The sequence below is a fragment of the Felis catus genome, chromosome A1 (assembly GCF_018350175.1).
Source record: "Felis catus isolate Fca126 chromosome A1, F.catus_Fca126_mat1.0, whole genome shotgun sequence".
NCBI lineage: Eukaryota > Metazoa > Chordata > Mammalia > Carnivora > Felidae > Felis > Felis catus.
In genome coordinates, this window is record NC_058368.1 from 74,829,972 (window position 1) to 74,902,060 (window position 72,089).

Here is a 72,089-nt window from a genome sequence, read left to right on the forward strand (position 1 = left end):
AGGTATCCATGGCTCAGAATTTAGTGAAATGAAATACTAGGAATTCTCCATACATACACGTTTCTCCCTCTCTCTCTCTCTGGATTTGATAAGAACAGACCTCAAGCAAGATCAGCGCCCTTAACTTGCCCAACCCCTCCTTTCAAAGTTGAGTAGAAAACTGAAATACGATTTGTTGTCTCTTCCTCTTCCCCTTCTCTCTGAGAACTGCACTCAGACTATTAGTCATTCATCACAAATGAGGGGAGGTGTGTACTATTTGAATGCCTGATACCGAGTCTTTATTTTTTGAGAAACCAGGGAACTCAACTTACATGTACTGTCTACAAGACCGTAAGTACCATGCAGCTGCTCATGATGCGCATAATTTCTCCAAAGGTCTAGCTTCTTTAGAGCTCCACACAGCTAATAGTTTTAGGCACTGCAACACCCTAAATCTCACAGTTTTCTTTGACTGGTAGCACTGCTCGGGTTCGAGAAGCAGCGGCACCATAGAACTGAAGCCCTAAATCCCAGAGTGGAACGGAGGTAGGTTTTGGAGTCACAAAGAGTCAAAGTTAGGGAGGTCCATATTGGAAACAGGGATGAAGGACAAGGATACAACATCCTCTGGGATCACACAGGAGGGGGGAAGGAATCCCCAGAGCTTTACGTGGAATTGCAGGTTTCAAATAAAATAATTAACTAATATTTTATTTTCTTAAACCTTAAATCGAGCATAAGAACTCCACGAGTAATATAATGAACTAGGCTGATGTCAAATGAGTAGAATTTGGCAGCAAATGGGATTTGTTATGAAATCAGCATTTTTGACTATGTCATATTGATAAGTTTGAGTCCAAAGAGTGCCTCTGATGGTATTTCATTATCCAATTTTGTCAGATATGTTGAGCCTCTTGGCTTTAACTCCCATTGAGGCCTGTTAAGTCGATTTTGGATTTCAGGGTCATAGATGCATCCCAATCAAAGCTATTTATCTCACAAACTTTACCACAAGTCCCAAAGAATATTCAGAAGAAGAGAGTTATTGGATAGGTATGGAGCAATTATCATTAGCAGAAACTTAGCACATCATTTATGAATTGAATGAATGTTCTCTTTTTAAGACCCCTCTCTGAGAGTTTATGTGAGATCTCTAGAGAAGTCTAGAGTACAGAATGAATTAGTAAAAGTGGAAGCAGAAACTAATGTATTGAACACTTAAAGTAAATTGAGATACTAAAACGTATCGTATTTGCATTTTACTGTAATTAAAAATAATAAAAAGAAAAGAAAAGAAGAGAAGGGGCGCCTGGGTGGCGCAGTCGGTTAAGCGTCCGACTTCAGCCAGGTCACGATCTCAAGGTCTGTGAGTTCGAGCCCCGCGTCAGGCTCTGGGCTGATGGCTCGGAGCCTGGAGCCTGTTTCCGATTCTGTGTCTCCCTCTCTCTCTGCCCCTCCCCCGTTCATGCTCTGTCTCTCTCTGTCCCAAAAATAAATAAAAAACGTTGAAAAAAAATAAAAAAAAAAGAAAAGAAGAGAAGAGAAGAGAAGAGAAGAGAAGAGAAGAGAAGAGAAGAGAAAAGAAAAGAAAAGAAAAGAAAAGAAAAGAAAAAAGAAAAGGAAAGGAAAAAAAAACAGTAGTAGAAACAGATTTGCTCCTTTAAAGACAAGAAGGTTTGGTCTGAATTTCCCAATCTAAATACTATTCCCCAGTTAAAATTTGAAACTTTGCAAAGGGGCATGTGATAATATATATCACCTGCTCAGAGCAATGCCTATTTCTATGAGCATGCCTAAAAAATGTTCAGCTGGCATTTTGGATATTGTATTAAAATTAAAAATTTAAATAGGTAAATGGGACTTTATTTTCTTTGACTAAATTCAAAATGATCTAGAAATGGCAAAGAAAACCTGAATCATCCCCACTCAAATACATGATTTAAATGTGGATATTTCGTGATGATACTTGGTCAATTTACGATTCTTTCCATTTCATACTTTCTGCCGTTCTTCCTTATCTCCTCCAAGTATCTACAAAATGCCAGTATTGTCGTGGCATCAGGAAAAGGTGTCTGTTCCAGTGTCATCTTCTGTCCATGACAGCACCTACTGAGATGTAACGCCATTAGCCAGGTGTAGGGGCACCTATCCCAGAAGCTGGTCCTGAGGCTGAGGACCCTGCCATGGCTTCCTAGCATGGGTCCAGGCACTTAGATCTTTTGCTCACTTCTCCCAAGAGCAGGTTCTTCCCCTCCATGGCCCCTCTCAGCTCTACTCCTTTCCCTCACTCCATTGTTCCAGTGGTTCTTCATGACACACTGTACCAAACCTAGTGCCATAAAACCACTATTTTATTATATGTTTGGATTCCGAGGACAAGGAACTCAGAAAAAGCCCGGCAGGGACAGCTTGTTTCTATTCTGAGCCATTCTGGGCTTCATCTGGAATACATGATGTCTGGAGACTTGAATCATCTAAAGGCTTTTCTTATACTTGCATGTCTGAAAGTTGATGCCGGCTGGTGGTTGCAACCTCAGCTGGGCCTGTTGGTCTGACAGCTACATATAGCTTCTCTTGGCTGCTTGGGCTTCCTCACAGCATGGATGGCTGGGTTCCAAGAACAAAAACATCGAAGAGAAACAGGCAGAAGTTGTTTGCCTTTTATTACTTAGCATTGGAATCCCATCATGTCACTTCTGCTGTTTGTAAGCCCACCAGATTCAAGAAGAAACACAGACCCTACTACTTGATGGTAGGACTGTCAAAGTCACATAGTAAAATAGCATGTGGGGGACACTCGGGTGCCTCAGTCTGTTGAGCATCTAGCTCTCGATTTCAGCTCAGGTCATGATTCCAGGGTCATGGAATTGAGCCCCACATCAGGCTCCACACTTAGCTTAAGATTCTCTCTCCCTCTCTCCCTCTCTCTCTCTCTCTCTCTCTCTCTCTCTGCCCTCCCCACTGTCTCTCTCTCTGAAAAGAAAAACAAAAATCAAACAACAGCAATAACAACAACAAAAAAACAGCATGTGGAATGAGGGTGGTTATTGCAGTCATCTTAGAAAATCATCTGCCACATCCTTCTCTTGGGGGACTTGATTTTTTTCTCTGCTCCAGGTCAAAATTATCAGAATTTTCTGAAGCCACCTTCAAGTCTATAGCTTTGTCTATTTTACTGGTTTGGTACCATCATGTGGAGCTTCTCTATAATGTTTTCACATCCATAGGCTCCAGGTGAAGCATATGGGAGACTTCTGTACTCTCAGATTTTCCTTAAACTTACATGGGTCCTGCTGTTCCGGATGAAGCCAAAGGATGGGAGTGTTAGGCTCCTTCTCTGGTACCATCCGCCTTTATTTTTTTTTTTTTTATTTTTTTTTTTAAACGTTCATTTATTTTTGAGACTGAGAGAGACAGAGCATGAATGGGGGAGGGTCAGAGGGAGAGGGAGACACAGAATCGGAAACAGGCTCCAGGCTCTGAGCCATCAGCCCAGAGCCCGACGCGGGGCTCGAACTCCCGGACCGCGAGATCGTGACCTGGCTGAAGTCGGACGCTTAACCGACTGCGCCACCCAGGCGCCCCACCATCCGCCTTTAAAGACTGGTCACTTCTCTAGCTTTCTTCTCTCTGATTATCTGTTGAGATCTTTATCCACCTGTTTGGAAAAATGACTTTTGTATCTGCCTATGGGCTTTCCTACTCTAATATCCATTATTCACATTTTACTGCGTTGTAAATGTTTAATCCCTGAATTTGGAAGATTCAAATCATTTTTTCCCTCCAATTCCACATTTATATGAATAAAAAATACGTTTAAGACATATACTCCAGCTTTGGATTTTAAAAGCTGTTTTGGAATTCAAAATCAATTATTCAACTACTTGTTTGTATTCCGATCTTAGTGTTTTCCCTTCTCAAGGCAATAACTCAGTATTATTTTAATGGTGGAGGAAGCACAGGGTAAAAGAGAACTAAGAAAGAGAAAACAAAAATCAATTGAATAATGTTTCAAAATAGCCTAGGGCACATGTAGGTGGCTTCGTCTGTTGAGAATCCAACTCTTGATTTTGGACTTTCCAACTCTTGACTCTAGATCCTAGAGTCATGGGATCTAGCCCCATGTTGGGCTCTGTGCTGAGCATGAATCCTGCTCTCTCTCCCTCCACCTCCCCTGCCCCACTTGTGTGCACTCTCTCTCTTTCTAAAAAAAAAAAAAATATATATATATATATATGTATATATGTATACATATATACATATATATGTATATGTATATGTGTATATATATATATACACACATACTATCTTACTACATTTGAAGAAAGACTACAAACTATTAACTGTCATCCTTTCATTTGTATTTAGTAATGAATAAGCTTACTAATATAAATACAAATTATATTTATTATGACTGTCATTCTAAAATATATTAATCCAATTCCAAAAGATATAGTAAATTCTAATATTCTTTATATTTTTAATTGTTTAAGATATAATGGCATGATCTCAACTTTCTGTAAATAGTCAGTTTATGCCAGATTCCAGGGAAACCTGGAAATGTTTAGTGAGGTTTGCTTTGTACCTTACCTCATCTTTCTATGTTCTAATTTGATACAACTTCTATTTATTGTATTAACATGCATCCCATGTTTAAATTCAGCCAAGGTGCTGGGGCACCTTGGTGGCTCAATCAGTTAAGTGTCCAACTCTTATCTGAGTAGCAAGCTAAACTAGATGCTTTTTTTTTTCTCCATAAAGCACCATTTTGTTTGAAAGAAAGACAACAGAAAAACTATGCTTTTCACAACTGAGTTTGTGGTGGACATTTTCTTGATAGTGAACAAAGAAATTGATCATGTGACTTTAAGAAAAACATCTGATAATACTTGTGCCAATGATAAAATTTGAGATTTCAAATTAAAATTAGAAATTTGGAAAACTTGCATCCACCACCGTGAGACTGGTACTGCACAATTCTTAAATACTTTTCTATGATTGGTGGTGAAATTAATTAGTGTGATATTTAATATTGTATAACTAAATGTCATCATTTGAAAGATCAGCATTAGTCAATACTTCTCAGATGATCTATGTGTAGTGTTACATAATCATTTGTGGTTAAAATATTCATCAAAGTGCAAGATAGACCAATGAATTTGAATGTAACAGTGCAAAAAATGGTATATTTTATTTCCACATTTCAACTTATATTTAAAATATTAAAAATGACTTTGTAAATTTTGCTAGAGTATTAAAGAAGAATATCCCCACTTAGCTGGAAAAGACTATATCAGCTTCACCTTTTCCAATCACATATCTATCTGAGGTTGGATTTCATATACTTTAAATGGTGACACAAAGAATCAAGCTATCTTAAAACAGACATTTAATAGTTTTGCAAAAATGAAAAGCAATGCTGTCATTATTTTATTTACTTGTAGAAAACATAGTAAGCTTTTTTATAAAAACAACTAATTGCTGTTTTAAAAGATTTAATTAATGAAAATTTAAAATGTTTCTCACATTCAATTTTTAATATGATAACCATCAATGGATATAACCCACATAAACAAAACCTTCAGCCCCTCAAAGGTTTTTAAACAATATAAAGGGACATTTAGACTGGAAAATATTGTAAACCACTCCTCAAAACAATTATGTGTTGTATATTTGTAGGGCAGATTGCTGATATATCTGAGTGATAGGTCCCTGCTCCCTCTGAATGTCATTTTCAGTCTGAATATCGTTTGCATCCTTATCTCTCATTATTCTATTCCGATTTTCCATCTGTTCCCCTATTACTCCTTTCTAGTCTCTTCAAATACTTTTAAATGTTGATGTTTCCAAAGGTTGACTCCCAGCCACATAACCATTTCTTCTACAACTTTTCCCTGGGCAGCCGTTGGGTAGATCCACCTCCCATGGATTGCCCTGCAGGTTCTTACTAGGCACGTCAAGAGTGTAAAGCTATGACCACTCTTTCCTTGGGCAGTTTCTTTGGGTTGTATTTTCGGTGAATGACTCTGAGGGCCGAGGTGAAATCTCCTTCAGAGCAAAGAGCAAACTGACTTGTCTTCCCACAGAAGCAATAGATTTCTCAAGCTAAGTGTTCCTTTCTTGCAATGCAGCCCAGGGCGCGTGCAAGTGTCCATCATGGACCATTGGCATCATCCCAGTGGCCGAGCAAGCTGACAGAAATAGACGTGAAACTGACTACTGCTGCTTGTCTGTTATCAGCCAGCCCTGTGTCTTCTGCCAATACCTATGAACCTGGGGCAGGCAAACTTGTTGGCTTGCAAGTAGAATCAAACCCTAGACCTTGAGCAGTTCTTGAGAGTGGCCGCTTTCTCACCTATGGTTTCCCTCGAAAATTCAGAAATAGCAATGATTACAAAATGGCAACCTGGATTACTGTCCCAGGTGCAGATTGCCTACTAGAACAATATGAAAAAGACACAGCTCATGCTCTATGTGCGCAAAGTATAATGACCAACGGCAATTAATTTATCCAATGACTAGAGATTCCCTGAAGTAGAAATCATGCCATACAGATCTTCTGCATTCTTTGTAGACCTAAGTTGGGTATCAGGTTATAGCTACATTTCAGTAGGTTCTCACTGAGAGTTACTTATCAGTGATAATATTTCCTTCTTTGGTGCTCAAGTATCACCTAAGAATTCCCAAACAATAATTCAAAAGTAAATGACTTCCCCAGATCCCACACTTTCTCGATTTGTTTTCTTTTCTTCCACCATCTCCAGAAATATAATTAATTTAGTCTGAGAGTTTTTTTTTTTTTTTTTACAATTGCTGCCCCTAGCCTGTGGCCTTTCCAACAACGTACCTCTGAGAGCATCTGGAAACTTAGTTGAGCAGAGAGCTATAGCCAGGCCTTCTGTTCACATGCACCAAATGCAACACATTGGCTCGTTGGCTCCCAGAGAGCACTCTGCTCACTGTTGGTGTGACCATGGCCCTAAGCCAAACCTTGCTGTGGTCACATTAGTCCTTAGCGAGAAAGAGAAAACTATCCGTCATAATGACTTTTTAGTTATAGTTTCAGAATCCCAATTATTAACAATATTTTTTCCCATGGTGAAAAATAAAATGATGTAAACATTAATATCGTAATTAAGGCTTTGGTATCGTCTCAGACAGCCTTCACCAGGGCATTTGTATAGGTCACAAGAAACTCTCAGAGGCAGCTACACAAAGCTAAAGGTGGATTTAAAGGGATGACAAAATATTATCAATGAAGGGTCCTTCCAGATCAGTGAGGTCACTTGATTTCTTACTGTATATTTCTATAGAACCAAGATTGATGTCTTTCCAACCAGAAGTCTTATAGTTCATAAGACATCTATAAATTGTATGTGTACTTTACCTCTGCTAATTGCAACTAGTTAATAATGATCTTCAGGGGGCGCCTGGGTGGCGCAGTCGGTTAAGCGTCCGACTTCAGCCAGGTCACGATCTCGCGGTCCGGGAGTTCGAGCCCCGCGTCAGGCTCTGGGCTGATGGCTCAGAGCCTGGAGCCTGTTTCCGATTCTGTGTCTCCCTCTCTCTCTGCCCCTCCCCCGTTCATGCTCTGTCTCTCTCTGTCCCAAAAATAAATAAGCGTTGAAAAAAAAAATTTAAAAAAAAATAATGATCTTCAGGATGACATATATCCCAGAATTTAAAAATAGTCCTTGATTTTGGTATGACATTGACAAAGAGTCCTTTGTAAGTGCTCATTAGAAAAAATATAGATCCATCTATTCTTTAATGTTTATTTTTTTTTGAGAGAGAGAAAGACCAGAGTGTGAGTAGGAGAAGAGCAGAGAGAGAGAGAGGGAGACACACAATCTGAAGCCGTGTCCAGGCTCCGAGCTGTCAGCACAGAGTCCAATGTGGGGCTTGAACCCACGAACAGTGAGATCATGGCCTGAGCACAATTTGAATGCTTAACTGACTCAGCCACCCAGACGCCCCTCTCCAGTTATTATCCTAACCTCAGCTTTCATTTGAAATAAGGTAGAGAGAAAAACACATATAAAACATACACATTTAAAATAAAAATGTGTACATATAAAAAGACATATAATCCCATGTCCCAGAAAGGAAATGTATCATTTTTCCATTCCTTTGGAGCATTGCACATGATTTTCGTATTATTCTTAAAATGATTTTTTGGAAGATCATTTGGATGTTGATTTTTTCCATGCTGTTAGTTAATTTTTGTAACAATGAGAATTTATAAGAAATATAAGTGACTTTCACATAATGTTATATTCAGAAGGTGTCAAAGTATAAATATGATGAGGTTTGCACTACACTCCATTACCCAAAGGTAATTCCTGCCTTTGGGAGAAGCTAATTTGCATTTTCTAGGATCTGCCCCAGAACTGCCTTACTGTGCATCACCATGTTGGGCTCTGGAACTCTTTTTCTTTGCTGGTGGGAATGCAAAATGGTGCAGCCATTTTGGAAGACAGTTCACTGATTGTTTTACGAAACTAAATACACTCCTTGGTGCTTATCTGAAGGAGTTGAAAACTTATGTCTACACACAAACCTGGACATGAGCATTTATGGTAGCTTTATTTGTCATTGTCAAAACTCGGAAGCAATGAAGATGTCCTTTAGTAGGTGAATGAATAAATAAACAATGGTCCATCCGGGCAATGGAATATTATCCAGCACTAAAAAGAAACAAGCTGTGATGCCATGAAAAGGCATGCAAGGAACTTTAAACACATACGACTAAAGGGACGAAGCCAATATGAAAAGGCTACATATGGTATGATTCTAAGCATATGACGTTCTGGAAAAGGCAAAACTATGGACAGTAAAGAGATCGGTAGTTGCCAGGGCTGGGTTGAGGGAATCAACAGGCAGAGCACAGAGGACTTTTAGAGCAATGAAAATACTCTGTATGATATCATAATGATAGACACATGTCATTACACATGTCATTTGTCATTGCCAAAACCCATAGAATGTACATTTCTAAGAGTGAACCCTTATGTAAACTATGGACTTTGAGTAATTACCAGATGTCAATATTGGCTCATCAATTGGAATAAATGTACCATTCTGGTATGGGATGTTGAAGACGGGGGAGGTTATGCAATTGTGGGGCAAAGGGCATATGGGAAATCTCTGCAACTTGCCCTCAGTTTTGCTGTGGCCTTTAAATTGCTCTAAAAAAAACAAAGCCTTAAAAAATTATTTCTATTTTTACAAAAGAAAAAATACAAATATCTGACTTATTTTACAACCTTCTTTTTTTTTTTTTTTCAACGTTTATTTATTTTTGGGACAGAGAGAGACAGAGCATGAACGGGGGAGGGGCAGAGAGAGAGGGAGACACAGAATCGGAAACAGGCTCCAGGCTCCGAGCCATCAGCCCAGAGCCTGACGCGGGGCTCAAACTCACGGACCGTGAGATCGTGACCTGGCTGAAGTCGGACGCTTAACCGACTGCGCCACCCAGGCGCCCCTTTTTTACAACCTTCTTAAGAGGATCAAATACAAACTTGAATGCAGTTTATAAGAGCATTAATAATAATAAAAAAACAACTATGTGCCAGTCATTGCTACACATACACAATGTTTTAAATATATTAACGTGGTCCTTACTATAAGCCTATGATGTAGATATCATTACACTGACACTTCAGGTGAGGAAATTAAGGCACTGAGGAGTTGAATAACATATTAAAGTCATACAGCTTGCACAATTTCCAGAATTAATTAACACACAATCCCTCTGCTCAATGTGTTTGGGGACAATTTGGATTCTCAGGTGAGGGTCTGGGATGTTCCAACCCTTGGATTTCCTGTGGTATGGGTTCACCTTGAAATAGTAGGAATTTTAGGGGCGCCTGGGTGGCTCAGTCGGTTAAGCGTCCGACTTCAGCCAGGTCATGATCTCACGGTCCGGGAGTTGGAGCCCCGCGTCAGGCTCTGGGCTGATGGCTCAGAGCCTGGAGCCTGTTTCCGATTCTGTGTCTCCCTCTCTCTCTGCCCCTCCCCCGTTCATGCTCTGTCTCTCTCTGTCCCAAAAATAAATAAACGTTGAAAAAAAAAATTTAAGAAATAGTAGGAATTTTTGGCAGTAGTTTAGAAAACTCAGGTTTCATCACAAAAGATGTACATCCAGGAGGCACTCTAAAATTACCAAATACAGGAGTGCTGAAGAGCCTTGTGATATGAGCTGAGGAAGAGGTGACAGAAAGTGCTGATCTGATGGGGAACACACTAGTCTCCGAGTCTATCTCTGACCATCCCCGAGTCAACATGTAAGAAATAATCAGGTTTCTTCCAGAAGTTGCTGAAAAATTATGGTTGCCTTTTCCATGTAGCATGAGGCAAGATTCGTTCACTGGTCTGACCTACTCAAATTTGAATATATATATATATATATAGAGAGAGAGAGAGAGAGAGAGAGAGAGAAAATGAGTAGTTGGTGAAAGAATCTCTATCAGGATAAACACTGGAACTTTTCCTGTTGTCTCCAAATCACTAAAGCCTGGAAGTTAACAAGAGTCAATGACCTTATCTTCCCTTCTAAAGAGTTAGGAGTTTTAAGTCACTCGATCAGTGATTATCAAATCTTACAGTGCACAGATCAGTAGCTCTAGGTATCCTTAGTACAAGGTGTCTTCGCTAATTGAGTAGCCAAAAATTTACAAAGAGGAATGTGTTGTGTTATTTCCCAGACCATTTCCACGCGGTAGAAATGGTGTACAATTCTCCGCACCCCAGCCAAGGGTGGCGGCCTCCAAGAACACACAAAACTTGGGGGATGATTTACACAAGACAAGATGCTTGTTGTCAGTCATACTCCAAATTATAACCAGAAGTAGTCAAACATTAGGAAATTCTTAGAAAAGTTGGGATGCACAGCAGGCAATTCCTATACATGCTGATGGAGGCAGGTGTCTGTTTCAAGCCTGAAGGAGCCCCAGACGGGAAGCAGGCTGGATGAGTCACAAAGCTAAGGCAAGAAGAAAGGTAGCAGTGGGAGAAACAAGTGGTTTTTGGGACAAGAAATTATATATTTTTATTTGGGACGAGTGGCCTCTCCAGGAGGTAACTTTGCTATCATTATCTTGACAAAAAAAACCTGACCCACAGTAGCTACCTCCCTGGGCAAGGTGATCCCAAATGTGTAACCTTGGGCAGGGCTGAGGAAAGGTCGGAAGCGACGGAGTCCCTGGGAAGTGCATGATGTCGGTAAGGAAAGAACACCCTGGAAGGCATGCAGTGGCCTGCAGAAACAAAGGGCAGTGGGTGAGTGGGGAGGCCCCCAAGTGCCAAAAGCAGATCTTCCCTCTTCCTTTGAAACCCCTCCCCCGCGACGCTAACCCTGAAGGAGAGGCAGAGACAGGAGGGGTAAGAAAGGAAAGGAATTTGGTGGCTGCCCTCCTTCTTCCTCGCATGCCCAGCTCCAGCACGGTCTCAGAAGGGACAGGGCAGAGGCGTGTGATGGAAGACAGATTACAATTTTAACTGAGACCAGATTAGAATGAAAATGACCAGCAAGCTACTGGATTTTCCCAAGATGCTCCTAAGTGTCAGGGAAGGGAAATTGACAAAACATGTTTCAGGGCAACAATGGTGATAAAAAATAAAACGTGATATTCAGAGCTGAGCCCAGCCCCAAAGCTAGCTGCTCTTACTTGCTCTTGCTCGGGGTTTTTACAACTTCCATGTGCATTCTCCATACCCTCTTCTTGTTGCATGAAGAATGACGCTAATTCTGCAAATCCCCAATGCTACTTTTAATAACTATTGTTCTTAGAGGTTTAAAGGTGCATGTGGGAGAAATGATAGCATTTCTTAATGTACAACAGACCTTATGACTATTTTGCAATGATTTTTTTAAACTAAGTGTTTACTTATTTTTTAAAGAGAGAGAGAGAGAGAGAGAGAGAGAGAGAGAGAGAGAGACAGAGTGAGAGTGGGGAAGGGGCAGGGAGAGAGGAGACACAGAATCTGAAGCAGGCTCCAGGCTCTGAGCTCTCAGCACAGAGCCTGATGTAGGTCTCGAACTCACAAACCATGAGATTGTGACCGGAGCTGAAGTTGGACGCTTAAACCCACTGATCTACCCAGGCTCCCTTTTGCAATGATTTTTTTTTGTCAGTCTTGGAAATAACTGGGAAGTTGGTTCATGATTTTCATAACTGGATAGTATCACAACACCTATCTAGTCAAACCTGTTCTGATCTGTTTTTGAGACAAATTTCATGAGTGCTAAATAGAGCAAATCCTCGGGAGCACTCGTCAAACCACGATACCGTAAAATACTTTGGCTGTGCAAAGTAACATATTTATCCACCTGCTCTCCCATCTCTATTGATTTATCAGACTTGGCTGTGTCCTAACCTTAGAGAAATGCACTGTGGGACCACCCATACGGGGCAGCATTCGATAAACAAAAGGTGTTGGGAAGGGCAAGCTCCTTTGGAGCTCTGTGCACCTGTTGAGGGTGGATCCGTGCTCCTGTGCCCAGTGCCTGCTCGCGGATGCTTGCTGCGAGGCTGCTTCCTACCCTCTGAGCCTTGTTGTCTTGCCAACCATAGAAGCTGACATTTTTCCTCTTATTTGCTTTCGCATTTAGAAAAGGTTCGGAGGAGCACCTGAGGGACAGACAGCAGAGAGGAGCTGGCGGCAAAAGGGAAAAGAAAAGCCACAAAAAACAGAGACTTCTCCCCCAACCCCAAACACAAAGCAAACGGGAAAAAAAATACAAAATAAAAAGAGGAACAAAACTTTAGGGAACAGTAGAAATGTCTCTGTCGTGTTGATTTGAGAATCATTTGAAGTGAATTGTGTCCAACCAGGAGCCATACCTGAGAGAAAACTGGAGGTGGGGAAGGGTATCGAATGTCTCTCTTTATCTAGTTCTTAAAATAGACCAGGAGGTTCTATAATTTTTCAAACAAGCAGTAAGTAATTTTATTACATCCATATTTACAAAGCACTGGCGTATACGATATGCATGGCCTTAATAAGTAGATGAATATAAAATAAATACATGTGAAACATACAGAACGTATAGGCATATATAAATAATGCAAATATATGTGTATAGGCATGTGTATATATGTGTGTGTATATTTAATGCCTTTATATGTGTGTATGCTATAAGTGCCTAGACACCATCCATGGATATGGATGTATATATTCAACCTCCTTCAGTTGAACATTTGCATTCCCTTTTATATTGCTTTTTGCTTATACAATTGTGTATTAAATGTCTGTTGTTTAAAAATACTAAAACCGTTCTGTTTTTATGTGGCGTATAACTCATACTAGAGGACCGGCCTTGAAGATTTTGAATTACTTTTCTATAAAATGTGTACAGCATTTGGGAGTTAGCAAATCCTGTGATCTTACAATGAGTCTCAAATGTGCTCTAGTGAAAGTCTGCCTTCACGTGGATCCTTCCTTTACTTTTCCCCAGGTATGTTATCGGTCCTCTATAACTACCTTGCAGACTACTCCTCTAAGTAAGTCAAGACTTTCTTTTCAAAGAGATGTCATTAAAAGACACATGTCTGCTCTCCCTGGCATAATAATGGCACAAAGTCAATCTAGGATAAATAGTTCCAGTTTCCAAGTATGTGTCTCTGCATTAGGGAAAGACACGCCGTGCACACTAGTTGGAAATGTGGTTCTTTGCAATGCCGGCACACCAGAAGGCAGAAATCCGCTAGCTTGGCCCAGGAGAATAGATTGCTTCGGAGCAGGGCTGATAACAGGTGGAAGAAAAAACAGATGTGGAGTCCGTTTTAAAAAACCGATGGCAAGAAAACGCATGTGTTGGGGAGAACACTGAGCTGGTAACACTAAAAAGAAGTAGAAGTAAGAGCTCACCTGTGACCGCCGAGGAAGAGGGACAGACACCACTTCAGATTCCCAGAGTTGGCTGTGGTCTCCCGTTAGTCTTGCCAAAGGGGGCTCCATCTGTCACAGTAGAGGACAGGGCACGAAGGTCTTTGCTGTCTTTTAGGAAGACCGCAGCACACGGTGCCCGGTGAAGGAGGTCACCATCGGGGAGACGGTATAAACTGAGTGTGTCCCCTGCAAGGGTTATGCCGAGCTCTGGGTCTGGTACACACTCTAGCCATATCCAATAGGCATCCCTGCTGTGTGGTCACATCACCGGTAACACCACAATGGGTGTTGTTTCAATGGGCTTGAAGACAGTGCCAGCCTCTGTGTTCTCATTTGTTAAATGAGTGCACTAACTGAAGTGTTTAGGAGAACATACAACGGTCACCTTTTTTTTTTTTTAATGTTTATGTATTTTTTGAGAGAGAGACAGAGCATGAGTGGGGGAGGGGCAGAGAGCGAGGGAGACACAGAATCTGAAGCGGGCTCCAGGCTCTGAGCTGTCAGCACAGAGCCCGATGCGGGGCTCGAACCTACGAACCAAGAGATCATGACCTGAGCTGAAGTCGGACGCTCAGCCGACGGAGCCACCTAGGCGCCCCAACTGTCACCTGTTTTTAGTATTTCTGCTGCTGTTACTGTTGATAGACACATCCCCATTCTGCCGCCTTCTGTGCTGGGCATGGGGGAGTTGTTCTTCTGGCCTCACTGAATAAGGTGGGTTTTGAAGGGACCTGTAGCAAGATCTGGGTTCCAAGAAGGGACGTCTGTGTCTTTGAAAAGTGGCGGCAAATGTGATCAGAAGACGAGCAGCACCTCTGCATTAGGTGGCCCCTGATGCTTTATCTTGTTACTTCTCCACCTAGTGTTAGTTTGTTTAAAGAGAAGTTAGAAAAGGGTCCTCAAGAAGAGGAAAGTACCCCAGGAAAGTGTTAATATGGTGAAGAGGGAAAATGTTAGAATAAGGAAGATGTGAAATATGGGATCACTGTGTCCACTTGGGACAGTGAAGGGAAGGCATTGTATCATCTAGCATTGCGGGATGATGTTTGTTTGTTTATTTTAATGTTTACTTATTTATTCTGAGAGAGAGAGAGAGAGTGAGAGAGAGTGAGAATCCGAAGCAGGGTCCACACTGTCAGTACACAGCCAGATGTGGGGCTCAAACCCACGAACTGTGAGATCACAACCTGAGCCGACATCAGGAGTAGAACGTTTAACCAACTGAGCCACCCAGGATCCCAGGCCGGTGTTTATTTCAAGCATTTTTAAGAGAGAATAAATATTTGAAAGGAGGCAGTCTTAAAACGCCGAATGCATACTGCACGGTTTTTCAAAGGCTGGCAGTTTATGCAGATGTAAGAAACATCTGTTATGTTTAAAGTGTACAAATAGCTTCAATTCAATGACACAAGGGCCTGAAAAGACAACGTACTTGAGTCTGGAATGCTTGCACTTTGGAGAAAAAAAGAAAACTGAGCAGCATGGGTCCAAACTACCCTTGGCTGTGCCCATTTTGGAAAATGTGTCAAAAGTTAAAGATTTTTTTTGTAATTTTTTAAATAGTATGCTAACTGCAATGTGGTATCCTGGGTTGGATCCTGAAATGCACAAAAACAGCAGTTGAAAAACTGGTGAACTCTAAACAGGCAGGAGTTTAGTCATATTGTATCAATGTCAATTTCTTAGTTTTGACAAGTAGGCTGATTCTTCAAGATGTTAACTTTAGGGGAAATTGGGGGAAACACATTCAAGAACTCTCTGGGATATCTTTCAACTTTTCTCATACATCTACAATAGATCCACACTTTAAGTTTATTTTTTTATAAATTGGGATTTTTGAAGATGTCTCTGAAAGTGGAATAAAAACATAAAAACAGTTTCTTTTTTCCCAAGTGCTAGACAAATATCATTCAGTCTTTTTTCTAATGCTTTGTCGTTGTTGCTGTTCTATATTTTCAGCTACTGAGTATTGGCTAATGCAGTGGGATGAAAACTAGAAAAAAAAATCCTCAAAATTTGTTACAAATGTCCACCCTTGAGTACAGCTTGTTTGGGGGCTTTTGATTAACGATAAGGAAGCTTCCGTAGAACTTAACAAATTCACTCTTCATTAAATCTCTCTGTACCTAATTTTTAAGAAAGATATTTCATGGTGAAAAGCTGTAACTTACGCATGCAAAATATTTTAAATTTTTGAGGCATAGTTAGAGAAATTAAGCCTAAGGGAACCAGTTTGTACGAATGCTAATGAAGCTGAGTGCTTGACAGATTTTTCTAAAATCAGGCAGATTTTTCTAAACAGTGAAAAGTGGAGGTTCTCAGGTCTGCCCATTAAACTCCTGCCCATTAAACACTGGCTCACGTGAAGGTATTCTTGCGAGGCATCTTGTCCAGGTTGACACCAAGAATAGTGCTCAAGTGTCGAAGATGTAGTTTTGGAAGTATGGTACACATCTCTGTAATTGTTTAAAGATTCTTTGCAGATCAATTCTCAATTTTCCTTAAACCTCCCCATGTCTTAGTTCATTGTAATCCGTAGATTATAGAGTTGACCCTTGAGCAACATGGCTTTCAATTGCATGGGTCCACTTCTGTGTGGATTTTTTGTTTTGTTTTTGTTTTGTTTTGATAAATATATATACAGTACTGTAAATGTAGTTTCTCTAACTTATGATTTTCCTTTTTATAATTGTTTTAACATGTATTTATTTTTGAGAGACAGAGGGAGACAGAGCACAAGCAGGGGAGGGGCAGAGAGAGAGGGAGACCCAGAATCCAAAGCAGGCTCCAGGCTCTGAGCTGTCAGCACGGAGTCCGAAGCTGGGCCCGAACCCATGAACCGTGAGATGGTGACCTAGGCAGAAGTAAGACTCAACGCAGGTGCCCCTAACTTAGGGTTTTCTTAACGTTTTCTTTTCCCTAGCTTACTTTGTTGTAAGAATATAAGGTATAATACAATAGTGTTAATAGACTTTTCATCAGTGGGGCTTCTTGTCAACAGACTATTAGTAAAGTTTTGGGGGAGTCAAAAGTTATAAACAGATTTTCAACTGTGCAGGGATTGGAGCCCCCAACCTCTGCCTAGTTTGAGGGTCACCTGGAATTGTTAAATTTGTAAACCTTTTTACCATTTAGCGATTTCATGTCAGAATGTCTTATTTAATCTGTACAAACACCAAGGATTTATACTCAGTTTACATTAGATACCGGATGGCTTATTCAACCAGGAATCAGCCAACTCAAGGTTCTAACTCGTATTTTGATTTCAAATACAGTGATTTAGCTTCTGTTGTACTATTTATGATAGCTAAAAATTTGATTTAGTGATATATGTGTATTCTGTTTGTTGGGAGACCGAAAGGTTGGCGTATAAGAGTTGTGTATTTAGATATTGTCTTCATTTGCCAAAACTATTCTGCTTCAAATTGGGTATAAATTTGAAAGGGATATTTGGGAAAATGGTAGGATTCTTCCTGAATTTTGAAATTTGCTCCATAGGAAAGATGCAGCAGCTGTAATAGGGCAAGAAAGTTATGTATGCATTTTTCTTGATGCTTTTGGGGCTATTATTCTATTTTTAAAACATACTTTCCTTTTGGTGGCTTTTTGTGGAAACTCATGCAACTTTGAACAACATAATTAAATCATAAGTGAGAAAGCCCTGCCAAAAGTAGCATTCATAATGCTTTACTCATTTTAAGGGCCGATGATATTTTAAAGAAAAATGATCAAAATAATACCTCCAACATACCCTCCCTGTTTTGAAAAGTTCCAGGTGCTTGGGATTCTCTGGCAAAGTAGGAGATGGTCTTGACATTTGCCCAGAATAAGAGAGAAATACTCTACATTCAAGTTTATAACTTAGCCTTGTATCAATTTTAATTCTTTCTAGAAAATGCAAACATGAACTCTTTTGATACATTTAAGTTAATACACCACAGAATATGTACAATTTTCTTTCTTATTTTTCTTCTAACAGTTCCGCATCGCCTTTTTTTAGCTTTTTCTCTGATGTTCTGTTAACAGCTCTAGGTAACCGCTGGGTTATTTTCTGGTATATATTTTACATATTTTTCTACATCCAGCTGAGGGTTTGAGTTGCAATTTTGTTTCCTTTTGTGTCTTCCTTTCCCCCCCTTTGTCTTCATCTCTGATTGGTTGATTTTTGAGGTAAGAGCCCTTTACAATATTGTTATTTATAGGCACAGTGTTGTGACACATCTCTAGGAGCAATCACTTTGGTAACTGAAAGGTTATACTCCTTGAACAAAATCTCCCCATTTACCCCTCCCCCCAAGCCACTGGTAACCCTACCCACCTCTGTGCTTCTATGTGTTTGACTATTTTAGTTTTTTTTTTTAAATTTAATGTTTATTTATTTTGAGAGAGAGGGAGCGACAGAGTGCGAGCAGGGAAGGGGCAGGGAGAGAGGGAGACACAGAATCTAAAGCAGCTCCAGGCTCCGAGCTGTCAGCACAGAGCCCGACGTGGGGCTGAAACTCACCAGCCTGGAGATGACAACCTAAGCCAAAGCGTCAGTGGACTAAGCCCCCCAAGCGCCCCTGTGTCTGACTATTTTAGATTCCTCCTAGAGGGGAGCCATGCATTTATTTCCCTTCCTCCACTACAGGGAGGAATCTTGAGAATAGCATCCTCTGATTTCTCTTTAACCAAGTTAGCCCAGTGATTATTATTACTTTGTTACAGATGTAAACAGTGACACTGTTTGGCCTATAGGATGAAATCCACACTGGGTAGAATAATACCCAGACCCTTTTGTTGTCAAGCTCTGATCCAGTTTGTTCCATCCCTATTCTCTCCTGCTTCTTCCCCGGCAATTTAGACCAAAGCCAGGCCACATTGTGTGTGGTTCTCTGAAGCCATCTTATTCTTTTAAAATTCACTGATTCCTTGGCTTCCTTCTGCCTGAAATGCATTTTCAGGGTTTTTTCTACCAGACTAATTCCTACTCATCCGTGTTTTATTTTAATTACAAACCACTTTAAACATATGGAAGGGGTACGGGAAATAACAACAGACCCCTATTCACCAACCCCCAAGATTAAACAGATGTTAACATTGTGCTGTGTTTGTTTCAAGTTTCTTTTTCCGCGTTTCATACAAATGAAACATTACAGGCACCTCTAAAGGCCCATTATCTCCTGTCCCCACCAACCTCTCCAGATGAACACTTAAATTGATATTTATCATTCATAAAATTGTATGTATTATAGTTTTGATTGCTATCAGCATAAAATATATACTAACACATGTGTTAGTTTACCATTTAGTTTTTTTCACTCAACATTAGATTGTTTTTCCATCTTATGCATGGTGACCAACACTGACTTTCTAATTTAACTCCTCTGGAATATTCCACTGCATAAATAAAACCCAATTCATTTACCCAAAATCTATTTAGAATTCATTTTAGGAATTAGAAATTTCTGGGGCACCTGGGTAGCTCAATCGGTTAAGCATCCAAACTCGGCTCAGGTTGCGATCTCACAGTTTGTGGGTTCGAGCCCCACGTCAGGCTCTGGGCTGACAGCTCAGAGCCTGGAGTCTGCTTTCAACTGAAGCTTTGGATTCTGTGTCTCCCTCTCTCTCTGCCCCTCCCCTGTTCACGAACTGTCTCTCTTTGTCTCTCAAAAATGAATAAAAACATTAAAAAAAAGAAATTAGAAATTTCTACTGTTTTGCTATTGTAAAGGGGGCTGCACTGAACATTCATGTGATAATGTCCCTTGGCTGATATGCAGTTTCCCCAGGGTAGATAGCTAGAGGTGGGATTTTCCGCTCTATTTAATACTCCTAAACTGTTTTCTAATGCGGTCGGACTAATTAATACACCTTCACCTTACCAAAACTTGATATGATCTGGTTATGTTAAAACTTAATCTGATTATTGTGAAAAAATATGCCTTGGTATTTATTGATCATAATGGCCTCTCCGTGAGAATAAAAATATTTTCATGTGTCTATTCGGCATTCAGTTTTCTTGGTCTGGGCGTTGAAATCCATGGGGGCAGTTTTTCCTTTTATGTTGTTTGTGCATGTCTGAGCCTTTTAAGAAACCATTCAAACTTGAAATTGTAAAGATACTGTGATCATTTCCTCTAATTATTATAGATTTATTATTCAGATGTTTTACTTAAAACATGTGGAATTTTTATTGAATGTGAGGCAAGAATCTAAATAGCTGAAATGTATACAATTATACATGGTTGCCTGTTTCTGGGCTCCCTCGTTTCATCCAATGTCTATTTGTTTTTCCTTGTGCTAATAGAACACAGGGCTGTTGGGGCGCCTGGGTGGCTCAGTCGGTTGGGCGGCCGACTTCGGCCCAGGTCATGATCTCACGGTTTGTGAGTTCGAGCCCCGCGTCAGGCTCTGTGCTGACAGCTCAGAGCCTGGAGCCTGTTTCGGATTCTGTGTCTCCCTCTCTCTGACCCTCCCCCATTCATGCTCTGTCTCTCTCTCTATCTCAAAAATAAATAAACGTTAAAAAAAAAAAGAACACAGGGCTGTTTATGTGATATCGTCATTATGTCCTAACGGCTGAGAATAGCTCTCTTTCTCTTCTTCATCTCCTTCCCCTTCCTTCTCTTCGTCCTTCATTTTTAATAATTAAACTTTATTTTTAGGACGCTTTTAGATGAGAGAAAAACGGAGTGGAAAGTAGAAACAACTCCCATATACCCCCTGCCACCCCTCCCACAGCCTCCTTCACTATCCACATCTAAGATGGTTACAATCAATGAACCTACACTGACACATCCTTAGCACCCAAAATGACAATATGCCCTTGGTACTCTGCATAATACTCCGTGTCTTTCCATGCTCTGATACCTCATTTTTTTTAAGTGCTGAATAGCATTTCTTTGTCTGGATCCTACCAGTTCATTGAAGGAAATTTCCGTTGCTTCCAAGTTGGATGATGATGAGTAAATCGGCCATACATGTCCATGTGTGAGGTTCTTCGGTGGCCCGAAGTTGAAGTGCAATTGCTGAATGACTCAGTAGAATATGTTTCGTTGCGAAAGAAATCACCCACCCATCTTCCAAAGTGTCTGTGCCATTTTGCATTCCCACCAACAGTGAATAAGAATTCTTGTGTCTCCGTGTCCTTGTCAGCATTTGATGTGGTCAGTGTTTTGGATGTTGGCCATTTAGATAGGTATGTCGTTGTATCTCTTTGTTTTAGTTTGCAATTGCCTATGAATATCTGATGCTTGGCATCTTTTCCACTCGCTCTTTTGTGTTCTTCTTTAGACTTATCTCTGCAACTTTTGGCCCTTTACATGATTTTTTTTTAACGTAACATTTGAATTTCCTAATTTGCCTCTATTTTGTTTTCATTTCAATAAATTCTGTTTCTTTTTATATACGTCTATTCCTTTTCTTCTAGCATCCCTTGTTTCTTACACATTCGATTTCTTTTTTTACATTCTTAATTATAATTCTTAAACATGCCTATTTAAGGTTTTTTTCAGAATGTCTATTATCTGAAGAAATTAGATTTGCATCCCTATATTGGTCGTCTCTGTTGAATTTTTCCACGGTGGATTGCTGTTTATGCAAGTTCTTCTGCATCATAGCTTTGTGTCCCAAATTAAGGATATCTTCCTTGAGAGTGGCTTTGCTCATTTCTAGCTGTCATTTTTAATTTGAGAGTTCTTAAATCATGCAGGGAATATAACTTTGAACTCCCAACCCAGAAGTTGATAGGAACCCAAATTTAAAAGTACCACGGAATGGGGCGTCTGGGTGACTCAGTAGGCTGAATGCCTCTGACTGTTGATTTTGGCTCAGGTCATGATCTCGAGGTTTGTGAGTTCCAGCCCCACATCAGGTTCTGGGCTTTCAGCAGGGAGCCTACTTGGAATTCTCTCTCTCTCCCTCTCTCTCTGCCCCTCCCACCTCTCACAATAAATAAATAAACTTTAATTAATTAATTAATTATTATAGAAGTCCCTCCCCCGCCCCCACACCTGGGCTTCAATCAACACCAAACAGTCCCTGTTGTTGTTGTTTTTTTCTTACTCGTGAGATAATTATTTCTAGCCTATTACTTCTAGAAAGATGTAGCATGTAAGGGCCATAATTTATTTGAACTTTCTCCATCTCGCCATCTCATGTACTTCCAACGTCTCTTTTTAGTTTTAGAGAAAAAAGAGAATATGGGTGGGGGAGGGGGAAGAGAAAGAGAATCTTAGAATCTTAAGCAGACTCCACCCTTAGCACAGAGCCCGACGGGGGGTTGGATCTCAGGACCCTGGGATCATGATTGGAGCTGAAATCAAGAGTCTGATGCTCAACCAACTGAGCCACCCAGGTGCCCCTGTTGTCCATATTTTAACTTTTGTCCGTGCAATGCTACTAAAAGCCACGCCCTTAGATTGCTGAAACTTACATCACTAAGAACACCCACACACACCCACCCCCCCCAACACACACACAAATCTGGGGCGATCACAACAGCAACTCCCACACTAACTACGCTGCTTTTCAGTCTAAGATACTTTGCTTTTCTGAAATTCCCTTCCTAAACCTGTTTCTTATTCTCAACCAGTATCTTGTGTCCAATGCACAACGATTTCAGTTTATATATTTTATCATATTGTCAGAATAAAGAAGGGACTCACTTACAGTTATGATTTATTTCCAACGTTGTATTTTTATTTTTTAAACTTACATCCAAGTTAGTTAGCACATAGTGTAATAATGATTTCAGGAATAGAATGGAATGATTCATCCCTTACGTATAACACCCAGTGCTCATCCCAACAAGTGCCTCCCTCAATGCCCCTTACCATTTAACCCATCCCCCCACCCACAACCCCCTCCAGCAACCCTCCGTTTGTTCTCTGTATTTAAGAGTCTCTTATATTTTGTCCCCCTCCCTCCAACATTTTATTTTTAAATCTATCTTTACTTTTTTAATTGTTGTATGACCTGTTGACAAAAACCAAACCAAAACAAAAAAACTTACTTAGTTAGGCACCATCTTGGATCAGGAAACCCGTGTAGACAATGTGAGGCACAGTTGTATCAAATCATCCATGTGATGTGCTTGAGAGTCGGTCTTTCCCTCCGTCCTCCTGGCTTTCCTTTCCCTTCCTTTCCTTTCCTTTCTCTTAAGATGGCTTTCCCCTGCGCGGTATCACATTTTTCCCAAGTGACCCTACCCATTTACTTTCTGTATAAATATAATGATTATTTATTTCTTCGTTTATTCTCCACTAAAACAAAATCATGTGACTCTTTCCTTATGTTCTTGGCAGATGTTTTCCAAGTTTGGTTCTGATGGGTAAGTGTACATTCTTGAACACAGTTTCGGATGAGATGACAGACCTCAAGAGTGGCTGGGCCTGGATGGTGTGCTCCCCTAGGGAAGGGAGGGGACAGATCAGTCCACCCTCCTGAACTAAATGCCATGGGGACCGAACACCCCACCAGCACCCGGAAGACCGCAAGCTCTGGAGTGTGGCCCCTGCTATTCGCTGGAGAGGTGGGGGGAGGGTGTCTCTTCTCCTCTCCCGTTAAGCCCTTCAACACCACCAAGTGTTTTGTTTCACCCAAGCCTTTTGTAATAGCCTCGGAAATGGTTATGGAAGAAAGGAGGAGGAGGAAAGAAGAGGAAAGGAGGAAGTAGAGAGGGAGAACAGAAACTCATGCCAGGAAAGGTTAAAACGTTTTCCAGCATCATAGCCAGTTCATGAAAGAGCTGACAGGAGAACCCAATTTCCACTGACCCAGTCAACTGAACATTTTTATTCCATGCATATTCCTAAGTGACTACAGAAAACATTTATCATGCTGGTGAGGAAAAGAAAACCTAATGAAACTGAAAACTGAAAGAAAAAAGCATTTACGTTCTCCTTTATTTGAATAGTTCATGGAGAGCATTCATTTTCAATGGGTAAGGTTTCAGAATGTCCTATTTTACCATTTGGTGTTAAATTCCCATTTCTTTGCAGTGCTCTCATGTTTTGTTCCGTTGCTTTTCTCTGGTTCAATGTTACCTTCAGGTTCTTCTCAAAGTAACAACACAGCAGTGGATAGCCCTGATCTCAGGTCCTCACATCTTAATGTCAGGGTAAGAGCGAATGCCTCCCGCAGGGGCTGCCGTGGAAGGAAGGGTGGCAGGCTTGACTTTCAGAGTCATAGATAAATGTTCCGCAGTGCTCTGCTCACTGACTTCATCGTGCGGCACAGACCAGCTCTCCTGGCTTCACAGAGGGGACGTGGCTGATGGAGTGACTTCAAATAGGGCCACCCTGAACGGTGGATTGGGCCAACCCCCAAAGACCTACGTGATGCGAAATATGAATGTTTTGTTTCAAAAAGGAAATCTGGAGGGCTGTAAACAGGAAGGAAGGAAGATAAATGGAGAATATTCAGTTCATATTAAAGCGATTACGAAAACCTGACTCATGGAACCTGTTCTATCCATCCGAATGTCTTCTTCGCACCTTTCCATTGTTGACTTCCTCCCGCACTGCACGTCCAATGCTTGTCCATTCTCCACATTTTCCTCTCCACTACTGCAGTGATCTGCCTGACTTCGAAGAAGCCTGGCCCCAAGTACTTGATTCTCCACACCTTCCCCGCAAAAGGAAGTCATTCATAAGCCTAAAACTTCTTTCTTCCCTCTCGCTCGCTTCTTCTAGGCCAGCATAAACTATGACACTGTTTATGTCAACAGAGTGTAATCAGCAAAGGGATAATGCACATGCTATTGTCCAGACTGAACTGCAGGGGATTCGTTTCTACTTGATAGTTTTGAAAACTTGTCAATATACCACAGCCACAAGAGCCACTGAGCTTAACCAGATGTGAGAGTCTGGCTGGCCCTGTCAGTCCCAGAGGGGGGCCTGGGCTAGATTTTAAAATCTTTGACCTCATGCTCACCCTCCGGCAACAGAAGCAACAATCCAAAGTGCTTTATCTTTCTTGGACTCTGGCTCTTTTTCTACAGATGTGCCACTTGTATTTTTAGGATTTTCTTTCTCCACTTTTTCTGTTATAATCTTTCTTTTGGGGACCTGGGTGAAAGGAGGTAAATGATTTTCCTTTAATTCCTGAGGGGAAGTCAGATAAGAAGATAAGATGTCATCTTGCCAGGTTAAAGTAAGTCAGAAGCATGTTTTAATACCTTACAGATGTATAAAATTTTGGTTTACAAATCTCTTCTGTGTGTATCAGCTAAAATCTCAGAAAGGCCCTGTGGGCTAGAAGGCCCAGAAAGTTGAAATAACACATCCAGGATCACATTCCCATGGTGTCATAAAGATGACCAAAAGAATCTAGTTGCAATGCCAATGCTTGTCATAAGCGTCTCTCTCGTTCCTCAGTGGGGGCCGGATCTTGTAGAATAGGGAAAAACTCATGCATTTATTCACTTAGTTTTACTTGCTGTTTACTTTTCTTTGATTTGCTCTCATGTCTGCTGCATCGTTGAACGTTGTTGTACGATTTTTCTGTGTCCTAACAGTTTTGCTTCCCAATTGTACTTTGAATTTCTTTATAGCGAAATAAGCAAGCAAGCCCGATAATAGTCCGAGCACATTCACTGAATCTGCTTGGCATAAGGCACTGATTTGCCAATGTTGGCAGAGAGTAGAGTGGTGGTTGCTGGCTGGAAAATGGGGAGATGTTGGTCAAAGGGTAGACAGTTTCAGTTAAGCAGGATACGTAGGTTCTGGAAATCCTATTTATAGCATTGGACCTATATTTAGCAATAATGTATTAAATACTTGAAATGTACTTAGTACATCTGAATTGTTCTCACTAAAAACGAGAAGCTGTGTCAAGTGATAGATGTCTTCCCCTGATGATGATAAACATTTCAGTACGTATGCATATATCCAGATATCACGTTGCATTTCTTAAACACGTACACTTTATATGAGTCAGTTGTCTCTCCATAAAGCTGTAGACTGAGAAGTCAAGGTTAACGATTGCCCATGGGTCGCACTCAGGAGAAGCCATTTTCAGGTACAAGGACACAATCAAGTTAGCGATTCTGTGAACATCTGTGGTCCTGGAATTAGAACACATAGAAGGACCCAGTGGTATTTTCTATCTTTACCTCGAAATTTTTAAGCATTCAAAGTAAATCCAGAGCTGTTAGGGAGAGACTAAACAGTGACATTGCAGCGGTCGGTGGGCCCCCGTGTATCAATTCTCTGTTCCCAACTCAGTGGCAGCACCCGTGAAAAAGTGCAAGGGCTTAGGCAGGATGGCTTTCTGGTGTCCCAGGCGAGGATGGGTCCTAAGCAGGGCTCCCAGGATTCCCACTCACCCTGTCACTAACCAAACATAGACGCCAGTGAGGCTGTCACCTGTGGATGCTGAAGGGATCGTGTGGCTTCTAACACGAACGTCTGAGACGTCTCTGACCGTGGGTCCAGCATGGAGAAGAGATTGGTGGTATTCTAGAATATGCACAACTGTGGAGAAATTAGGCCATCTCCTACCTAACCTTCTCACATATTGCTTGGCAGAGAGATGCTCTTTCATGTGATGATACACAGCTTCAACTTCTGCCGAACGACATTTAGTATCATCATACCCCAAGTATGAAAGGCAGAGATGGGATAGCACAGGAGGTGTATTTAGACCCATGACCCAGGTTAAGCACGGCAGAACAAACATCTGACTTTATCTCTATGCTCCCCAGAAACCCAGTTCAAATGTCAATACCGTACAAGAGACAAGCAGTGATGACTGTCTACACCCCTCGTCACTTACTCCCTTCCAGAATAGAGGGTAAGAAATCATGTATATATTCCCCATACCCTTGTGTTTGAAGATTTGGCTCTATGACTCCGTTGTGGCCTCACAGGTAGAGGAAACTGTGTCCTCAGACCGCACTCTAGGAACTGTTTTCCTCTTGAAGAAATAATAGATGTTGCTCTAACCTGAAAGAGAGCGTAAAGGAGGTATGTATTTTTGTAGTCAAATCGTGAGATGGCAACTGGATATCCACTGATACATTCATCGCTCTTCTGGGCCTCCGATTCAGTTTCCAGTTTGTGGAATATTCTTTCGGAATAGCTCTGGTTTCCCGATGACGCTCCTGACATATACACCTGATGAGAGCTTCATTTTTGTCATTACGAGGTGGCCTTCTTGTGGTTATCGACAAAAGAAATCGGAGCTAATTCTACAGTGCCACATGATATGGGTTAAGAGAACAGTGTCGTTAGAAGAACTTGCAAGACAAAGGTCAGCAAGAGAAGAGAAGACAGAAATCCCCCCACCCCACCTCTCATTTCCTCCGTAGAGACGCGGACCCAGAACGTAACATGCCGGTGGGTGTATGTGGCCCCTGTTGCCCTCAGTAATTACATGGCAAGCATGGGAGCAGCCCCCCAGGAATAACTGGAGAGGACCACTTGGTCCCTTGGCAGTTGGGGTTTGCACAGCAGCTGTGCACATACATCACCTCAGAATGCAGGCTTCCAGAACCTGGGGAACATGGAGCTCACAGGACCGGCTCCTCGGCAGAGGATTGGTGCTGGTCCTCATGCTGGGAGAAGGTGAAAGCCCCAGTTCTTGTTGGCTCAAGGTCCAGGCAGCCCAGAGTGATTTCTAGAAAGAATCCTGCCTCTTTCTGTATGATCCAGCATGGTCTAAATCAGTGTTCAGGCCTAGAATATTTGCCTTGGATGTAAAAATTATAGATTTTGTCCAAGACTCGGGGATTAACTCTTCTGGGAATAAATATTTTCTTTCTTTCTTTCTTTCTTTCTTTCTTTCTTTCTTTCTTTCTTTCTTTCCTTATTTCTTTCTTAGATTCTTTGGAGAAATTGGTAGAAATTAGGCAGTAATCTAATTTTAGCTCCACAACAATTTTGCTCGGATTTAGTTACAACCTTCATCCCTTGGAGTAAAAATGACATTCGTTGTTTTCCACCCATGAAGACGAATTAACCCAGAAGGATTCCAGAACTATTGAGAAAGCGTGATGCTGTACACATAATCTAGCATAAATCAAGTTTTGATTGGACATTATGGCAGGATTAGCTTGCATGGAGTCATGGTGATACATCAAAAATACACCCTTAATTGTCGAGAGATGATTTTTTGTCTAATACAGTTGGAAAACGTGCCCAGGGAAATGTAAGATGTGAGATCAGATGGCCTGGTAATATTATGAATATGTTAAATACCCATTTCAATGTATCCAAATTAGTGAAATGTCTATAGTTTATGAGAAAAATTATTTTCTACAGGTCTTCATTTACATTCACAAATTCTACTAGTTCTTGTCCTTTCCTATTTGAATATAATATTGGCATATGTCAAATGCATTCATAAGTTTTCATTTTGGCACTATATATATATATTTTTTGTATTTTAAGTGTTTAATTTACACATTCATCTACAGGAAAACAATACATATAATTTTATAATTCCTAAGTACACTCATGTTTCCTATAACCATCATGAGCGCTCGAAAGATCAGTAATATATTTTCTATGATACTGTAGCAACTCAGAGCCCAAATTATAATTTATTTTATGTAAAATCGTAATGATTCTTTTTATCGACGCACAGTTTTCCTAAAGGAATGCTTTTGTGCATTACACAAAGCACTTCATCAACTTTAAATTCTCTAACAAATCATAAGGACAAATATACTCCCATTCTCCATGTCTATTTTGAAAAGTAATACATTTTCAGTTAGGGAGAAAATAATCTCAAAGGTAGTCAGATTTCAAACTGTAGTGCGTGTGTGTGTGTGTGTGTCTCAATGCCTCAATTTCCCTGAGCAACTACTAGATAAACAGCATAAGTACAGATTCAGAGGCACAAGAAATCTTAGTTTTATTTAGTTCAAATTAAAGCTTCCACATAATGGGTAAATTATTAAAGAACATATTGCAAATAAGTGGCACATTTAGAAATGCATTTTAGATTTATTTTCTATTATTATTATTATTTTAAAGTATACTTTTGAGCGAGCACAAGTGAGGGAGGGGCAGAGAGAGAGAATGTCAAGCAGACCCTACACTGTCAGCACAGAGCCCAACGTGAGGCTCAAACTAACAAACGGAGATTATGGCCAGAGCCGAAAACAAGAGTTGGGTGCTTAACCGACTGAACTACCCAGGTGCCCCTAGATATTTTTAAATTATCCATTTACAAAGCCAATCTATACCAAAAAGCAGAATTGGTGTTTCACTTCAGCTCCTCTTCACCTCGGACACGTGTTCCATTCCAATGTTTCTTAAATAAGAATGAAACTATGAAGGATAGAGAAGACAGATTCCAATTCATTTATTTCCTCTAAAAGCTAACAGAGGGGGGACCATGGGAAAGAAAAACGGGTGAGCTACTGTGCTTGCTTTATAAAGAAATATGCAGAAGTAAGTAAAACTACATTTTTCTTACAAGAGACAGAAAGATGGAAGATAAATAGATAGCAGACAGATGCTAACTGCATCCGTGATATAGACAGATGATCTCTAGCAATGTTATAGGATTACTATTTATTAAATTCATTTGATTCAGAATGACGATTATGATTATTTTTATATTCAAACATATACAACATATTTTTTTGTGAGCTATTTCAATAGCATCACGGTCTTGTTAATACTTTCATTTTTTTAGCGGGGAGCGGAGGAAACAGGACACAAGGAGAGAGAGGTTCTTAAGCAGACCCCATTCTCAGCACAGAGCCCGACACACGGACCTTGATCCCATGACCCCGGGATCATGACCTGAGCCAGAATCAAGAGTCTGATGCGTAACCAACAGAGCCACCCAGGTTCCCCCTTATTAATACTTTTTTTATACAGTAAACTTTCAGTGTATATGATGCATTGCTGTGAATTTCTTATTTCCACCAATTTTAAACTTTTTTTTTTTTCAACGTTTATTTATTTTTGGGACAGAGAGAGACAGAGCATGAACGGGGGAGGGGCAGAGAGAGAGGGAGACACAGAATCGGAAACAGGCTCCAGGCTCCGAGCCATCAGCCCAGAGCCCGATGCGGGGCTCGAACTCACGGACCGCGAGATCGTGACCTGGCTGAAGTCGGACGCTCAACCGACTGCGCCACCCAGGCGCCCCTCCACCGATTTTAAAAAATGTGTTTGTACCTTAATAACACTAACAATATGGGGGCACCTGGGTGGCTCAGTCAGTTGAGTGTCCGACTTTGGCTAAGGTCATGATCTCGTGGTTCGAGTCCTGCTTCGGGCTCTGTGCTGATAGCTCCGAGTCCGGAGCCTGTTTCAGATTCTGTGTCTCCCTCTCTCTCTCTGCCCCTCCCCTGCTTGTGCTCTGTCTCTCTGTATCTCTCTCTCAAAAATAAATATTCAAATTTTTTAATTAAAAAAAATTTAAAAATAACACTAACAATATGAATTACATGTTTATGGGACTAAACATGGTAATGCACTATTACATTTTAATTTAGACATATGAATTTTTAAATCATGATTTATTTATTTATTTTTTTAATTTTTTTTTCAACGTTTATTTATTTTTGGGACAGAGAGAGACAGAGCATGAACAGGGGAGGGGCAGAGAGAGAGGGAGACACAGAATCGGAAACAGGCTCCAGGCTCTGAGCCATCAGCCCAGAGCCCGACGCAGGGCTCGAACTCACGGACCGCGAGATCGTGACCTGGCTGAAGTCGGACGCCCAACCGACTGCGCCACCCAGGCGCCCCAAATCATGATTTATTTAGATTAAAGCAAGTTTTCTTAAAACAAAATAGAAACTACTTTGCTTTTTAAAAATAAATGATGATCACGCCTCTCTGCGTATATTGTGTTCATCTGTATTTGTCAGAATCTGATCTTTAGGAAGCACCTATCCAAATACCGTGGTTCATTTGAAGAGCATAGAAAGCCATCTCCATACACACAATGATGAATCTTCAGTGCTTCCCAAATATCGCTGATGGTGAATGCGCGGCAACCATAGACTCAAAGGCTATCTCACATTTAAATATCCCGAAGAGTTTGTTTTTTCCATTTTCTCCCAGAGAAGATTCTTGCTGAAAGGACCAAACTATCACCAAATTCTGGACGGCGGTCAACTGAATTTTCTCTTTATTAACTTGGAGTGATTCAGGCGTTCTGATCTCAGCCTGAACATCTCTGCTCCAGCCTTGATATTTACATCCTGTAAGTACTTGTAAACAATTACCATATCCCCTACTTAGTTGTCTGTTAGCCAAGCTAAACAGATTGAGCTCTTTTAATCTTTTCTCATAAATCAATCTCTCCATTCCCTTAATTACTCCTGATGTTCAGTTTTGAACTTACTCCAATATGCTCATCATATTTCTAATACTCCGTTTCCCAGAACCAAAGTAGTTTTGTTAATGGCCTCATGTTTAAAATTGTGCTTATTCAATTGAAACAACGGCAGCAAAAGATGTTTTCTACGGGGCTCGGTTCTCTGTGGTTACCCAGGATGGAAACATCCCTATCAGGACACTCATCACAGAATGTATTCCTTTTTCCCTCTCTGTGGCCTTGTGCCAAAGCACGGGGCTAACATATGAGATGTGAAGGGTAATGGCTTTAAGATTGTCTGGGATGAGTACGAAGACGTTTCCTCTTAAAAAAAACAGAGAGAGAGAGAGGGATACTGTTTCACGATATAAATAGGAGAGCGAGTTCATTTCTGCACATTAGCTTGGCTGACTTTCCCCACAGCTATTGTAGGCCAAGACATAGGTATCTCCTCACCACATCAATTCTGATGTAAATCAAGGCTCTACTATTGTTGTTGCTGTTGTTGTTTAAATAAATCCGCCCTTTGAAAATAGGAGCTGTAAGGGGAAGCTGGGTAGTTCAGTTGGTTGAGCATCTAACTTCAGCTCAGGTTATAATCTCATAGTCCTTGGGTTCAAGCCCCGCGTCAGGCTCTGTGCTGACAGCTCAGAGCCCGGAGCCTGCTTCGGGTTCTGTGTCTCCCTCTCTCTCTCTGTCCCTCCCCCGCTCATGCTCTCTCTCTCTCTCTCTCAAAATTAAACAAACATCAAAAAGTTTTAAAAAAAGAAATTGGGAGCTATGATTTAGTGAAGTAAGTAAGACCTTTGGAACTTACCACAAACGTTTAGTGTCCTTAAAGGGAAAGAGAACATTTGAACTTCGCGGTGAGCTAGAACACAGTGGCCAGTGCATTGGGGAAAACCATTCTGGTGACCTTTGGAAGGTGAGTCTGACCCACACGATGACCGCAATAAGGGTACAGAACAAGAATGTCACTGGGCGGGGATGGGAGCTGGCCTCCAAGTATCCAAAGTGATGAAAACATTTCCTAGAATTATCTCACAAGCATAACCACTTGATAAAGTTTTTATTCTTTATCATTAAGCACTGCCTTTAAAAGAAATGTTTATTTGCTTTTGAAGGAAAGAGAGAGACAGAGCGTGAGTGGGCGAGGGACAAGGAGGGAGGGAAACACAAAATCCAAAATGGCCTCCAGGCTCTGAGCTGTGAGCGCAGAGCCCAACGCAGGGTTCGAACTCACGAACCATGGGCTCATGACCGGAGCTGAAGCGGGATGCTCACCTGACTGAGCCATCCAGGCGCCCCTAAACATTGCCTTTAAAAAATGTTTTTAGGTGATACAAGAAAGAGGATTAAATGCATTTGAATAATTCAGTAGCCTAGCTAGGGAATCCAAGCACGCGATAAATGAAAAGTGGATATGTGGCCATAATATACACAAAAATTCACAGGACATGGAGTCACATAGATTTATCAGCAGCTCTATTAATTATTTCTATATGCCATCTTCCTACCTTCTCTGACTCGCTTCTCCAGTCCTCCTGTACAATTTGCTGGAGTTTTACAGCTTTTCCATGGATTCTAGGGTTTTTTGATCATTTATTCCTTATGACAGAAATCCTGTTAAATGTTAATTGTTATGCTAAGCGTTTGATATAACTAGGAATTCAAGCTGGGAAACAGGCAACTGTAATAGAGGGTAATAATTGCATCACCAGCTCATACATCTCCCCCTGCAGTTTCTGATTCTTCCCTGACCCTTGATGTTCTGGTTTGGGTCCCCCCAGCAGCAGGCATTGAGACAAGGACCCAAAAGGTGGTCGTTGGTTTTCGAGGTGATCCCAGGAAACACTAGTAGTTAGGTTGGAAAGTGAGACAGGAAAGGAAGCCCCAAGTGGGTTTGTTTTAAACGAACGTTTTACCAGTGCAGGTCACGGGAGCCTTTCATCCTCATAGGGAATTGAGAAATGAGTGTAAAACCGAGTGACACACGTCCGTACTTTACAGTTCCTCCTCACCCTTCAGCCCCCTGCTTGTTCTACTCCCCACGTGATGTTCCTTCCACCCTGTCCTCTGTTCCTTCAAGCGTTGGTCCGTCCCATTTAAAAACAAACACAAACTTACGACGCCAAGTTTAGGGACACACGTGGCGATCTCTACTACAGGAGTTGATATTCATCACCTGTCTCCTCTACCGTCCACTCTGGAACCCCATCTGCATCCAGCACTTCGACTGGCCTAGGTCCCTTGGAGTTAGTCTGCTGTCACCAGGGGCCACACCGGTGAGTTAAACAGGGATGTCATGGGTATCACCCGAGCCCTGTAACTCTTTGAAGGACTCTAAGTCCACTGCATTGAAGATTTGGTGTTGATTCAGATTGACTATCTTGGCCAGTGATTGAAGCTTTCATTTCAGGGACTTCTGTTTGGCATTTCCTATCATTACAACTCTCATTTTACGGCCAGAAAACCCAGTCTGGATGAGGATTTATCCCAGATGCCAATTACGTCCATTTTAACCAGCAGCGAGGGCTCATGACAACATCTCACCTGAAGGGCTCGGGAGACTCTGTGGACAAGCTGATAGGAAGGTGGGTACGACTCTGTTATTCCCCGATTCCTTCCATTGCCCTGCTCGAACCAGGGCCGTGATGGAATTGTCAGGGGCACCTCAGACCTGTGTCCAACAGTCTAGATAGCTCCCTGTCAACAGCAGCAAAGGCAACGGTGGATCCCCACTGTGCACAGGTGGCTGCCCCCCTCCTTCGGTTGATGGACTCTGACTCTGAGAATTATCTCAGGCCCTGGTGGGAGAGTCTGAATTTTGTTTTTTTCCATGGTGGTGAGTGGTATCAGCCTTCAGCCTACCTACGCTTTATTATTTTGGGGACCTAGATCAAGTAATATCCTACTTGTCTGTTGTCCTTGCTTCCTCACTTCCCATGATCCGTTAGCCATCACCACAGATCAGGTTGGGCCAGGGGTCCCCGGTTGCCACTGTGGCGTTGCTGCTCTTTCGATAGTTGCGCCCACCTTGTCTTTGGTGATTGAGTACAGCTCCCCCGGGCCGGCATCACGTGCATCCTTGGGGAGGCCAGTTCCCCAGTGACATCCCCTTACCATCTGGCCTGGCCCAGAAGAGAGACACCACTGTGCTTCTGGATGCTGCCAGTGCCTTCCTCACTACACATTCCTCCCTGCTTTAGTAAAGGAAGTGTGCTAAAGGCACTTCCGGGGAATATGCTCATCTCGCGGTTCCATATCTTCCCTCATGACTATTCTAGAATGCCTCCCTGCTAGAGCCTGGGTGTCTGTGTTGCCTGCAAATTCATAGGCAGAAACTCTCACTGGCAATGTGATGGTCTTAGGAGGAAGGGCATTTGGGAGTGGTTGAGGTTTCCATGAGATCATGAGGGTGGGAGTCCTCCTGGAGGGGGTTCATGATTTTCCAAGTGTAGAGGGCTCTGGCTTCCTCTCTCTGCCCTCAGCGGGCACGGATGTAGTGAGTCGGCCATCTGTAGCCTGGAAGAGAGCTCTCAGCAGAATTTGATCTTGCTAGCACCCTGATCTCAGACTGTCCACCTTCGGAACTGTGCGAAAGAACTTTTCTGTTTATGAAATGCCCAGTCCGTGGTATTTCTGTCACAGCAGCCCCAGAAGACCGAGACGCCACATCTGAGACCCATCAAATCCCTCCTGCGATCCTCGTCCCGGATGGTTCGATCACCTTCCCTTTCTCAAGCTGCAAGGAGTAGTCCCTGCAGTATATTACCGTCAGCATGTTAAAGATAAGGTGTGAGAGGGAGCCCGCACCCAGATGCGCTTTCTCTCCTCAGCTTCACCTTGGCTCTTTGGCCATCCTGGCCCCTCAAAATCCATCCCAGGCAGGTGTTCCCACTCCAGGTGTTAAACAACCCCTTTCCCCCTGAAGCTGTGATAACGTTTCCCTCTTGGGCCGACTGAGCGCTCCCCCTAGTTACTGGTCTAGAGGCAATGAGGGAAGGTGAGGCAAGTGCCGGGTGGGGGGGGGGACCACTATCTCCTGGCGCAGCTTCTCACACCAGAACTTTAACAAGATCTCTTTACAAGGGAAGTGGCTCTAACCCCATGAGGAGCAGTGGGCCGCCTCTCCATCAGGGGCCATGGGAATCTGGGGGCTCGAGGGTTTCCAGCACATGCGCCCAGATACCTGCGCTCAGCATCCGGGTTTTATTCCCTCCCTCCCAAGGTGGGAGGCTCACCCCGGGGAATTCAACCTCCTCGGCTGTCACTTTACTTTCACATTCAAGCCTGGAGCTGTTTCTTCAGCGTGACCTCCCCTCTGGCTACAGGGCGTGGGAAGGTCACTTTCGATATTGCCAGGGAACCTTCGGGCTTTCACCTTGTGCTCCGAGGTGCCAGCTCAGTAGATGGAGCCTGTAATCGAATTCCTTCCGCGATTGCGCTTAACCGCGGCCAAAGGACCCCACAGCCCTTGGAAATGGGATTGCCTCCACAGTCTTCCACGCCAGACCTACCACACGGCCCGGTCGACCCCCCCCTCCCCCCCCAACCCCGATTGACCACCGCTGACTTTTTAGTGGCTGCCCTTGTTCAGCAGACTGGTGAGATCACACCCTCCTCTCCACACTTGGAGAGGGGGCCTCGTTGGCCATCGCCGGTCAGTGGGTGTTCAAACCCTTAAATCTCACTCTGAGGCTCCCACTTCCCGGGGCTGTTTCTGGCACTGACTTTCCTAGATTGATCACCCCTACAGCACAACCTGAGACAGAGATTTCAGCGCAAGGAATTTATTTTGAAGGTAATTCCAAGACACAAACAGGAGTGGGGGTGGAGGGTGAGGCAGTGGTGGGGGTGGGGTGAGCAGTTATTGTATTTATTTATTTTTATTCAAGCCCTTTGCGATCGAGGGTAGCAGGAGCTTTATCCCACTGGGGAACTCGTGGCTGATGGAGCACACCTGCATCCCAGAAGGATCCCACTGGAAGGGAAGAGGGGTGAAGAACACACATGTCCTTTCCTACTGGTCTTTTGTTAAAGGCATCACAAAGCTCTCCAGCAAAAATAAGGAGGTGCTGCGATCTGGAAGCCCGGCCAAGGTGCCCAGAACGGTATGGACAAAGGATCTGGGTGGACACTGACCGTGTTGCCTACCTTTGGGTCAAGGACGACGTAACAAGGAAAAGTGGCATCTTCTGAAAGGGTCACCTCCTAGTCTTTGTGTTCCAGCACATTATCCTCACACACGCGCCCACCCTTTTCTTGTTGCTCTTAGAGTTTCCTTTCAGATAGACTTTCACCATAAATAGTTACAAAGGAGGTTCATGCACTCTGTTTTCATTTCCCTTGTACCTGTTATGAAAAGAGCTTTTAGAAAATTCCCGCAATTTGTCGGAGGGCTAAAATGAGGCATAAATTTAACTTCAGAAACAATAAAATGGCTTAGTGGTCGACAGGAAGATGGAACCCGTTTGAAAAGGTTTAGGAAGCCACACGGAAGGGAAAGTGAAAACTAGAGAAGAAAGACCAGTGATTTAGAACATACACACACATGCACACACACACACCCTCACACACAACACACCCTCTCACATATATACACATGCATCCTCACGCATCCTAATGTGTGTGTGCATGCGTGCACGCACACACACACAGGTGGAAAGGTGCTTACATACATATGAATGTATATATAATATTTTGTGGCAAGATTACAATTTATCATTGTTGGAAAAGAGAGTTACTTTAATTTGGTTGCAGTGGTGGAGGAAATTGATATTATGTAATGATACACACATATACACACACACAATTTTCTCAAAATAAAAAGTTAAATATTTAGTCCCAAACGAAAAGTAACTCTGTTAAACTATATTCCTGAAAATTGATTTGTATATCTGTATATATAATTAGATAGTTTATGTGGGGGAAATTGCAAGTGTATGTGTTTCTGAAATTTGTATCTGTCTACTCCCCTTACCTATTCCCTTCTGCAAATCAAAGATAAATATATATAATAATTATAAAGTTTCCTTCAGGTATGACCTTGCACCCTTGGAATGTATTGGGATAAGTAAGATCCCGGAATTACTTCTTAGGACTTAGAGACACTGGAATTAGGGAACTTGTTGTCCCAAAGACTTACATGTTCACATCAGGTGCCCCCGTCCCTTCTCCAAAACAGTCCCCCTAGGTACCTCTAAACTACACTGGGGTGACTCTTTGCCCAACTAGGATGACTAATAATGTCAATATCCCCTTGTAATAGCTTGAAGTCATCGGTCACGGGTTTACATTTTAAAAGGCTGAATCAGATAGGAAAAGCCATTAAAGGTAATCAACATATAATACATGCACATTTGAACAGATACAGAGAAAGTATTGAGAAATTCAATATCTGTTTATGGTAAAAATTCTCGGAAAAGTAAGAATAGCAGAAGTGGTGGGAAACATCCTCAAAACTGTTAAAAGACATGAAAAAAAAAAATAAAAAAAACTAGAGTTAGTATCATCGAACATAGTGAAGCATTGGACAATTGTCCCTATGATGGTGACATGGCCAGGACATCGTCTCCTGCCCCTTTTATTAAACATTGTACTGCTGTTTATATTCATTATAATAAGGTACTAAAAAGGAAAAATAAAGACAATGATTTGAAAGCAAGAAGTACAGTTTTCCTAATTAACATGTGACATAAATGTGTACATAGAAAAATCTCAAGAAATCTACGGGACAGAAAAATACCTACTAGAACTAAAAAGCTACTTCAGCATTATAACAGGATACAAATTCCACATACGAAATGTGATGGTATTATTATTATGCTGATAATGAACTACACTGAAATTAAACCACTAAACACTGTGGGATAAATTTAACAAATGATTTGTACGATCTGTAGTCTAAAAAGTAGAAAATATTCCTGAGAGAAAATCAGGAAAACCTAATTTAACGGGTAGGCGTAACATACTCATGGATGGAAACACTTAACGTGTCAAGATGTAAATTCTCCCTAAACTGATCTATATGTTCAACACAGATGAAATGGAAGCCTAAATTTGTACTCAAAAATTATAGGCAGTTTTGCTAGAGTCAGACAAATCAATGGGCCAGAATGGAGAGTTAAGAAATATACCCGTACAACTGTGGTCAAAGTTGTTTGGCATTTGTTTGTTTTCCCAGCTTTATTGACATATAATGGAAAAAGGAAATTGTATGGTATAGATATTTAAAGTGTGCAATAATATTTGATACATGTTTATATCGTGAAATAATTCCTCCAACAAGTTTAAATTAACACATTTTTTACCTTATTTACTTCACATTATTTACTTATTATTATTATTTTGGTGCTGGTCAAATGATTTTTGACAAGTATAAAAATGAAGTGCAATGGGGCGCCTGGGTGGCTCAGTCGGTTAAGTGTCTGACTTCGGCTCAGGTCATGATCTCACAGTTCATGAGTTTGAGCCCCGCATTGGGCTCTGTGCTGACAGCTCAGACCCTGGAGCCTCCTTCGGATTCTGTGTCTCCCTCTCTCTCTGCCCCTCCCCAGCTCACGCTCTGTCTCTCCCTCTCTCTCAAAAATAAATAAACATTAAAAAATTAAAAAAAACCCAATGCTTGACATAAAGTAAGTGCTTCACAAATACTTGTTGATTATATTGAAGATAATGATTAAATGTATTACTCCTTCATGATAATCCTCTGAGCAGTGGAATAAAACAGATATAATTACATAATATTACTACCAGAAGCAAACAGTAAATAGTTTTAGATGGTATTCCAATTAAATTTTGATATATAAAAAACAAAACCATTCACTACTGCCACTGCTAGTCTTTATTTTACCGGAACTATTTTAATGTATAAAATAAGAGAAAAGAAGAAAATATATGTGTTGTATAGTGTCATAAGAATTATAAGGTATAGACACTAATTTTAAATTTCCCATATCCAGTATTATTATCAAATTCTTAGAACAAAAAGGGAAATAAAGATATTTTTGTTTAAGAGTATCATATACACCACCTGTTCTGTCCAACTATAACCAAATGGGAAATGAAAGGAACAACGCACTGATTTGCAACAACAAGAAAAATATAAAGAAATGGGAAATAATCCTAATAAGAAAGGTTCAAGGACAATATAGTAAAAACCAATAAAACTTCAGCAGAGGAATTTAGAGAAGGTCCTATAGCATCAGGAGCTATATTATATTAATGATGGTAAGACAAAATATCGTAGAGGTGAAAATTCTCGTTAAGTCAAACTACAAATTCAATTTGAAACAAACCGAAAACTTTATCATTTCACTATGAAATGAATCACTAACTAATTATTATTTTGTGTACAAATAGGTTAATGGAAAATAATACACAGCCTATGGAAGACCCACAAAAATACTGGGATCTTTTTTTTTTTATGTAATACGGTTTCATTTTCAAATCATGGTAAAAGAATAAATTAGTCAATAGTTGCTAAAGCTGTCAACCATCCATCTACATGGGGTTTACTAAAAAATATATAATTGGCTTTCTGAGGACATTTATATTTTGCATATTCCTCATATTATAAAAATATTTAAGTTTGATAGTGATTTTTCTTTAACTTTATTTAGCTAACATTCTCACTTTTGCTTTCGCTTTGTGCACAGATTCCTTTCTCACACTGAATTTTCCTCAATTCTCTACTTACTTCAGGATCTTTAAATTAAATAATTGTTAAATGGTTCTCCCTGTATAGGGCTACAATACAGGCACCCACCTATTTGCCACAAATAGGGAGTTTGGTTTCTTTTTTTTTTCTTTTTAATTCTATTCTTTGTAGATTTCTTAATTACTTAGAAAGTGTCTATCCTTGTTGGATGCAATATTGTCTGTAGTTTGCCCTATGAATTTTAATATAACTTTTTTCTTAGTATTGCCAAGGTTAATGATGTGTGGTTTTGTCCCATTTGGCTTTCCATTTGAAGCTTTAGTTTATCTTTTGTGAAATTCATAAGGCCTTTATTTAGTTTGATCTCTGTGACATTAAAAAAAAATTAAAAAGCTTTCTCTTATTTGAAACAATGACATTTTTATTTAGAATGGAAGCTGAGTATAGGATAAAAGCATGCCTTTCTCGCCTCCTTACTCTCCATTTATTCTATCTCATGGTCAAATAAGACTGTAATTGTTACCTTCTAAGAAAGTTTTGCTGTTGTTTTGCTTTTTAAATGTCATTTTCTCCTACAATTTATAAGGTTATTTCATTTTGGAAATAAGGGACATGGTCAACATAAGATTTGCACGTACCTATGAGACTAAACAAGACCAATCTTGTAAAAGGGCGATGACATTCATTAACTTGTTGAAAATACCTTAATGTTGTTTAATATACGATGGCGAATTTGAAATTCAAAGACACAATGTATTAATGTGATCAAACGCACATCGATCTCAAGATATGTGTTTTCAAATAGGAAGGACCAAGATCTAGGTTTGTAGCATGAGAAAAACTTGTTATTTCTTCCTATGTGTCTTTTTCTATTTCTACCTACGGCTTAAACCCTCCCCTGTGCCCCCCTGGATTAAAATATTATCCAGACAGATTCTACAGGAATGACATGTTGTTAATGTTAAGTCCCCCAAAGGACAATAAAAAATCCATTTATTATTATTATTATTAAGACTTCATCTGACATACTACCACCATAATGAGAATAATTTGAGTGTGTATGTGTATATGTAGGTGGTGATTGACTTTATTTATTTATTTTTTCAACGTTTATTTATTTTTGGGACAGAGAGAGACAGAGCATGAACAGGGGAGGGGCAGAGAGAGAGGGAGACACAGAATCGGAAACAGGCTCCAGGCTATCAGCCCAGAGCCTGATGCGGGGCTAGAACTCACGGACCGCGAGATCGTGACCTGGCTGAAGTCGGACGCTTAACCGACTGCGCCACCCAGGCACCCCGGTGGTGATTGACTTTAAGAGAATTTGAAGAGATACAAAGAATGTTCAGCATCAAGAAGTTTAGTTACTGGAATACGTTCAGAGCATTCCAAGATGAAGACGTTTAGCCTAGTAATTCATAGTAGAAAGAACACAAACTTTTAGTGACTTATTTGCATGGAATCTAATTCCTATTGCACAGCACATCTGTTGTCTGACTTGAGACATACAACAAAATCCCTTCATTCCTCCGATGCCACATTTATACAATGTGGAAAGTACCCAGTATGGCGTGATACATGGCATAGCAAAGAAGGTGCTTGGTAAATGTTACATCATTTCCCCATTTATTTCCCAACCTTCCCCCTTCCCAGAGTAGGCAAGTTAATTGGTTGAGCATCTTGGTTTCCCTCATTCTTTTCACTTTCCAGAACTACTCAGATCCTCCCTGGTACCTAAATTAGTCCGGGAAGAAAAATAAAGTGTCATTAAACCTTCATTATTTTTTTTAGCTCCCCTAAGCATACAAACACTACAGTTAGAATCTTGTTTACAAAGACATTCATATATGTCTGTTGTACATCAAGCTTGTAATGTGTCAATTCCAACTGTACAATATGAGGATAATGGAAGGCAATATGAGCTCTCTTCTTACATTGAGAGGGAAAGTTCATTTGGTTTGCTTGAGAGCATAGATGATATTGATGGATGTTGGGGTAGAAGCCAGCTACCTTACAGTTTAGTCCAAACGTGTGCCTGATACAAGAGCTTCTAGGACTTCTTGTCCATCTCCTCTGATTTGAGGCCACCATAGCTGTGGTGTGAGCTCCTCAATGCTTCCTCAATGAATATTAGAATCTTAGCATCAGAGAGGTGAGAGAAAACTTGGAGAAAAATACATCTCTGAATTTATACACAAAGGTCTGCAGTGGTTGATAAGTTAAATGATTGGCCAATGACCACACAGCAGAAAAGGTAGAAAACTCTGACACTTGAATTACTATTTTTATTTATTATTATTACTGTTATTTATTTTTGCTGTGTCACATCAAGTAGGTTTCCTCATTTTTTTTATATTTTCATGCTGTGTGCACTGGGACATATACCAGCACTAATGAACCTTCTCAGTATATGGACAAGTTGAACTGTCTTAACTTGGATCTATGGCTTAGCTATACCAGTTGAAATAATCATGGGCACTAGAATTCTCTCCTGCCCCATAGGCTACATTTTACGTGATGTACATTTTACACCAAAACACAAAGTAAATGCTCAGGAAAAAATGGATGGTTGCTCAATTTTGAAAAGACTTGTAAGTCATATTCTTATGTAATGACCAAATACTTCCCAAAATTCCCCCAAGTATTCCATGTACTGGAAGTTAGTTGTATTGACTCCAGCTCGGACGGAAAGTGCCATTGGCAAGAATTTGGAAATCTTTGTTATATAGGGAGTGTTTTAATATTTGTTGTAATGGTATTTACACACGGCAGTGCACTTGTAGAATATTACTAGCTTTAGGCTTTCTCTAAGACTGAACAAACTCAATTCCCAAACTCCCAAAGCAATTTTTAAGCAGAAAAGGAGAAGGTAGATCTGAAGCCAAATGTAGTAGTGATCCTATACTAGGAGGAAATCAGAATTGAATATGGTAGGGGTCAAAAACAATTTAATAGTTGTGGCACAATATGCTGACCGCTATTGCTTTGACATGCTGGGGTGGAGGGCAATCCGGAGCACGGTAGTGGAAAAAAGTATTGTCATGATGTCCTCCAGACTCAGAGAAAGTAGATTGCATCATAGCAATCCCCGTGATAAGAATATACAATATTTATTAATCACGTACTACATGTCTGTTATTGAGATAAATGTTTTACACTTACATTTTATTAAATCTTCAGAAGAGGACTGTTGGTTAAGAGTCAACACTACTAATCGCTCTATTTTTGCCCAATAAAATAACTAATGAGCAGATCTGGGACTAAAATACAATTATTTATAACGTCACAGTCATTAACTAATATGATATGGTGTCTTTTACATAAAATCCTAGTAATTAGTTGTTGATGACTTAAATACAAGAGAAATAATTAAAAATATAAACAATAAAATTCATAAAAAACCTGTTATTAGCAACTGGGACTTGTCTATGTTTGTAGACTCAGAAGTTACACAATCTGTCATAACCGAACTGGTTTTCTTTCACCTCGGAGTGGCTCTTAGGAAATTCATTAACACGTTTGTTTTATGGAAATATTCTGAGTATAAGGAAAATGTTTAGCTTATTATTGAATATTTATATGACCTAGCAAGAGTGTTTAAAATAGTTCTATCTAAAATTTTCTGATTTGTAGTATGGTTTTATTTCATTTTTAAAAGCTTATCAATGGTCAATTTAATATTTTTTATTGTTTATTTATTTTTGAGAGAGAGAGGCAGAGCAAGAGGGGGGGAAGGTCAGAGAGCGCGAGGGAAACACAGAATCTGAGCTGTCAGCACAGAGCCTGACGTAGGACTGGAACTCACCCACCGCGAGATCATGGCCTGAGCCAAAGTCGGACCTTTAACTGACTGAGCCTCCCGGGGGCCTGTCAATGGTCAATTGAAAGCACTAGAAATTAAGTGGAATATATAACTTCTAGAAATATATAATTTATTAGGACAAGAGATACTGGTTCTGCTGAGGTTCTAGAGGTCTTTGTGGGACCTCTCAGTCCTTTTAGATATACATTTAAGAGTTTTGATGGATTTGGCAAATTAATACAATCGGTTTCCCTCTAAATCCTGTCACTTCCACTGTTTATTTTGGGGTGCAGCACACAATTTTTTCACATAGAGGGCACCTTTATCCCTCGGATTGTAGATTCTCTGCCCCCAGTACAGCCTTTCCCCAGACAGTCAAAACTGAGTGCCGTCCAAAACATTATAATAACATTTGTCTCCGATGTTGATGAGGGCCAACACATATTAATTTGTCATTTGCTGCATATTTATCAACCAGATTGCAGATTATTTCCAGACCGAGGCAGTTAAAAGCCTTTATTAAAAATGATGCTTTTGAAATCTAATTTATTTCGGCATGCATATATTTTTATTTAATATTTTGTTTATGTCTTGCAAACTAACAATGTCTCAAAAGTGTCAGATGGGAATGCGAGGCTTTACAAATCTATTATTTTTTTATTAATTTGGGCACAATGTTCTTTTATATCCTTATTTTGCTGTTTTTTAAAGGAATCTACCAGGGGTACTGTTGCAAGGCTGCTGGTTGTTACCATGACAATCATAATTTGAGGAATTAAGCCTCAGACCTTTTTGGGGGATATCATCAGGCAAATAGGATGCACGAATGAATCAAGGTAAGCAGTCAAATAAATATTTGAACAGAGCTTTCTGTGACTGCACAAAGAAGCGAAAGGTTAAGTGTAAAGTTTGTTTACATATGTGGCTAGGCTCATACCTAGAATAATGTGATTTCTTAGGCTAATCACATATCAAAAAAATTCAAAGAGATGTCTGCTTGACATTTTTCAACCAACTAAATTAAAGCATCTTTATAGGTAGCCAATCCCTGTTACCCAAGTACTTTTACTGTGACATGAAGAAATTTTAACACTGGCTTTTGATTCCCTCAGTGTAAGTTTTTAACCTCTGTATTTTCAGAAGAATGTTTACTGACCCTTCTTGACTTTAAGGCACTGCTCCAGACTCTTTATAAGGAGAATAAAGACTTGATATAGTCTTTCCCTACTATGAGCTTAAGATGTAGTGAAGAAATAAGACAAAAATAAATCGCTATTGTGACATAAACATTCCAGATTGATGGCACAAAAATAAACATCACAGGAATTCAGATGAGTTTATCAAGCTAGAATCTCCTAGGTAAATGTTGGGAACAATAGAAACGGTCTACATGGTCATCTCAAAAACTGTCTTTGGCCCTAGATTCTGCTACATGTTACTATTTTCTCATTTGCAAAGGCTTTGTGTTTCTCTCTCTCTCTCTCTCTCTCTCTCTCTCTCTCTCTCCTCTCTTTTTCATGAGACTTCTTTCCTTGTATGGGAGATGCGATTGGCTCCTCCCTGTGCCTTTATATGGTCTTTCCTTCGTGTGTGTCTATGTCCATATCCCTCTTCTTGGAAGGACATCAGTCATATTGGATTAAAGCCCTCCCTAATGGCCTTGTTTTAACTGAATTACCTCTCTAAAGAGCTTATGCAGTCACAATCTGATGTATTGATGTATACAACTTTGGGGGACACAATTCCACCTATGACAGACACTAAAATGTTCATGTCATTTGACTATTATGATATTAAATGATGGTATTGTCTGTGAAAGTACGTTGTAAACTGAAAATGATTAGCACAGGTCACATGATGTGTTAGGCAGGGTCTATAACACCAACTGCTATACCAAATAAGGCTGAGGGGCTTAAGACAATAAACATACTACCAACTCATGGGAAACCTAGTAGGGATCTATGTCGTCAGGACATGACGAATCGAGGACACAGGCTAGTTCCATCATTTTCTAGGGTGTTGGTGCCCTTCATTGGAATCTGTGCTTCCAGCCAGGAAACGAAGAAGACAGCGGGAAAGGCCTAGCAAGCGAATTTCTGGGATCATGTGCATTAGCCACTCCCACCATCTCTAACTACTTTCCGTTGGTGAGGACTGAGCACAAGGTGAACTGAGGAAGGGAGAACATAAATATTCTCCGTGATGGTGAAAAATTAGTAAAACGGTTTTCATAGACTGGTAAAAACGTAGCCAGTCTCTGCCACAGCAGTTATCAGTATATTTACTTTAGTTGGGCTTTGAAACATAAAGAATAATTCAATAGATAAAAATGGGGGGGGGAATAGCATTTCAGCTAAAGAGGCTGGTGTGACCAACGAATCGAAAATATGACACTTGAAATGGCGGAAATCCAATGGGGAGGTGAGAAGTCTGGAGTCAGGGAGCCTGAGTTCATATCCTGGCTTTACATCTAGAGTTTCTATCCTGTCGTGTATTAGCTGTGAAACAATCCCTACCAAGCTAACCTCTCTGAACCTCAGTTCTTTCCACAATGAAGTCTTCGTTATAGCACCTTATATATAAGACCTTCCACGTACTTTTTGTGAATATTTTTCATATTCATAGAAAATATGAGTTGTGTACTCTACGCATTGTTGCATGATAAGGACTTAATCAAGATTTAGTGATATTGAAGGACATTAAGTAGAATTAGTAGGCATAGATCTACCGCCCAAAAGAGTGTTTTGTTTTTTTTTCATATTTTCTTATTTCCTGATTTGGCCCAACTCAATATATGTATTAATCAAATAGGTTGTAACAAAGACTGTGAGGATGAAAGGTAGAACCGATAGCTTGGAAGGTCTTGTTAGATTGCAGGACAACAAGCAGGTTTGGCAATGGTGTCCCATTAGGTTTCCTGCCCTCAGTAATGTTGGTAGTTTACAGTTCAGATGTGCTAAGACAATTTGGAGAGCAGGCCACGCAAAATGGTTCCCCAGGGCATGTGCGCTCACTCTGAGAGAAAACTTATCTTGGCCACCCTTTCTTGCCTCATCTTGCTCAGAACATCCACAAAGATTGACTGCTTAGTTAGACACACACACACACACACACACACACACACAGAGTTTTTGTCAGCTCTAGGTTAACCTGGAAATCTAGTAGACTTCACTGACAAAATTCAAGCGCAAGATTGGGCTCTTTGCCCGAGGAAATTGTAGAGAATTTAACCCTAATCACTTTTTGGCATTAGAGATGACTGCCTTAGACTAGATCTTTAACCAAAAGACTTGGTAGAAAGTAACTGAACTTCAAAACCAGCACAGCAGAGTATCATTTGCCTGAGCACTTACTGGAGAAGCCTCCCGGACTTCTACACCATTCTAAATCAAATGTCAATGCTGTGAATTATATTTAGAAGTGGAGAGGCAGCCGGAGTGGCTCTAGAACACAGCTGGTATATGCTTCCTAAATCCCATGACTTCAAGTTTATTGCCACTGCTGTTGCCTACCAGCTGGGGCTTCTGGGTGTCACTCCACATTAACATCCCAGAGCAGATTGTTATAATTACTTCTCATTCATTTAGGGTCCAGACTTCAGAAAATCTGAATAAGCAAATGATGGTGTATCTAGAAGTCCTATAATTTAATAAAACACCATTTATTACATATAGACATATTTGGAAGCAAACCTCCAGAAATTCCCCAGGATTTATATTGTAGTATGCGATATTGTAATTTCGATAATTTCTACTTAACTCAATTGAAAGCATCCAAATTGTTAACGAAGTTTGATGACTTTTGTAGGTCCAAAATGTAACCATGAATTTTAATACTGTCTTTCTTGTTTTATTCTTCCTGTGCCAACAGTCCTAGGGAACAGTCAAGTCAATTAACCCAAGCTGAAAAATTTAAAAGACCATAATGAAAACTTGCTTTGTTTCTCCTGGATAGAAAGTGTTGACTTAATTTTACTCTCAATTATATGTCAAAAAGGTATATATAAACGTAGTAATATTTATATTGTAAAAAAATATCAAAAGGCAAAAAATACTTCAAGCACATTGAACTACATCAAATGAAGTTGTTTTGTTTTGTTTTCTTTTGTTTTACATTGTATTCAACCATCCCAACAGTCAAAACATATATTTTTTTAAAGTCCATTTTTGTCAGGGCTCCTGAGTGGCTCAGTCAGTTAAGCATCTGACTTCTGCTCGGGTCATGATCTCATGGCTTGTGAGTTCAAATCCTGCTTCGGGCTCTGTGCTAACCGCTTCGAAGCCTGGAGCCCACTTCATTTTCTGTGTCTCCCTCTCTCTCTGCCCTTTCCCTGCTAATACTCTGTCTTTCTCGCCCTTTCAAAAATAAATAAACATTAAATATTTTAAAGTCCGTTGTTGGCACATGTGGGAAAAAGTGGAAAACACATTATGAAGTTGAAGCTTATTAAGCAAAAGCTAGTAAAATTGGCAGAAGGATACTTTATCCTGAATGCTGAGATAGCTTCTTTATCTGGCTCAGGGAAAACATTTTTAGGCCAAATAAGTGTATGTTCTTCGAACTGATTCTTTTAGGAAGTACTTGTTAAGTGGCTAGTACATGCCTGACCTTCGTCAAGGCATTAGAAATGTAAGAGTAGATGAAACCCCTTCCCGGAGCTTACTAATGGTAGCAGAGTGGAAATAATCATATCCATCCATAATAAGTCGATCATGGTAAGCAAGATTCCACCAAAATGCATTATTTTCTTTCACATTTACCTGGGATGTGGTCCCTGTTGGTGATTATTTCTCACCAATGCAAAGTGAGCAGACATTATGTGTGACCACTCCTTCTCAAGGCTCACAAGGCGGTTCTCTCCTCTCTTCTCACCTCATCTGTGCTGCGTGTAGCCATGACAAAGCCTCTTACTATAAGGTGAACTGCAAATGAAATGGGCCTCTAATTCTGAGTCCCCATAGGAGGGGAAGAAAACAGTCATCCGGGGATCAGGAGGAACACCCGTTTTGGACTAATGTGCGGAAGCAAAAATATTCTTATTATGCTTGAGCAGTTACTTATTGATTGGTCTGTGTTTCTTTCTGCATGTTTATTTATTTATTTTGAGAGAGAGAGCAGCAGAGAGGCAGAGAGAAAGAGAGAGAGAATCCTAAGCTGGCTCCCTGCTGTCAGTGCAAAGCCCTAGGCGGGGCGCAAACTTAGGAGCCGTGAGACCATGACCTGAGCCAAAATCAAGAGTCGGATGCTTAACTGACTGAACCACCCAGGCACCTCTTGAGTGGTCTGTTTTTAACTGCAGCTTAATTTATTAACTATTACACATGGGGAAATAAAACAGCGTAAGGGAACAGAGGGTGCCTAGATGGTTGGGGTGTGGAGGAATTTAAGGTGGGAAATGAGCTCTTCTCCTAAGTGCCTATAATGAGTAATGGAACATAACCTTAGACCAACACCCTCCCCTTATCGCTGGATCCTCTTGCTCCCCAAAACCCCAAGAACTGCTCAGGTCAGTCTTTCCTCACCCTCCTGGATCACCACCTTCTTATGGCCTCTCCAAGTATCTTTCTCGTTGGCATACACTCATGCTATCATTTCAGTCACCTTAGAATTCTATCTGTGCCCTCACCCTTTTCCTCCAGGTACTTCCTTGTTACTCTCCTTGTGTTTCTAACAGAACTCCCAAAAAATGCTGTCCATATTCCGCCCCTGACATCCTATCCTTCTAGGAATGTTCTCTAACAAAGTTTTGCCCACAGTGCTGAAACTGAGTGACCCTGTCAGGTTCACCAAAGACTATGAAGTCCTATGATCATTTCTTGATCCTCACTCTATAGGCGCTGTCAAAGGCATTTGGCATAGTTGTCTTCCTTGTAATAGTTCCTTCACGTGTCTTTCAGAACGCCATACTCACCGGGCATCACTTCTGTTTTTCTTCCTATTTCTTCTCTCCTGTTGTGCTTGTTCCTCCTCATCGCCTGTCCTTTCAGTGTGGCATTGCCCTGTGCTCAGTCCTGGAGAGTCTCCTCTCTCCCATGTATCTCCGCTCCCTTGCTTATTTCATTGATGTCATTAACGGGCATGCCATCTACATGCTGATGATCCCCAACTGATATAGCCTACCCTGATCTTTCCCCAGAACTCCAGATCGGCATATCCATTTCTGCTAGGGAGTCCCTGAGGTTCACAGGCCTGTTCCTCCTGTATTCCCCTCTCCTTAGTTATATACCCCCACATTCTTGAAGATGTTGATATCAGTCAATTCTTCCCCATTTTATTGTCCCCAGGCTCTTATTCCAACTTGTCAGTAAATCCTGGCCACTAAATACACAGAACTCAAGTATGTTCCACCCTCTCGTCTCACCATCATCTATCCCCAAAATGCTGCAATACCTCAGCAGCCTCCCACAGGGACTCCTGGCTCCTGTATTGCTCCCAAAATCTCTTCTCAGAAAAACAGCCAGAGGGATTCAACTAAAATGTAGTTCCTCTGCTCAAATGTCTTTACTGCCTTCCCAATTCACCCAGAGCAAACTAAAATGAAAAATCTTGTAAATGCAAAGCCTGCAGGATTGGGTGCCTCTTTCCTTCTCCTATACCTCTTTTTCTGTTATCCACATTGGCCTCCGCACACTGGCCTCTTTGTTGATCCTCCAACGTGAGAATCACCAAGATTTACTTCTAGAAACCACGTGTGTTAAAATGGCTAGCACCCTCATATTCTGCAGATTTTATTCAGAAGTCATCTTCCCAATGAGGCCATTCTTGGGCACCCTATCTAACACTGTAACTTCCAACTCTGACGGTCCATTTATCCTTTAGTATTATTATTACCATATGAAACTTCTGTGTACAACACACACACAGACACACACACGCCTGCTTATTGTCTGTGCTTCTTTATCAAGGAGCTCTGGGTGAGGGCAAGGCTTTTGTCTGTTTTTTTTTTTCCACTTTTATATCCCCAGTGCCCAGAATGTAGTACACAGAAGATGTACGATAAGTATTCATGGAGTGATCGACCGTAGTAATTAGATGACGCTATAAATTTTACATATAAAGAGGGTAAATGCTAGATTTATACAACAACAATGACATCTTTAGCTATGTTTCCTTCTACATTGTTGTGTTATTACACACTAATATACCTTTGTAAGAGTAAAAGTATGCGTTTTCAGTCCATTGTGTTGAATAAACCTTTTAAATTAACTCTTGTATTTTCAGTAATCCATTTCCAACCAAAAAGTAGTAATGGTCATCAGTGATAATACAGGAAATTGCAACCCTAAAAATGAAAGCTTTAAAAGTGGTTGAAAGAGAATATCTCTCTTCACAAGCTTGACTTCAAAACAGAATTTAATCAAAATCGGCCTGAATATGCCCTTAAATAATTTTATGCCAATTCCTACCCAATCCAATATCCTACAGAATTTCAAATCGTTCTAGGATGGAACAATTCACTTTTCTATTCATCAACTGTGATTTCTGATTACAATGTTCCTGCCTTTTTCCTTTTCAATATCTCTTCATGGAAGAATCACAGAGTAACTTTCTGCAATCCTGGGATGACCTTTCAGAGTTATGCTTTTCTGTTTTGTTTGTTTATTTTCTTGAAGTGGACACTAAACATTCCATTACCCACATGGGGTATTTTCTTTACATGTTTTTGGAGATGAAACCATTTCAATCTCTTTGCTCTTGACCTCACTTTATTTATAAGCCTTACAGTGATAACCCACAATTAAAATGCTCCTTGGGGCGCCTGGGTGGCACAGTCGGTTAAGCGTCCGACTTCAGCCAGGTCACGATCTCGCGGTCCGTGAGTTCGAGCCCCGCGTCAGGCTCTGGGCTGATGGCTCGGAGCCTGGAGCCTGTTTCCGATTCTGTCTCCCTCTCTCTCTGCCCCTCCCCCGTTCATGCTCTGTCTCTCTCTGTCCCAAAAATAAATAAAAAACGTTGAAAAAAAAATGCTCCAAAGCAAATTGGTTGGTGCAAAATTTAAGTTAAAATACTGCACCTCCATAGAGATGCCGTGAAAAGAAAATCTTCATAGGTTATTACCCAGTCCTCGGTGTGTGGGTATAAATGCCAGTCAACAAGCTTCTGTTTGTGTTTATTTCTTTTTTGATGTAGACATCCAAATAGCGATGGGAAAAACCAACCTCAACGGATTTCACTCTAAAATCAAAGTGAGTTGTGTCTGAAAGTCTGTTGCTACGCTTTTGAAGTAATCTGAAATTTTGAAGCTATCCTACTTCTCTGGTGTTATCGTAAAGAAAGATGGGGAAAAGGTTAGAGCATTTCTCACTCAGTCAGACTGTGGTAGGCAAGTGGAGAGAGCAAGAAGCCTGCATCCTGGGGTGGAGGGGGCATGCGGGGTTGCTCTGTGGGCCCCGCAGCCATTTTATGAAGGCTGAGGGAGGGCGTCTCTGAGCACAGGTGGCTACCAGTTCCCCTTCAGTAGCAGCCCAAGCATTTAGTCCGAAAAGGAGGCCAGGTGGCCCCTGAGGGATTATAGAAGGAAACCATGTAAAAGTTGAAATGAGAAAAACCTGGGGAATAAATACAAAAGCATGTGCTGGCGAGGGGGAATGCTCCCCAGAATGCCACCTCAGCAGAAAGCTGGTAACTAGGCCAGGCACAGAACGGTCTTTTAGTTTAAATGATTCTTGCAAGAATCTTCCCTATCTCTTCCTTAACCTTCAATTCTGCTGTATATTCAAATATGCCGGGGGAAAAAAAAATTAAGTGCAAATTTGGGAAACAGACTCAAATTCAGCAAATTTTATATTCCGTATTTACAGAGCTGTTAGCTTCTATGTCTGTCATTCTGGTAAATATACCATCCTTAGGCTGATGTTGACAGCTGACTGAAGTTTTTCTTTTCAGTTTGATAATTCAGCTCCAGTGTCATTTAGACAACACAATGATACAACTGCATTAGTGAATAGTTTTGAAATAATATTTTACCGTTTCGTACTCAGTGCAAGAAAGGCTGGTCAGATGTCCTATTTTAAGTTGCTTAGATTTATGAACAAGATACTATGTGTCAGTTGACGGGAGACAACTCACCAAGCCTGACCCCTGCCTAAGGCCTCGTGCTAATTAATCCAGAATAGACCAGTGATTCCCCTGCCAATGACCTCGTCAGCGGTGGGTGTATTTTCAAGATGAAAAGAAAAAAAATAAAAAGCGGTGCATCCTCATTATAATTTTGTCCGTCTGGTTTTCTCCTTCAACCAGCATGGGGAGAGTTTGCAGACAGACTGCCCGGGTTCTTAGCCTGATGAGAATAACTCACGTTTCTAGAATAGCTATTCATACCAGGCGCTGTGTAAAACACTTCATAAATAAATCACGCAATTAAATGATCGCAACAATGCTGAGAGGTCGATATTACCACGATCCTTACTTCACAGACACACAGACCAACTCTTCAGAAAGCCACCTAACTTATTCAAAGCAACACAATCTGGAGAAAGGCAGAGCCGGGATTCAAACCCCGATTTCTGGCTCTGGACTGTATGCTCTGAGTCAGAAAACTGGCACATAGTGAGCCATTGATAAAGGTCGGTTTCTGTCTACTTGTACAGATTTTCAAATGTTTTTTGTTTGTTTGTTTGTTTGTTTGTTTTTGTTTTCCTTCAAAGCTTCTTTTTAATGAAATAAAATGTTAACACAGACAGTTCGGGTTCTGTTAGCCGTCTACCTGGACCCATTTCTCTCCTTCCTTACAAAAGTCACATTATGTCAACGACAGTGCATTTCTCTCCGGGCCAATCTATTTTTAGTAGGCTGGAGATGTGTAAGACCTTCCCTCAGGGCATTAATGTGCACACTCTTCAACTTGTCATTTTTGCTTACCCTTACAGCCTTAAGAGTTACCCTAAGTTGTTCTGTATTTAATGGTGTAAATATATCAACATTAATCCGTCCCGCCATTAATGTAAAATCTGCTTGTTTCTGTGTTTTACTACAGCGACTGATTCTGTAGGAAACCTACTTGTCACTTAAGGGACCCACGCAGTAAGGTCAGAAGATCTGCGGCACGACTGAGTGCCTATTTGAACCATACTGGAGCGGGCACTTAATTTGATGGGAAGGTAGCTCTCACGTTACATGTTTTTAGCACAAAAAAAGGGGGGAGGAGGGAGGAAACTTTTGGAGGGGACGGATATGTTTATTACCTTGATTATAGCGATGGTTGCACATGTATACAAAGTCATCAACTCATTTACATTAAGTAGGTTTTCTTGTCTATCAATTATACTTTAATGAAGCTAATTAAAAGGAAACGCAGGCATGTTGTAGACACAAAGTACGTGTAGTCACTCGAGATAACCTCTCACTAGAACATTTTTTTAGACAGGTGAAGTGAAGTCTGATGTGTCATAGGGCAGGTGAATTTTCCAGTTTACCATATCACCTGATTGATCTCCCAAGTGTTAAGAGTAAAGGGCCACCTTGGACTTCTTTTCCTCGCATCATAATCACCTTCTATGCCATGCCAGAATCCTTGCTAGCTTTTTGCCTTGTGTTTTTTGCTTTTTTCGTTACTACAGAGGTTGTGACATTGTATATAATCAGTGATTTAATTTATACCTTCCTGATGACTATGAAAAGTGGAGACTCTTTCCTACCAGTCCTTCAAGATTCCTTTTCCATGAACTTATTCATTTGGGTATTTATCTGAGTTAAGATCTGAAGGGAGTCCAGAGGAAATGATGAAGGAACAGTTCAGTCCATGAGAAATGAGTTCAAAGGTGGGCTGAAACCAGAGAAATTAATGCGGGCACTGTCAGCAAAGCAAAAGAATTTACTGCAACTTAGATAATATCACACACACGCACAAAGGTGTACAGAGAGAACAGAACGGGCCCAAGGATGGAGTCTTGATACTTAAACATTTAGAAATCTCAGAAAAGAAGACGTAGCCAGCAGAGAGATCGAGGAACAGCCACAACAACAACAAATGAAAAGAAACAGGTAGCAGAAAAATGCAAATTTGGTCTGCAGGAAGGCAAGAAAGTGATTCAAACATGAGGGGGCAATCTCTTCGGTAGAAAAGACTCAGCACTTTTGACGGGGTGAGAATGAAGAAGAGGTCCACTGACCACTGGAGCCGGTGTTTTGAAAATCACTGTCTGAGTGCAGACAGTTGAGTGAGCAGGGACTGTGCTTTTGAATCAGGCACAAGTTACGCGTAACTTCCCCTCTGCTTTGCCTTACCTGTTTCGTGGGTCTCGGTCTTAGATTATCCACAGCTGCCACCGCCAGTGGTCACAGTCCTCTGGCTCATTTTCCAGGGGTCTTCGACCGGGGTAAGTGCCATGGGCAGCAAAGGCAAAGGTTCCCTTCAGTCCTGACGCAGAGCGAGCCAAAGTGAGGCTGTCACCCTGACCCTACCTGAGAGCTGAACTGAAGGGAGTGACCTGGGCTCTTGACATTGCTTTGGATTCAGATGAAGTCTCACACTTCAGGGCATGATATCTGACTCCCCAGTAGCTTTCCAAAGGTCCAGGTAATAGAATACAACATATGGAATTAATGACCTGCGATACCAATCTTGCCCCGTGAGACAAGGGACATGTGAGGGAACCCCGTAGATAAATTCACCCCCCCCCCTTCTTGTACTAACAGATGGTTCCCATATAGGGTCTTTCTTTTTGGCCCACTGGAGACAGAGCATGCAACTGAGCAATCAGCTATGTTTCTGCATTAAGTGGCTTGATAATACATAATCTTATACTTGGTTTCCCTCCTCATTCTTGCCTGGGATTGCACCCTCCACGAAAGACTAGCCCTTTAGCTTTGCTTCAGTTTCCATTTTCTAGAAGGTTGTGACATCTTTCAAAGAGAGCAGAGAGGTGAATCATTAGCTTGGCAGGGACATGGAGGCTTTTGTGTATTCGCACGCTGTGATTGTGAAGGGTATTGAGCCCTATGTGTTCACACATGTAATGATCCAGCAGATACGTGAGAATATTCACTCGCAGAAGCAACCTTTCTGAGTGGGTATGAGAGGAGCGCCCGGGTGGCTCAGTTGGTTGAGCGTCCGACTTCGGCCTAGGTCATGATCTCGTGGTCCGTGAGTTCCGGCCCCGTGTCAGGCTCTGTGCTGACAGCCCGGAGCCTGGAGCCCGCTTCGGATTCTGTGTCCCCCTCTCCCTCTGCCCCACCCCTGCTTGTTCTCTGTTTCTGTCTTTCAAAAATGAATAAACATAATTTTTTTAATTAAAAAAATATAACTAAAATTCTCTTAGATAAGAATTGGCCTTATTCCTAATACGCTTGGTGGGTTATACAGACATTTCCCTTCTCAACAGGAACCCGCCACTGTTTCACCGGTAAAAATTAAGAATTGATTAAAAATATAAGAAGAGGGGCGCCTGGGTGGCGCAGTCGGTTAAGCCTCCGACTTCAGCCAGGTCACGATCTCGCGGTCCGTGAGTTCGAGCCCCACATCAGGCTCTGGGCTGATGGCTCAGAGCCTGGAGCCAGTTTCTGATTCTGTGTCTCCCTCTCTCTCTGCCCCTCCCCCGTTCATGCTCTGTCTCTCTCTGTCCCAAAAATAAATAAACGTTGAAAAAAAAATTAAAAAAAATAAATAAAAATATAAGAAGAAAGAAAGAATTGAATACTGACATTATTACAGACGAATCATATGTGCTGATATATACCGATCAGAGCTTAACAGTGGAAACAGAATTGTTTTCATTTTAAGTGTCTTCCCCAACCCCCCCCCCCGCCCCCCAAACTCCCACAGAAACGTAACTCTTGTTTCCTAAGCTAATAAGACACCTTTGGAATCTCGTGATTATTCGGGGTTAATAATCAGACACATTTTTTTTTTTCTGAGGCAGAACCAATATCATAACGGGGACTGTGTCGTTATGTTCAGATTATCAATTGTTTGTTACCGTGTTGAAAATAATTATTTTCAAAATATTTTTTCTGGCATGTATATTTTTGCAAATGAATATACCAGTGCCAATGAGTAGTCCGAGGGAGGGATACAGAAGTCCAGTAATTACTTTCGGCGGCTTCTGGGTATATTGGAGTCTCCGTTTCTCTCTGCCAACAGCCCTGACATAACCTTGCTTAATGAATGGCTACAGATACAAAGACACTATATTCTTGCAACATCAGCCCTCTGCTGACATACCTTATCATTGCAATTTGTCTCACCTTTCCTTGTGTGTACTATCTTTCTGAAGTTTTATCTAGTCGACTGCCATAAGCTGCTGTTCTCAAACACATTTTTCAAATCTAATGAGAAAGGTGATTTTGGGAAAGAAAGTTAATGGCCTCTGGTGCTGTCGGCTTCCCGGCCTCCAATCTGCACCGCTGTAACATCAATTGTCTTGAGATAGATGTAGCTGATCTCATGTTTGCTGGGGGACCTCGGAGCTAGTGCAAAGTGCGAGCCAGGCTCGGAGCGGAACAGAAAAGGTAGAAGTATCATTTGGAAGTTTGGAGAGAAGGAAGGACTAACGTCACCACTGAGAGGATACATAACTTGCACTTAGGTCCTACATGTGGAGGGTAGTGATCTTTAAAGATGTTTGGCGGAGGGGGAAAAGTGTGGGGGATGGCCCGATAGGAGGAAACCACAAATCCCCGTGCTTTGAGCGCAAAGGGTGCATGGACAGACCAAGGGACAAACACATGCGTCCTGGCTGTCTTATCTGTGTCTCTTCCCTTCCTTACCAGCAGGCAAAGGTGGAAGGTTTAACAACAGAGACCTGGAGCGCCTGGGTGGCTCAGTTGGTTAAGCATCGGACTCTTGGTTTCTGGTCAGGTCATGATCTCCTGGTTTGAGTTCGAGCCCCCCATCGGGCTCTGTGCTGACAGTGCGGAGCCTGCTTGGGATTCTCTCTCTCCCTCTCTCTCTGCTCCACCCTGTTCGTTCTCTCTCTCTCTCAAAATAAATAAACTTAAAAAAAGTAAAAACAGAGACCCATTTTGGCAGCATTCGGTTCCTAGACCTGATAATACATACACCCTGTCATTCATCAGAATTCTTTGCGTCCCTGAATTTCTACTTCGTGATGCTGAAGAAGCCACTGTGCTTATGTGGTCAACACCCAGAAGCCTTCGGAGGGCATGGCCACCCCGGCAGGAAGGCGATCCCACTCCCCCACCTCAGCAAAGACTCAGCCGTGGGTTCCCCTCTTCTTGTCCTGCCTGCCATGGTGAGGCACAGCCTCCTGTCCCGACTTAATGAGCCCTTCACGCGGAGAATTCCTCAGTGAGATATAGTATTGGAGCCTTCATCTCCGATGTTTTATCCCCATGCCTTTATGCTGTCTCCGTCACTTATCTTTAATATTCTGACTAAGCTCAAGGAAAAATTAATGGCTTTATTTGGTCTTAAGAGTGCTCCCAAGGGTCATGTAAACAGTGAATGAGCCATCTCACAAAGTAGCAAAGTAGATATCGGAGTGTGGTTTAGTTTCTGGAAGTGCATCATTTTTTCCAAAGAAAGCAGGATCTCTGTTAATCATGGTTTAAGTGTCTGTCCACCGGGTTTTGATCTTGTCAGTTTTCTTCCTGGGACATGAACGTGACCTTGGCTGTGAGGAGAAGTTTGGGGCATAGTTTTTGTTTGTTTGTGTGTCGTTTAGATTAATTAAATGATTAAATGTTTAATCGTATCCCTGCAGGAATCCAGTAGCACAATTTAAGGAGTGTTTTTAATGCTTGACAAATGGTAATTGACTCTATAAGACAACCTGGTCAATTACTATATAAATGAGCTACTGCTGAAGACTCTGTGGGAGACGTTCTTTTCCAAGGCTGGGGAGAGTCACCAGCTTACGTGGGTTTTTATCCATTCTGCCACCACCAGGCAGCAAAGTTTTCTGACCATGGGGCAGAAGGATCAAACCACATAGTCAGAAGAATATCCATAAAAAATAGAGACTCTAAAGTCTTAGAAATGGCTATAATTTCAAATAGGTACTGTGATAAAATAGCTATTTTATAGAGTATTAACAATAAATTAATAAAACTTATAGAGTAATAAAATAGATAAAATAGAGTACTTTACCTTGAAGTAGTATTTCTTTCTTCATTTCTCTCTCTTTCTTTCTTCCTTTCTCTTCCTTCCTTCCTTCCTTCCTTTTTCTTTTCTTTCACATCTAAAGATAAAACATGCACAAAGAGTAAGGTCTCCTTGGCTCTGTTAGGGTAGTACCTACTCTTTTTTAGCCTGATTTCCTAATCTGTCAATGGTGTTTTTCAATTTAAGCTTCTCGACTCTCTAAATTTGGTGGATTTGCTATTGTTCCACGCATATTCATTGAGATAATGCATTTTAATTAGTGATTCAATGGCTCCACATAGAAGTTTGAAGAATAACTAATCAGAAATTGCTTACTTCTTCTTGAGAAACTGCATCCTGTGTTCCAAATGCCTGCTACATATTCCGTCTGAGTACCAGGCAAATGCCCCAAGTTCACTGTGCCTCAGATAAAAAAAAAACATGAGATTCTGAGAACAAAAATGGGTCCATCTCATGACTTAACACTTTTATCAATAATTTCCCTCAGCCAGAGGTGTTCTGTGCTTTAATATTAACATTTTGGATACTTTTACTTTTGTTATTGATATGAGTGTAGACAGCCAGGAGGGACTTAGTTAGGGGGTGTTATGGGGTTAGGTGAGGCAGTGTTGAAGGCTCATCCGCCCTCGCACATTTACCACATTGCATTACTGAGTTAGGAGCAGAGGTTTGGAGTGAAATGACCCGGAACTCGAGTTTGGTTCCAGCACTTTCATTTTCCTGTTTATTGATTTATTGATTTATTGATTGATTGATTGATTGATTGATTGATTGATTTATGAGAGAGAGAGACAGAGAGACAGAGCGCAAGCTGGGAAGGAGCCGAGAGAGAGGGAGACACAGCATCCGAAGCAGACTCCAGGCTCTGAGCTGTCAGCACAGAGCCCGACGCGGGGCTCAAACCCATGAACTGAGAGATCGTAGCCTGAGCCGAAGTCAGACCCTCAACCCGACTGAGTCACCCAGGCGCTCTGGTTCCAGCACTTTCTTAAGTCAAGTGACCCAGAAGAGGCCCTGTGTTGACAGTTCATGAGGAAGTGACTTATTGAGGAATTTCTCCCAAGTAAACTAGCAAAGGAGAGAGGCAGACATGAAGGGAGGAGGGGAGAAAAAGATGGCCGCCACCATGGCTCCGTGCTCAGGTAAAAGCATTGGTTCAGTTATTTCATTAATTTTCATCTCAGGTTTCAAAGTAAACCAAAAGCACATAGCACCGTTCCTGGCACACAGTAAGTGATAACTTTTGTTAAGGAGCAGAGTTACCAAAAAGAGTCTTACTTTGGTCTTTTCCCGCTCCTTTCTTGATATACTTCTTCCCTGGTTAATGCCTTGGGAGTTTTCCTTTATAATGTTGTCTGACCCATCCTTCCTTCCCATTGCCATAGTCTCTCAGGCTGAGGTACAATCTTGACCTCCTGCTTCGATGGACTTAGAACCTTCCTATCCCATCTCCATGTGTCTGGTACCTGCTTCTCGAATTCATCTTCGGATCCGTCATACGGCCAATCTTATACCCCATAACCATCCATTTCAGTGATTAATTTCCACATTAACTTCCCAAGTCACACAGTCCCTTGCAGCCCTTGGTGTTGAACATCAGCCTTTTCCCAAGACTGGATGGACTAAAAGTATGCAAAGCATTTCGAGTTTTCAGCCCCAATTCTCCTCAGCACTAAATCGTCATCTCTTGCCTACACCCAGGATCTTTGTTGTCCAAGACTCTCTCTGCTCTCTTTGGCAAATGGCTCTGTATTCTTTTCGTCTCAGCTCTCCATTTTTGGTCTAGAGATGTGTCTTGGAACCCTTGCTTTGTGTCTGGAGGTCTGCTACCTGCATGATAGCTTTACTGACTTATCTGTGCAGTGACAGGGTCAAGTTGAACTTCACATAAAATGAATATCTCATGGATGTTGTTGGTTCTTAGATGCGGCTCATGAACTGCCCTGCTTCACCCATCAATGCCATCCCGTGCTCCACTCCTTCAACTTTCTTCACCATCCTGACTGCTCCTTCTTCTGCAGTCTGCTTATCTTGCTAATTTGGCTTAAATCATGTTTTCTCTTGACTTTATTCTTTAATTTGGGACCTTTCCGGACTGCGCCGCCTAAGCAGGCATATGTGATTGATGCGGACTCATGTCTCTTCCTTAACCGGATATTCTACAACCGGTCTTCAGAACCCTAATGGGCAAGGCCAAGAAATAAAATGATCACTGCATTGCCTTTGCCCTCTTGGGGTCTGCAATTGCCCCCATGCTTAGAAGACAAGGAGGAAATGAGCTTCGAAAACTGTATTTGGATTTGGTGGGAAAGAATGACTGTTACTCTAACATAACTCTTCTTTCCACCAATCCACAGTCCCACTTACCTGCCTGCCTGCCTCACCCATTGCTTAGTTCCCAGAGGTCAGATGGCACATGGTAGGATCTCAATAAATATTAATCCTACTAAGAATTGATTAGTTTCTCCGTACTGCATGGTCCCCAATCCTGATAGCGCTCTACTTCATGGACTGCTCGGACATCTACCTCTTCATGTTTGGAACCCACTTAGCTCCCCACCATCTGACTGGGGTGCTCTGTTTCTGTTACTATAGCGTTTTCCAATGATCATTCTTGTGTGTTTGAGGGAGGCATCTTCTTTACCTTAAACCTAAGCCAGGGGAAGCTCTTACGGCTTTAGGTCCTTATGAACCCTTGAACGTATAAAGATTCTGGCCTCTTTTGATGTATTCTGTAGATACCAACCAGTGCTCTGAACCTAATAGGACCTCATTCTTGGCTTTTATTTTATGTGTGTGTGTGTGTGTGTGTGTGTGTGTGTGTGTGTGTGTTTAATTTTTACTTTGTTGGTCACTTTTATCCGGAAGGAACCTTCACTGCAACCAAATTTGCTTTGTCACAACTACCTCGACATGCACATACGTCCATCTCCACAGTTTTGGACCAGGAACTGTATCAGCATAAAAAGGTTTTCTGTTCTTCATGCAACCAAATCATATCAAGTTCTTTTTTCAAGGGTCAAATAAAAATGTGCTTCTTCCTCTGTGACAAGTTCCCTCACCCCTGAATCATACAACGATGTTTCCTGCTTCCTGCTTTGCAATTCTATCTTGTTGTTTTCTAACATTAAACTTACCCTTGGACATTTCTTCTTTATTCACTGGTTTATACTTTCTTTGAGAGCAGGACCCATGGAGTTACTTTTTTTTTTTAATTTATTTTTTAACCATTCACTTACTTGTTCAGTGCATGTTGGTAGGCCCTCAATAAATATCACTGTGTGAATGAATAAATTGATGAGTTACCTCCAAATATACTAGCTACGCAAAATATGGGAAGGATCTTATCCTTGAGACTAGAGGCAATAATATATTTCTTTTTTCATTAATTCTTTTTTTTAATGTTTATTTATTTTTGAGGCAGAGAGAGACAGAGCATGAATGGGGGAGGGGCAGAGAGAGAGGGAGACACAGCATCCAAAGCAGGCTCCAGGCTCTGAGCTGTCAGCACAGAGCCCGATGCGGGGCCCAAACCCACAGACGGTGAGATCATGACCTGAGCCAAAGTCGGACGCTCAACCGACTGAGCCACCCAGGTGCCCCGATAATAATATATTTCTTGAGTAAAAGGTACCAGAGTTTTGAGACAAAACTTGCAGTCCAGCCAAAGGGATCAAGATCCACTTTGCCTGGCTGTGTCGTAGTTTTGAAAATTTTGGTAGGACCAACAAGAGTGATGATCTTACCCTGAGAGAGGTGTCCAGATCCTGGGTGGCCCAGGTAGCAAAGCAGATTCAGGTGATAGAAGAGTGTTGCCATTTGTGTAAGAGAAATGGATTTGCATCCTTCAATGAAGAGTCGTCTGCTCTTACGGTTTTGCCCTTCTCCTGCTCCTTCCCGGGATTCAGCCTAGTTGAAATGGACTACTCAGTTTCATCCCATGCTCTGCCTAACAAATGCCATAGCCATTTTGTCAGTTTTAGGAAAAACGTGAGTAATCAATTTGTGAGCAGTAGCTGGGAGGTAGGTATTAATATCAGTATGAACCTAGGGAACCAGGCAACTCTGCGGGGGGTGTTTTTACCACACAGCTGAACCGTTGGTTTATGTGTTTGTTTGTTTCCCAGAATTATAGTCTATTGACACATACAACAGCTCAGCGCACTGATTTCAAGTTTCATTCAGCCTAGTTTTATTACTTTAATCAATCCTTACTTAACCCTGTTGCTCTAATTTTCTTTTCTTTGTTTTCTTGTTTCAGTGATCGCACGGTCTCACACTTTGTGAACATCTCCGTGAATTCTGTTCTCGTTTCAGATTTACCAAATTTTTCCTTAGTCATTGACTCAACTATTAATTAGCTATGGCTGCAATGATGCTGTGTAACAACCATCACGAATCTGAATGATTTTGGATGGTGAATATTTGCTTCCTAATCATGGACCTGCAAGTGGGGTGTTGTGTAGCTGACCTAGGCTGGGGTCCGTTTATTGGCTCTGCTAAAGGTTATAGGTCACCTGAGCTTGCTTACAAGCTTCCCCTGGGTTCAAATTATATATATACATATATATATATAATATACATATATATGTAATATAATATATATAATTATATTGTATATTATATACATATACATAATATATATGTATGTATACCTATAATATATATCATAAACGTGTACAAATATATATATACATAATATATTATACCCACACCTTTAATGTATATAGACCTCGTCAGAGGTCTTGCCTATTTCCAACTCTCTCTTTATCCTGTGAGCCTCACATGGACATGACAGATGGCTTTACTATCTTTGATGAGCTTATTTACATATATGAAAAGATTAGCAGCCACTCTGCAGGCTTTTAATGCCTACTAGATATTAAAGGGGGAAAGAACCACAATAGCACTATATTTGTTTCCGGTGTGAAGAAGGGGAGATGTGTCAACATAAATTTAAACTACCGATCCTACAGCCACCTGTTGCCAGCACTTTTGACGCACTGTTTCACTTTTGAATGGAAACAGTTCTTAACATTTATTTTAAGACGGCATTGGACGTAGTTTCCAAGATTTTGCCGGCAGAATATTTCCTGCAGAGTAAGCCTGAACTGTTTGCTTGTTTATCCTGCTGATTAAAATTTATTAAAGAAATAAACACATTGTTTCTTTCAGAGGTAAACCTACAAGCTCTTGGAACAGCCTTGTGACACATTGTCCCGAGGGTATATTGCCCTATTACTACTAAGTTCCACTCTCTTCTGGACCATGTACCCAATACAGCACTGACTCTCATGACACGTGTGAGAAATTTATGCTTCTAAATCCCACAATTCCGACACTGGAGTCAGTTGGACAGATGCCAACTGAGTTGACTCCTTAGGTATTGGTAAGACATAGCAACTTCTCAGTATACTCATCTTTTGGGAAATGTCTTATATAGAGTTTGACTACATAATATTATGTTCTAGAAAAGGTCAGTTTTATTTTTAATAACATTTTAATGTATATGTATTTATTCTGAGAGAGGGTGAGAGAGAGAGAGGCAGAGAGAGAGGGGGAGAGAGAGAGAATTCCAAGCAGAAGCCTCACTGTCAGCCCACAGCCTGACGTGGGACTCGATCTCACAACCTCAAGATCATTACCTGAGCTGAAATCAAGAGTCAGGCTCTTAACAGTCTGAGCCACCCAGGCACCCCTAGCCAATGTCAGTTTAAATCGAATGTTTTGACAACGGTCACAATCACTGGCCCGTACAGTATTATTTCAAGAAAATATGACCATATTTATCTGTGGACCATTGCCATTTATTTTCACATCATACATAATAAAATTCCTGTTTAGCAGAGAGTAAATAAGACAGAAGGCTACATTTGTGTTCTAAGTCCACACATCCTGAGCTAAGAAGGGGGCTCTGTGGTCTCAATCATCCTGCAGCTACTTATTGTGTATAATTTCTCTTGGGAAAATTCTTCTAACTTTAAATTGTTCACAGTCTCTCCCAAACCATATTTCCTATTTCTTCTTGGCATTAAATCTTCATGATGGCCTCCTGGGATATCCTCTCCTGCTCTCTAGGTGTTTTATTTTCTATGACTAGCCAAATACTATCCGCATTCAAATTCATGTGAATTGCATCCTAATCTTTGAGATTTTCTCCGTTCATATTTGTCTGCCATGACTACTGCTCCTTTGATGTTTCCTGGCAACACATCTCTCTCTCTCTCTCTCTCTCTCTCTCTCTCTCTGGTCATTTCTGTGACTTTACTGTATTTATGTCATTGTGGTGGTCTTGTTTTGTTTTTGTTACTCCTAGGGCAAAGCTTCATTTAGTTTAATGTGTGTGTGTGTGTGTGTGTGTGTGTGTTCATCATAGCATTTAATGTAGTTGTTGATTTTGGTTTGGATTTTGGTTATCAACCAAACTATTCCAAAAAGAAGATTTTTATCTAAACTCTAAAAGTGATAATGACACAATTTCTGGAAAACAGTTTTTTTTCCTCTGGCAGAATGAGAACATGGTATACCATTTTTCTCTTGAAACATTCTTCTAAATATTAATGAGTGACCACAGTCCTGTATTTATAGCAGACTGTCTTCATTTCAAACTACAAGCTCCATTGACAAATTCTTACTGGAGATTACAAGTCCTTACTGGACATCTCCTTTAGATGGTCACTTGATACTTCAACTAAAGTCAATCCTTATATGATATCTTGCAGTTTTCTCCCCCCTGCCCCAGTTAAGTTAATTTTCCTTAATCTACTTGGAAAAGATAAGTCATTGCTCACGAAAAAATCTCAGGGGTCATAAAGTCTGTTTAACTCCAATTTCGGAATACTTTGTGAATCAATTCTCTCTTTTCCTTCTCTGATACCACCGTACTGACTCAGACCCGACTATTTTAACTTAATCCAAATGAAATCTCCATTTCTGGGGCTCCTTATTTCTAGAACATTTCCCGGTGACCATCACATTTTTTAATATAAATCAGATCGAATTGTGTGTATCACCAGCTTTAATTTTTAAAATAAATATTTAGGCAAATCTTGTTTCACCTGTTGGTAAAGCACTTTGGAACCTACATTAGTTTGCTAGACCAACTGTAATGAAACACCAGAGACTGGGTGACCTAAGCAACACATTTTTTTTTCCTCCGTACTATTAGAGGTTAGAAGTCCCAGATCAAGATGCCAGTAGTGTCAGTTCCCTCTGAGGCCTCTCTGTGCCTTCCTCAAGCAACTCAGGCAACTGTGGCTTTCTCAGTCCAACTGACACTTCCTCAGTTCCTTGGATGACCACACATTTAATCCCCAAGGGCTCCCCATTTGGTCTTTGCTCTCCAAGGAACATCCTTCCAGTCACCCTTCACTTAACCAGATCTGATCTTATATATATATGATCCCTTCTTCAATACAATCTTCCCTATGGTCCCAGTGTAAATTAATGTCCATATTTTGTTAACCAACAGCAACCTAGACTTTTCTACCATATTTTAATGGTTTTCTACCATTTTTAAAATTTTTCTACCATCACACTCATCGTATTTATGAAAGTAGTTGTGTAAAGTTTATTTTTTTTTCCGTTAGATTGGTAGATCTAGAGGGAAAGCATGTTCTTCTTTTCTAAACTCCATATCACAGCACAGAGCATGCCCAAAACACTCAACGGATATTGTGGAATAAAAGAAAGTATGGTATCCCTCCCATCACTTCTTGGTGAATTAACAAATAATCTCCAAGACTCAGACTAAATGACTCCTGCATGATGCATTTCCTGATTTGTCAAGGTGAGTTAGATGCTTCCTCCCCTACTCCTGACCACTTGCATCCCGGTCGTCCTCATACATCAGTTGTGTGGGAAAGCAAAGCCTTCCAAATGGATGGGAGAATCCCATTCAGGCAACACAGACCTTTAATCACCTCATTTTGTAGAATAAGCATCCGTTCCCTAGATGTGTATTTGGTCATTGTTTTGTTGTTGTTCTCAATTCCAATGCCTAGCTCAGGAAGAAGATAGGACACAATCTCACTGGGCCTTTAGGAATAACCAAAATGTCTATGAGAGTTCATGGTAGACACTGACCTGGGCATTATACTTCCTCTTCCCATCTCATTCCATACCCTCTATGGAGCTGTTTGGGAAGATTCTTTGGGACCGGGTTTCTGTAAATTTGAAATGTATGCAATGAGAAAATCGTTTTTCCAAGTCTTTACTGTCATCTTAGTCTCAGCACTGTGATAAAATGGCCTAGAAGACACAAGTTGTAAAGGAATCTCTTTGTCGCGAGTATTACGGAGATGACATCCATCTTAGCTGCTTGGTGTTCTTTAGAATGCCTGCAAAATGGGGCTTCCGTGTTTCTTTCATATCTGAAGGCAAACACTAAGCCCTGCATTCCAAATATTGTGGAGAACGTGGCTCCACTCCTGCAATAATAATAATCAATAGTTTTGAGAAATCTCACATATTTCCTGGGCAGTCTTGACTTTGATCTCTTTCCCATGGTGAATTATTGATCTCTGTTAATAATGAATCTACCTTTCCTCCATAGCATCAATCGGCACAGAGAGTTTTCCCAATATCTTGGCTCTATATAGCATGGTGTGACAGCGAGAGGGAAATTGGATAGAAGTGTGATTATGTTGTGACCCCATGTTAAATTTCAGAATTAGGTATCCTTGCTCTGAAGAGTCCCTTGATTGTTTCTTTTTACTATACATTTCCTGCAGGTCTCTCTCTCTCTCTCTCTCTCTCTCTCTCTCTCTCTCTCTCTCCCTCTCTCTCTCTCTCTCCCTCTTTTTTTCTCTTCCCCAACTCTCCTGAACCCCAGGAGAAGATCATAAACTCTTTTACTGTCATTCCTCAAACATGTATCTTTCTCTTTTTCTTACCTCTAATGAAAGTATATGCTTCCCTTGGTGCACCAAACTTGCCTTAACACATACGGCTAAAGAAAACTCAATTGTTTGCTACCACAAAAGATGTGGTCACTAATTCAAACTTAGGTCCTATGTTTGTTTTAAAACCATCATATTATCAGTTATGGCCTCAATACTAGCCAGGCTTCTTAGTTGGGAGCAATGAAACAGTTTAGGTTGATTGAAGAAAATGATCTTTGGACAGCACCATATCACAAGAAATAGCTGGAGAAGCAGGTTCAAAACCAAGTAGGAGCCCAGGGAAGCTTTGCAGGCAGAGGCACCGCCAAAGTCAAGCCCCAAAATTAGTTCAGTGAGATAATGGTTGCTTTTTCTGCCCAACTCTGGGTATCATAGCTTAACTACCATTGCCATCGCCACAGGGCACTGGACCTCATCTCCACACAGATTTTGTGACAACATTTCGGCTGACTACATCCCCATTTCTGTCATCATGGCTGCTGCAGCGTATCACTAGATTCTTCTTTGACATCCTAGGCAGAAGTGCCTGCATGGCTGAGCTTAAGTCGTCGTCTGGCGCCTTTTCTCATGGGAGCTGGCTCTGCACCCCCAAATACTCAAAGTAGGGAAGTTCTCCAGTGAAGGAACAGGACTCCAAGTCCAGGGACAGAATACTAATAATACAACAACTACTACTAATAATAATGGTAATAATACTAAACATCTATCTCCTCATTCACACATTCGCTGTAAGCAGACTTAAGCCAGATGGAGATTTCTTCTCCAACATGTCTGAACCCTGTCAAGCCCCTTAAAGGGAAGGAGGGGCTGCTGCAATGAAAATTTTGAGTCTTCATTGGCTTTAAACAGAAAATGTCCTTCATTTCCCTACCACTGTCATTATCAGACATTTGGGGGTAAAACAGAACTTGCAATGACTTTTTTGAGTGATCCTTATGCATCATTTTGTAGCTTCCATTTTGTTTTCTCTGTTCTCTGACTTTTTGTATTAAATAGGCTAAAAATGTGGCAACCAATTGATAATGATTTTATTAAAAATGTCTCGATTCTTTTAGATCTTCAGGGAGTGGGAATGATGGGGAGTGGGCGAGAGAGAATACGTATTTATCTCCATGAGTGTTACTGCTTTTAAAAGAAACAAAAATTTTAAAAAAATGATCCAATTTTGTATTTATATTATTTAATTTAAATTATATTCATCTATGTTATATTATGTATTTATATTTATGCTAGGTAGGTGGATTTGGAGACGTTTTCTCACGCAAGAAATATGCAATAAATACATTATTTTGGTTGCCATCAGAAAGTTTGGTAAATTACTATTTGGTTGACATTTTCAAAGGGGTTATGAAATATTTTTTCTTTTTTTAATGTTTATTTATTTATTTTGAGGAAGAAAAGAGCATGCACCAGTGGGGAGGGGCAGAAAGAGGGAAAGAGAATCCCAAGCAGGCTTCCTGCTGTGAGTCCGGAGCCTGATGCAGGGCTCGATCCCACAAACTTCAGGACCATGACCTGAGATGAAATCAAGAGTGGAAGGCTTCACCAACTGAGTCACCCAGGTGCCCCAGAATTTTTTTCTAATAATACTAGACTAAATCATTTATGATTTTATATTGTCAGGCCTGAAAGAACCAACAATCTATAAATATTAAGCTCTAGAGTTAAGAAATAATTTATACTTTTATTCTTCAAAATAAAGAAAATATTTTACTATATAATATTTATATTTAAATTTGAACTCAACCACCTTAATCCTGAAAATGGTGACAGTATAGGTTTGGTAAAATTCAAACACCTAAATTTGCAACGATGACAGTCAACCAGATGAAATTATGCCATTCTCTAAAATCCAAATCAAATTACCTGAAAGACGAAAAAAAAAAAGCTTTAATAATAACTTTACTGAGACTTCCAATTTCAGCTCTGATGTGTGAAGAGATTGACCTGACCTTATAACAAAGAAAAGAAGCTGCAAAACTCTGAGGTGACCTTTCTTGGTCTATCAAAGGGGTGAGTTCCGAGGGCAAGCCACTACTCTAGACTCTGAATAAACGGTGAATCCAGCATCCCAGCTGGAGTTGAAGTTGCCCTGGAGTGATAAACTGGTAGGAACATTTCAGTGGCACTTGTGACTCATTTCTGGAGGCTAAATGTCATCTGACATGAAGAGGGTCTCTTTGAGGGACCCCTATATTTGCACGAGTTTTACATTCTGGGATCCCACCAGGCGCTTGTGGTTAAGAGCCAAGAGAGATCCCATCAGTGTTCTGCCATTAAATGTGAGAAGGAACCAGTAGGAAATATGCCCCGAATAGTCTCCAAGACAAAGGACAGTCCTCTAGGAGAAACACTAGTTGTGCCTTATGTCTTCAGGGAAGGGTGTTCCCTCTCCTAGCCTCCTACCCATCACCAGCACCCTTTAGCCTTTTTAGCTCACCTAAGGGAGGAAGGAAGTACAAGCAATGACCCTTGAACAGAAAACATGCGTCCATCTCATCAAAAATGGCTCCAGTAGACAGCATGAACAATAATGTTACTTAGACCTAGGTTTATAGTAAGTAATAGTTTCCTGATTAAAGTAACCACTACATTTGATCTTAACATCTCCAAAAGATATATTTGTAGTGAGAACATAAAATACTTTCAACTGTTCATTTAAAAAGAGAGAGAGAGAGATTTGAAACAAATCCAAATTTTCTTTTTCGCAAATTCCACTTGTAGAGCCATCTGAGACAGAGTCACGTTTCTTGTCTAGGTCCCAAAATTCATGGAGGTGTTTGCAGTGAAGGTTTTTCTGTGGAGCAGAAGAGTATATCTGTAGGAAAGTCAAGACATTCTAATTCTAGGCTTAGTGGGGACTTTAGTATCCATAAAATACACATTCTGCACGTGTTGATGTGGGTAGTGATTTACCCTGCTAGAAGAGTCCATAGTGAAATGCACCTTCTCTTTGAGACTCTGGAGAAGAATGTAAATGCTAATTTTCTTACAAAAATAACAGCTTCACTTTATTGGAGCTTGCCCTGTGCTGGTCCCTGTGCTGAGTCCTGAGCACATTCCATGCACAATTTTATAAAAACTTCACAAAATACACATGAGGCATATACAAGTTTTATCTCCAATTCACAGGTGAGAAAGCCATCTCATTTACACTGATTGTAAAGGAATATCCTGCTTTAGGAGGAGGAGCCCAGGCTCAGCCCTGGTCTTTGGACATACTCAAAACTTATGTAAGTAAAATAATGCAACCCAGGAAAGAATTTAGAAAAGTCTCTGCATTGATTTGAGCTTGGTAGAAACAAGGTATGTGTAACTTTGAATTTGCCTGCTAATTAGAATTTGGGCAATTTTACAAGTAGAGAGACATTTTTAGGTCTAGGATTCTCATTATGAATTGCTTACAATTCATATCCCAATGATTTTACATACAAAGAGAAGCCGTCTATTGATCAAATGAAAATAACCCAGAGATGCATTTTAATTACAAAAGCTGATTGTTAATATTGGAATTTTAATGGACTTCTGGACTGCTGAAAAAAATAATCAGAAAGATTTACACTCTTTTAATGTAACTGGATATGATGGAAGTATAGCCCTCCTTAGGATGCAGGGGTGTAAAAACCAGTGTTTTACAATTGATAAGAAGGTTATAGAAACTACAAAACAGGATAACATTCTTTCCAAGACGAAAATGTCAGTGTGTGTGTGTGTGTGTGTGTGTGTGTGTATTTAGATATTCCTAATTCTGATTTATAGTATTAATGGTAGTAGAAAGAAATGTAGTTCTTCTCTTAGCAGCAAAGTTAATCTACCCATAAATATCTAATATCAGTTTTCAATATCTTAAGAATCACACTAAAATATAATTTAAACCTGTCTCCCGTTTTGAGCGAGTGGAATTAATTGCCCTGTGGCAGTTTTAAGAAGAGCTGGCTAGATTTCTAGATGGGTGAATTTGAAAAGACAGGGACTCTGTACTTAATATTGTATTCGCAAAATCTGTATTGCATTAAAATAAAATCTGTCCAATGGCCAAGCACATTTTTAAAAATGCTTTAAATATTTATTGTTACCTCCCGAAAGATCACAGGCACATAAAGAAATTTTAATTAAAAATCTTACAAGTCCTCTCCTGGCCTCCATTTTGTTACTTGCTGTCTACAGCAAGGCTGTGTTGTCTCTCAACCCCCCACCCCCACCCCCACCCCCACCCCTGCATTGCCTCTCTAAAGCACAACATTGCTGGCTTTTACGCTTATCACCGGTTCCACTTTCCATACGTTTTATTTTCCAGGGGTAATTCTCTGCCTTTTCCAACAAAATCAATCAATGTGTGTTTGGCTTCCTTAATTTCCACCCTTCCAACCTCCCTTTGCCCCAGTTTGGCCAATGCACACATAACACCCTGAATAAAACTGGCAAAAATAGAATTATCTTTAATGGGGAATGAAAGAGAGAGGCTATGAAACTCATATGTGAATGTTTTTCCTGTCACACTAGATTTCA